The 68,582-nt window shown below is 45.5% G+C and overlaps 1 protein-coding gene across 4 annotated transcripts; it reads left to right on the top strand.

The window, feature by feature from the left end:
- Window positions 1-24,583: 24,583 nt before the first annotated feature.
- SETD5 (SET domain containing 5) lies at window positions 24,584-66,028 on the top strand. 4 transcript variants are annotated; one of them, XM_026052539.1, is made up of 23 exons: window positions 24,584-24,758; window positions 28,560-28,665; window positions 29,358-29,569; window positions 29,726-29,946; window positions 30,351-30,538; window positions 31,659-31,697; window positions 33,859-34,101; window positions 38,961-39,109; window positions 39,437-39,554; window positions 40,006-40,115; window positions 40,398-40,647; window positions 40,827-40,907; window positions 43,349-43,612; window positions 44,505-44,825; window positions 46,269-46,514; window positions 49,953-50,082; window positions 51,992-52,245; window positions 53,510-53,566; window positions 55,026-55,493; window positions 57,035-57,321; window positions 60,010-60,143; window positions 65,127-65,200; window positions 65,378-66,028. In XM_026052539.1, exons 4-23 carry the CDS (start codon window positions 29,892-29,894, stop codon window positions 65,966-65,968), a joined length of 4,059 nt encoding a protein of 1,352 aa, XP_025908324.1. In that variant the 5' UTR covers window positions 24,584-24,758; window positions 28,560-28,665; window positions 29,358-29,569; window positions 29,726-29,891; the 3' UTR covers window positions 65,969-66,028. The 4 variants fall into 4 exon arrangements, with proteins under 4 accessions (XP_025908324.1, XP_025908325.1, XP_025908323.1 ...); XM_026052538.1 differs by having other exon boundaries at window positions 24,632-24,758; window positions 29,888-29,946; window positions 40,401-40,647; XM_026052537.1 differs by having other exon boundaries at window positions 24,632-24,758; window positions 29,888-29,946.
- The last annotated feature ends 2,554 nt before the right edge of the window (window positions 66,029-68,582 follow it).

The following is a 68,582-nucleotide window of genomic DNA, read 5'->3' as shown; positions in this document are numbered from 1 at the left end:
AGCCCGCGCCGTCCTTGGCCGCGCCGCCGCCGGGCCCGGCGCCTCGCGCCGCCGCCGGAGCCTCCGTTCCCCGCGCTTCCCCGGCGCTCCTTTAAAAGGCATCGCTGCCCGCGCGCCTCCCGCCGCCCCAGCGCGGCCTCTGCCTCCCGCCGCTCGGGGCCGGGGGGACTCGTCGGCACCGGGCGCGTTCGGGCCGTGTCCCCCTCCCCCAGCCGCTCCTGCAGCGCGTGCCGCTACCGTGAGGCCCAGCCCGCGAGGAGAGGGAGAAATTCCCACCCCTTCCCTAGCAAGAGGGGATCCCCTTCCCTTGCTCTGTAGCAAATATGGGGATTTCTCCCATTTTTCCCTCTCCCCCTTCCCTTGCGGTTGACCCGGGAAGCCCTGGCGGGGGCCGGCGGGGAGGGCGCAGGCGGTGACAGCAGCTGCTGCCGGCTCCGCAGCTCCCGTTGCCAGGAGAGGAGAGGAGCTGGCGCCGGCTTGGCCGCGCTCTCCAGGGAAGGACGCGGAGCGGCCTCCATTAGCGCCCTGGGAGGAGGCGCCTGGCGCCCGCGCCGCCGCCGCTGGGGCCCTTCCCGCACCTCTGGAGTAGAGGAGGGTACGTTGTGGGGCAGCAGGACAAAAAACGACCCGCTGGGGGTCTTTCCCATTCCTTATCAGCATTACCTGAGAATCTGGGGCTGGAAACCCCAGCTCCTTTATTATTATTATTATTATTTATCTTTTTTAAATTTTATTTTATCTTTCCCCATCTCTGCTGTCTTGGTCTGTGGGAACTAGGCCGGTGAGAATTGATAGGATCTTTCTGTTTCGCTGCAGCCCTGTCTGGTTTGAACTCCAGTCTCCTTTTCCAGGCAGTAACCGAGCCAGATGCTTTCCTTATTGTTTGTATGTCTCCTTCCTCCCCTTCCATCGGCTGGGCCCCTCTCGCCTTATTGACTGGAATTTCTGCTGTGTGCGGTGGGTGTGTGCAGCAGACACCAGCCTGCTAGTGCTGAGGAGGGATTTTCCATTCACAGGCTAGGGAACAGTCAAAATAATGGCCCGGCTCAACTTTGCGACTGGAAACCGAGCGCAGCTAGAGGAATTTTTCCTCTGCTGCTGGGCACGGAGCAAAAAATCTACCCTCTGCTGCTGTTTGCATGCTCGCATGTCAGAAATGTGCAGCAAATGCTGCTCTGCTGCGGAGCACGGAGGTGAAACATCCTGCGAATGGCGCGGAAGGCTCCTCTTTGGGTTGACTCAAGGGCCTAATGAAGGAACAGTTTGCAGGAGGCCATTTTTGACGTGACTATGTATTGTGGAATCTGCCAGCTCCTCTCCACGCTCCGTCTGCTCCAGTGCAGTAGCTTCCTTATTTTTTTTTTTTTTAAGGGAGAATGAGGGCCTTTCTTATCTGCTTAACTAACCGTTTGACACTGTCTGTATGATAGAGTTCTGTGGAATTGGAGCTGTTGGTGTATTCCAGTGCATTTGTTTAAGGAGATTTAGGTAAAAACTGCTGGTTAAGGTATGCAGCATGTAAAAGGAAAATAGTGTAGAAAATAGCTGCCACTTTTGTCAACTGATGTGTAGAAGAGATAACCCCTCTTCCTGCTCCCTGTCGATTCCTGGCCTGGGCTATGAAGCTCAATTACTACTCCCAGGAAGCAAAAATTACAGGATCAGAATAATATGAAAGAGATTAAACTATGCTCTTAAATTCCCTTGGCAGGCGACACTCCTGCTCTAGATGCAAAGCTTGTGTAGTAGCTTGTACGTGAGAAGCTGCAGCGTCCAAATCGTTTCGGGAGGTAGGGTGAGTGAGTGACTTTTAATGCACTGGAAATGCAGCCACCTCTGCAGCAGAACGTGGTATCTGCCGAGGAGCAGGGTGCAACATGACAGCAGCAGAGAGCTATTGGTGAGGGAATAAACCTGGCATCTGCTCTTGGGTAAAACACAGCCAGTGATCTCCCCTGCCCCTTAGTCTTTGTTTACAGGCCTTGTACAGTGTTTACAATATCTCTGTACGTGGTAATGGGGAATGGATTGGGTGCCTCGTGTGCTGCTAAGGAGCTGACGCCGCTTTGACAAGGCCCTGGCTTTTCGTTTTACTGCATAGCCTGAGTGACCTGCGTGTGATATTCCTTGGTGTTAGCTGAGGTTGTAGCCCAAGATGGGGTGGTGAAATCCTGCATACGCTTAATTTCCTTTTTAGAAAGAGTACTCAGCTACAGACCTTATTTTGAGAAGTGATAAGTCAAAGAGAAGAGATGCTCTTGCATGGGATCTCTCACAAAAGTTGGTCCTTTCGTGCTTCTTTTTTGATTGGCGGAGCTGGTTTAAGTTTCCAAACTGTTCTATGAAATAGGAAAGCATTTTTGAGTAAAAAATCTCAGGCGTAAAGTGTAGAAGGGAGGATTAAGCTTGATGTGTAATATCCTGGAAATGTAATTTATATAGTCTGGCTTGCCAGTGCTTTCCCCCATTTTGGACAGAGCGAACTTCTACAAACTTGTTTTGAACAATGTGATGAAATAAAAATATTTCTATCTATTCTGGCAGTAGTAGAGCAAACATAATGAGTGCTCAGAGATTTGAAAATTCAAAAGTCATTGTTTTTGTGGCAGTATTACTGTATTACTGCACATTTGTATTCTTACTCTGGTGCTGCTTGTGTATGTGACCTAGAAACTTTGCCAATGAAATCTTGTGTTATTTTTGGTGTATAAGAAAAGTTGTGACAAGCAAAGGTTTTTTTTTTTTTTTTTATGGAAGGTATAGTAATAGTACTTCAGCTGAAGGTATTAAAATATATGCCTCAAGGTATAATATGTGAGATATAAATTTTAGTTGCGAGTATGAAACTTAAGCTGTTATTTGATTGTAAAGTAAATAACATTGCATTATATTTGTCAATTTAGGTTGTCTTATTGGCTTTTCCAAATAAGGCAGCTACAGTTGTTGTACCTCTCACCAATCTCTAAGTCAGTCTTTGGCCTACATGAAGGAGCCGTGGCAAGAGCTAGTTCATAGTAGAAATCTATGTTAACCTAAATGTTTTGCTTAATTTGCCTGTCAGGGAGAGGCAAAATTGCCCCAGATTGTACTACAGCAGGAGTTCAACATCTTGAAATGATGGGAGCAGAATTTCTCACTTTTTCAGTTTTCTTTTCAATTCCTTACTGAAGTTACTGGGATTTTTTTTTAAATTATGATTTTCATTTAACAGGATTTGCTCTTTTGGTGGCAGGTTTCCAGTGTTTCTGCAGCAAATCATCCAAGCGGCGGCCCCTGTCCCCGCTGAGCAGGGAGAATGTGCAGTTCTCCTGGCCTCCCCGCCGAGCTCGCAAAGGGGTGGGACTTGCTAAGCTGCTGCAGTCGTGGCTAATGCCCACTGAGCAGGCTGAGAAACAGTTCTTCCACTGCTCCTAGTCTAATTTTTTTTCTATAATTAGCAAAGATGCTCTTTGTCTCAGAAGATGAGCGACACGACAAATCAGGAGATTCTTGTTCATCCCTTCCTCCCCCCATCTTTGAGCTAGTTGTGGAGTATTATTTTCCTGTAACAAAAATAGCAGAAGGGGTTTTTCCCTCACTTCAGCTAACTCATGAGTCCAAGCTTGAAAAGCTGCAGCCCAAAAGGAGAGTTTTGTAATGAATAATAGTCTTAAGACTGGTTTTTGTTGCTAGAGACCTCACCGAAGTGTCGCTGTCCCAGTTTAAATTGTGAGCTTGCAACTTTACACATTCAGATCAGATTTAATGATCACAAGCAGTAGAATGCACACAAATTAAATTTTAAATAATAAATACGAGGAAGAGAAGTCTTCATGATTACTTTGTTTCTTTGGTGGGTTGATAGGAGGAAGTAAGTTATTTGAGCAATGTGGGAACCATTCAGAGAAGTGTAGCAGTGGGCTTCAAGGTGGGAAAACTTGGCGATTTGTGAGAGGTTTGAATGACTGGCAGGCTTTTAGTGAGCTTCAGAAATAGTGTCTTTTGTGGTCAGGAATCTAATAGTCTTTTATTCACCAAATGCTAAGACAAGGGCGACTGAATGGGGAGGAAAGTAGAAGAGTGATACTGAGTAAATAGTCAGGAATCTGCCTTTCAGAATAGGGTTTAAGACTGATCCTTTGCTTTGCTAAAGTTTAATGCCTAAAGAGTTGATAACATAGCCATTGTATTCTTCCCTGAGAGTCATGGAAGGCCTAAGTTTAGCATTGGAGGTATCCTATGCAGGCAGGTCTGTGCAGTTTTTAAGGCAGCAAACTTTTTTGCTTATTCAACCAATTCCAAATTAACTTAGGGTTTTTTGTCTTCTTTTTCTTCCCTTACTAGCAGCCTTTTGACAACATGTGAGTTAATTTTAAAAACAATCTTTCAGCCCTGAACTAACTCAAAGTGACTTTAAAGTGGAAAAGTGGCAGTGCTTTTGATGTGTTCTTGTTTAGAATGTGATTAAAATTGCAATCACATTAACACTGGAAAGAAGATATTGCATGTTTCTGGTACTGCTCATGTACTGACTCAGGCTTATTCCTGTTCTTGCAGGGCTCGGCCCCTGATATTGACCTGGGTTTTCTTCTGCAGCTTGTTGATCCTTAAGACAGAACTTTTCAGCTGTTAAGCCGGTGGCGCAGAAAGAGTTTGTGGTTCTCATACTAAGAAGAATCCTCTTGGCTTTGAAGCGAGCCAGTTTGAAATGCAAGTCGTTGATAGGGAATGAGTCTGAGACCACGTCACGAAGCTTCTTAGCAGAACATACCTGATGATGATTCAGTTTAAGTATATGTATATATAAAGTTGAGATGGAGCTTCGAGTTTCAGTTGTCAGGGTCAAATAACGCAGGTTTTGCGCAGACTTTGTATCGTGAAACTAACCGGGCAGTGGCTGTTTTTTGCTTTTACTTGAGGATTATGTTGCGGGAAAATACTCTGCTGAGGAAGACCACTTAAGACCACTTTGTTTGGCCTGGAAGAGAGCTATGGAGGAGGTAGCTGAGAGGAGGATGGACCTGGGAAGACTGAGTCTTCTCATGGCAGCTCCAGCCAGGTAGTGCAGAGGGCAGGAGCAGAGGAGGGTTTCATCCTTGCTGTGCTCCCACACAAGCCGTGACTTCTGGCAAAGCTCTGAGTCACTTGCACCCCATCGGGAGGCCTGTGGGGAAGCTGTTCCCGATTCAGCAGTTCTCAAATGATTTCTACAGGAGAGAGTGGAGAAATGAGGCTTATAGGAAGGAAATAAAGCAAGAAAAAGATTGAGAAAGTTTGTGAAGAGGTTGAGAACTACTGATTTAGGAAGCTAAGTGCCCTGGGGATTCAGCATGAAACACTTAAAATTGCGAGCATGTCTCAACCTGAACTGCAGTAGCAATTTATAAATACTTGGAGTTTGTTTAAATTAATGAAAGAATGTACAAACCTTTTAAATCCATGTGGCCTGTAACTTAAAAACACTAAAACAAATGATTTCCTGCTTATTGGTGGCGTTAGGCTCAGATAATTTATAGTTGTGCTGCAAGAATGCTTTTGGTAATATGGCTGTAGATGAACTTCTGCCACAGCAGCGAGATCTGGAACTTTCCTGTAAGCAAAGGTGAGTTTCTGAAGAAGAGAGAACTGCTGGATCAAGTTGAATAGGCTCTGGTTAACTGGAGAGCAGAACTGATTTCTGAGTCAAGGTTCCTGTTGCAGTTTCATGACTTTCAAGGGTGAAGATGAAGATGGCCTGGAGGCAGCTGTGCAGTGAGGTTCCCTTGGAAGTCAGGCCTTGGGCTTGCTGCAGACCTGCTTTGTTGTGCACTTCTGTGCACCTCGGGGTCGACTTGGGTATGAGAACCCAAGGCTGGAGCGGGCATTTGCGCCGCGCTGTTCTGTGCACAGCTTCGTGGCACATGTCTGCCCCTGCAGTGAACTGCTCGGGAAGGCTCGCCGCCTTGGAACAGGCCGCTTTCATTTTTGGAAGTCGGAATTTTCTGCTGGCTTCTCCCCGAGCCGCGGAGCGCAGCGGCGCTGGGGAGGCTGCGTGGAGGCCGTGCCAGCTGAAGTCAGCTTTAAACTATTGCAGAACTGCACCCTGCGCGCGGGGTTACTCCGGGTGAAGCTGCGTGAGACAGCTGAGCAGATCGCACGGCCCCGCTGCTCCGTGGGGAAGCTCTGCCCCCTTCCTCTCCCACCTGGCAGAGAGTTCCGTCATGTCGGCGCTGGATCCCATTGCTTGGGATCCTTTTCTGATCTGATTTCACTTGTAAACCTAGCAGAAAACTACTTTTTTTTCTTTCTTTTTTTTAGGATTTTTTTGCTAAGATAGTGATTTGAACTGTCTCCTGAAGCTACTTGCCAAGCTTCAATAGCCTTCCCAAAATCCATGGGAGAGAACATGGGTAGAAGCGCAGGGGATGTGATGGGGAATGGAGAGCGGCATCAGAATCGCTGCCGGTTGGTGGCCAGCTCAAGCTGTCCCATATAACTTCACACTCTTCTTCCAAAGGAAAGGGAGCTGCTGTCCTCTGCATGTCCACCCAGGAGCTGCCCTGGCATCTATGCTGCGCTGCACATTTATGCCCTTGGGTGCTGCACATGAAGGGTTTTCTTCAGACAAGTCTGGAGTTCCCTAATTGAAACCGGCTAGTGTGGCCCTTCCCTTGCCAAGTTTTGTTTCTTCACTAAGGTGGTCGGAGCTTTAATGTTGGCCTCTTTTTGTTTTTGTGTGTGTGTGTGTTTGAGCATTGTTATAACTAAATCATGGTGCTTAAATTTGTTTTTAAAATGACACTTTTTTAGTGCATTTTTGCAGTTAGTGTTAGCATTTAGTGATCCACATTTTGGGAAATAAAGCATGTGACTTGCAATTTTCTATTTTTTTTAAGACATGACAATGTTCATCGAAATGTTCATTATCCTTTTTATGTGATAATTGGGAATTGGGGTTCACTCTATGTATGTGAACGTGACTGGAACCTTGCAGAAATTTAAACCAGCCAATGCTGGTTGAGGTGGAAACTCAAAGCCCATTTCTTGAATATGTAAAACTTTGTTCTAGCAGTTTGCCTTTGAAATGGAGCTATTGTCTGCATCCTTCAAATCCTGTTGTTCCATCTGAGGATATGTTCAGGCTTCTAGTTTCTCACGCAGTTAGACCTTTTGCTCTGGTAGAACTCGAGGCGGCGTTTTGGCAATTTCAGTTTGAATAAAGTTATTTAAATGGCAACATGTCATGACATCTCCAAGTGCCTGTTGCTGTGCAAAAAAATCACGTTGGGTGTGAATGCTACCTCTTGTAAGCAAGAAATTTCATCTATTGTGAGGACGATTTTTTATTTCATTTCAAATAAATAAATAAAAAGGAATTTTCTCAAGTAGCCCCCAAAGTTCATGTTGCAGTAAGCGAGCCGTTCTTAGGTGCTTTAGCTGGAGTGGACGAGGGGACGGGTTGCACCCTGAGCAAGTTGGCAGATGATACCAAGCTGGGTGGAGTGGGTGACGCTCTGGAGGGCTGTGCTGCCATCCAGAGGGACCTGGACGGGCTGGAGAGTTGGGCAGAGAGAAACCTTCTGAGGTTCAACAAGGACAAGTGCAGGGTCCTGGACCTGGGGAGGAATAACCCCAGGCATCAGCACAGATTAGAGGTTGACCTGCTGGAAGCAGCCCCATAGAGAGGGACCTGGGAGTCCTGGTTGACACCAAGATAGCCATGAGGCAGAAGTACCCTCGTGGCCAAGAAGGCCAATGGGATCCTGAGTGTGGCAGGAGGACGTTGCCAACAGGGCAGGGAGGGGATTCTGCCCTTCTGCTCAGGTCTAGTGAGGCCAACCCTGGAATACTGGGGGCAGTTCTGGACTCCCCAGGACAAGAGGGATGTGGAGCTTTTAGAGAGAGGCCAGCGGAGGGCAACAAAGATGGTTAAGGGAATGGAGCATCTATCTTATGAGGAAGTACCGAGTGAGCTGGGCCTGTTTAGCCTGAGGAAGAGAAGGCTCAGAGGGGATCTGATCAATATGTATAAGTATCTGAGGAGACAATGTAGGGAGGAAGGGGCCAAGCTCTTCTCGGTGGTGGCCAGTGATAGGACAAGGGGTAATGGGTACAAGTTGAAACCTTGGCAGTTCCATCTGCATGTGAGGAAGGGCTTCTTGACTGTGAGGGTGACAGAGCCCTGGAACGGGCTGCCCAGGGAGGTTGTGGAGTCTCCTTCTCTGGAGACCTTCAAAACCCGCCTGGATGTCACCGTGTGCCCCATGCTCTGGGTGTCCCTGCTGGAGCAGAGGCTTGGACTAGATGATCTCTAGAGGTCCCTTCCAACCTCAACCATTCTGCGATTCTGTGAAGTGGAAGATACTCAGATGCTGACTTCTCCAACCGCTGCTGTCCTTCCCACAGCTGCGGGTGTTGCTGTGGGTTAGTGTTGGGAGAAGTGGTGCCTCTTGATCTTCTGCTTGGCTCCCAAAGTGCTGAGTGCAGCGTGGGTCAGGAAAACATCTTGAGTTGGAACGCAGATATTCTTGCACCTGCCCAGAGAAGTCCCCCATTTGGTGGATTCTCATAAGCCACTGCAAATTTAGAATATCCTTTGTGAAAACTCAATACATGAAAAAATCTGCCACTGGGAAATAATTTTTCTCATACTACCAGGAAATGCAATAGGAATTGCCATGCATACTAATTTTACTGTTTCATGCTCCTGTATTTCTAGTCCTTACGTAAGCTGGTAGAAGTAATAATTTAATGAAGAATAAAGTGCTAACACATTCTGAAAGTGCGAGTATGCACGGGAACATGCTGTCATTAGGCCTTTTTGGATACAGATTAGAACTGTTTGAAACTGCAATCAGCAGAAATTCATTGGAATTGCACACGAAGAAAGGGTATCTTGAATAAGCAGGAAAAGTGGAATGGCTGATCCAGATGTGGATGCAACTGCCCTGATTTTCAAAGACCTGTATAAAGATGCAGCAGGGATCCGCAGGGTAAAATACTTCAGCTGAAAATTCTGGCTTTGCTCTATCGCACACTGGAGATGAAGTGGGGTGATTTAGGAGCAAACTGTTCTTGCGAGCAAAAGTTTCTAGTTGCTGTCACTCCTCTCGTGTCAAAGTTGAAGGTTTTGCCCTCTTTCCAGAGTGATAATAAAGTAGAGTGTTCCCAGGAGAGTTAGTGTTGGGGCAATGTTGTGAAGGAATTCTGGTATTTCACAGTTTTACATGAACACAAAATTGTGAGGGAGGGAATAAATGGCCTTGATAAATATTTGAAAGTGCTGGAAACTTTTTTTTGTAAAATAAAATTACCCAAGTTGCTAAGAAAAAGCTTTTTTACAAGATAGTATGTGGGTTTAAAATGTAAAATATCTGTCTTGAGCTATGGGAATTGCTGTGGAGTTCTGTTAGTACTGAGAAGGTTTTATTTAGATTTTTCTCGATGAAAAGTTGTATTGGCTAAACTGGATAGGTTTTTAAAACCTCTCGAGTTCAGCTGATTATCCCTGCACGCTGGAAGATTGCTGCTCTCCTCTGGGATGCCTCTGTGGGCTTCCAACCTGTTGCAAATGTGAAATTGCCACTGTGAAAGGTGAGGTTGTTACAAGTGTCCTATGAGCTGCATTTGGATTTCTAGTGGCTGCTGTTACATTTATTTATTTTTGTTATTTTTCCCCCAGCCTGAAAGTCCCAGATGTGGTATTTTGAGGGCACTTTGTGCTGTTCTTGTAATGGGTAAATCTATTGATTTAGCTCTAGCTTTCACTTGCATGGCTCAATGCACTATATGGCATCTTAGAAGCATTACTCTGATTTTACTGATAGGAAGATTAAGGCTCAAAAGAAACAATCAACTTGCAAACGGCACCTTATCAATGGTGCAAAGATAAAAGATGGATTTCTCCAGATTTAGTGGTGCAAATAGCCACTTTCAGGCTTGTAGATAGCTCTGACCCATATCAATCCTCACCCTTACCTCCCTTACAGATTTGAATGCCATTAGCCAATGCTGTGTTGCTTCTGCATGTACCTTTAGCTTCACATATAAGCGTAGTTAAATGGTGCCATTGCTGCTGAGAGTTGTTAGGGGGAGACTTCCAGTGAGATGGGGTATTTTCCCTGTTTGTTTGTACTAGCATTGCAATGCTGCAAGATAGTTAAGCTTAATAAGAGTTTTACTGCTAATTTGCAGTCATCAGGGCTGATAACCTATAGGAAGGAGCTTTCAGAGTCTCTTTGACAAACTGCTTGTGGATGCTCAGTGAATGCAAAGTCTAATTGCATTATTCGGGAAGGATGGGTTTTGGTTTTGGCTATTTTACACCTTTATATGTATATGTCTGATTGTTATACAGCCGAGATTTTGATAGTTCTTGACTTTTCCATACTGACAAAATCAAATTAATTTTAAAATGCCCGTTGGATGTGAAATTTCTCCTGGATAGAGAGTGAATATTCTCTGGTTACTATTTTGTTCTAGGGAGAATTCAGAGTCTTTGCTTGTGTTTGAAGGAGAAAGCAGGAATGGTGCGGACTAGCAAGTGCTGGCCCGAAGGGAAGATCCTGTAGTTTTCTTCTAGAACATGATGTTTTGTTACAGCTGAAACCCGTCCTAGCTGTGATGTAGTCATCTGCTGTCCTGCACCCAAGGCATCCAGTCTGAACAGCTGAACCTCTTCCTCCTCGTGGCCCCAATCCAGTGTCCACTGTGCTTACGTGAAGGTGCAACAGGCCACCCATCTTCTTGAGAGCGCATTCATGTTCCTGAAATTTATTCCATCATGTTATTAAGACTCATTTACTCATGCAGTTGGATTTGGGAGGGATTCTGCTCCACAAGCTTCCAGGTTTAAAGAGCTTCCTTGCTGTTGACAGGAAACAGGACATTGAGAACCCCAATCAGGAGTAAGAACCAAGAATGAAGCGTGAGACTGAAGGTTTTGTTCATCTCTGGCAGGGCCACAGGTAGATGCCTAGGGGAGAACAGAAGGCGAGAGGACCCCAGGCTCCTGGTTAACATCAGTAATTTCAGTGCAGCAGTTCATGCTGCTTGTGGAGAAGGATTCTCCACTGCAGATGGAGTTAGAGCTGGAGCTTCACTTGGGTACTTAGCAGCATCCTCCAGAGGCTTCTGAGGAAGCACTGGATAAAGTTTTGGAAAAGTCTTGTACTATTTTCGTTCAAAAACCTATGAAATGTACTCTGGTTATTGTGAAAATGTCATGTCTCGGGTTGCTGCTGCCTTGGGGCCTCTATGCTATGGTGTGTTACATGATTTTACATTTTCCCAACAGAACTGTGGGAAACCCTGTGACAAACATGGCCTAGTTCATTTATAAAGCTGCACTGGTGAAATGACATAAGAAATGACTTAGGTGAGAATTTTGCAGTCTTGTTAGGTAGAAAGTCAGTTCACCTGTAGGTTATTTTGGGCCTTTAAATGCATAGTGATGCAAATACTCTTAGTGGATCTAGAGAAGAAGTGGGCAAAGCTCAGAGCAGTAGATCCAAGCTGGCCCTGCTTTGGGAAAAAGCAGGTTTGAACCAGGTCTCTTCTGACCCGAATTATTCTGTGATTTTTGTAGAAATTGAATGCAATATAGTAGATGTGGGGGCTGTATTTGTTTTCACAGGAGAAGGCAAGGAAGAAGACAAAATCCGCTCTGAATCTAGCAGGAATTGTGCAGGAGAAAATTAATAGTGCAGAACTAAAACGTCTGGGGTTGGAACTTTGAACAGACACACTTGGCTCTAGAGCGGCTTGTGGAAAGGAATCAACTCTCAATTTACAGCCTATCAGTGGATAGCATAAAATATTTGTTAAAGATCTCATCAGACATGAACAGTAGTGAGATGATAAAGTATATTTAGAGAGCTCTGTCTTGCCACATCTCAGTAAAATAGGTGAATTCCTCCCGTTGCAAGCTGGTGCTTTGGTTAGCAAAGCTGGCAGTAGCAGGTGAAACAGTTCTGGAGAGTAGGGGCTTACTGGCTCGTTACAGCCAACTGTCTTTATGAGGTACTTGGCTTGGGATTTTTTTTTAAGAGTTAATGTGATTCCTGGGCACATTTAAGAAAAAGAGATCAAGCAAATTAAGAATTTTATAAAAATTGCAACATTGAGAGTGATACTGGAATTGAATTTTGGTTTCTGTGCTTCAAGAGGAATGCTAGTGTCTTTGGAGAGAATTCAAAGGACAGCTGCAGAAATGATCCAGGGACTGGAAAATAAGCCTTGGGATGGGAGGTTTAAAGGAGCTCAGCTTAGCCTATTGAAAAGTCAATTGCGAGGGGATTGGGCCTTTCTTTAAAAGGACTTGTGAGATTTGCTGACAAAGGCCTAGCAATATCAACTGAAGTTGGACAAATTCAATCTTAAAATAGTTTCCTAGTAATGACGGTAATTAAATGCTGGAATGATTTGCAGGGAAAAAGAAGGAATGAACATTCATCTTAAGTCTTCAAAATAGGCCCAGATTTGCTTTTGGAGAAGATGCATTAATTTTTTTGACAATTATGGTTCTTTCCTTATACTGGAATTTATCAGCCTTTGAACATTTCATACAGTGATCACTTGAAACCTGTTCACATACACGCATTTCCTGCCAAATCCAAGGCCATGAAACAAAGATTAATTGTGAAGAGAACGAGTTAACTTGATGATAGACTCCTGCCTTGCATAAGGCTTACGAGATGCGAAGGGAACTCTGAAATTTAATGCTTTGTGGCTTGCATCTTTGGAACTCGCTTCTGAAGCCGCACAGTGTGGGAGAGATGTGTAAGATACAGTTAAGGCTTTCTGAAAGCCTCTCCAGTGAGGCCCTGATGTAACTATACAGTCACTGTATTCAGATGAGCGCTTCTGGATTCCACTTGCCCACAGCAGGAGTCTGTAAATCTTTTTCGTCCTTTTATTTATTTATTTAAGAAACTGCATTTAAAAAAAATGCACAGTTGCAACGTATTGCAGTTCCTCTGAAAGGCAAAACAAGCACAAACTCTCCGGCTAGGTTTCATTCTTAAGTTAGTGTAGGGAATGAGCAGCCTCTCTAGTTAACTAAGCTTCATCTGAAAGCTTTCTCATGTCTGAAACCACATTAAATAGTTGGGAAAAGCAGGGTTCATAGAATTATAGAATGCTTAAGGTTGGAAGGTTCTCCTGGCACTTTTGCAGCTGTTAATTGTGCCATTCAAATGGCAGCACTGCAAGGACTCTGCTCCTCCCTTGCTTTGTAAATTCATCTGTGAGATGGAGTGACTCAGGTCAGTAATTGCCTCACATGATGCTCGTATTGTCTAGTTTTGCGTGTCCGTGGCACCCCTCCCTTGGCAGCTGTTGGGTTCCTGCGTTTTGGGGGTTACATGTGTTGGGGTGCAGGTGCGGGGAGCTCCAAAACGGCCTTGCAGCAGCGCTCGGAGGCCGCGGCTCATGCAGCGCCTGCAGGCTCAGCGTGCGCGCGGGTCCCTGCGCCCAGGGCACCTCGCGGGGCTGTGTCACCTCCTGCGGCGAGGCCACCTTCCTGGCCACCCTCCTGCTCCTGCAAGGAGGCACTCGGCATTGGCACCTCGGCAGTGAGGAAGCCGAGAGCAGGAAATGCTTCTGTGCCCTGGGAAAGACAAGGGCGGGTTTTGCACCTTGACCCTATTGATTTCTCACCTCAATTGAGCTGTTTCTTAAGTGGGAAAGAGGTTGTTTAGCAGCTACAAGCTTCCTTAAGGCCGGCGTCTTAGCAGACCTCAGAAATGCATGGGACGCTGCACAGTGTGACGCAGAGGCCTCCAGCTCCACCATCTAATGCCACCTCTGCCACTTACTGCGTCCCCTCAGCCTCATCCATGTTAAAGCTGCTCTCGGAAAATCTACACGCAGCAGAGGCTGTAAAGGATTAGCAGTAAAGCCCCCTTGCTGATCTTCCCTCTCCCTTGGGGTATCTGTGTCATTGTGCCCCTTTCCCCATCAAGGACCTGAGGGAGATGGTGACTTGTGTTCCCTCAGGTAGAGAAGGGCTCTCTGTTTCCTTAGTGTTTCCTTCAGCATTAGCCATTAAATTTCAGACTAAGATCACTATTGATGTTTCAGAAGCATTTTTTTTCAGTGTTGCTTTAATGTGAGCTCTGTAACTAGCACCCTTAACCAGCCCTTTGGATTCTGTACTCCTGAGTTAACCACTTGCATGTAGCTAAGGTGGTCGAGTAGCTTTCCTTGCTTAGATAAAAGCTCCCTTCCAGGATAGAAATTCTGCTTTATCTGCATGTAAGGAGGAATAAATTTTTTCCAAGTTTCTTCTGTTTATGCTTGCTGATTGCAGCTTTATGACTGCTGATATTGGTCATCTGCATTTGCTTTGAAAATACGTTGAACTTGGTTATCTGCTTTTCATCTTATTGATAAAAGTGGGCGAATGAAGAAAGCGAACGTGGTTTGTAGCACTGTCTGCCACATATATGTGGCTTTGAGAACAAGTTTTTGACTGTTTTGCCACAATTTTGTCAGTTTTTGATTGCTTGCATCACAAGAAATCACTCGTATTCCTTCAAGCCTATTTGTCGAGTACGTTGCTGATCAATGACTTATTCTGTGACTGCTGTGATATTGCTGATGCAACTGGGCGAACCTGCGCTGTGCCTGTCAGAGTAAGGGCACGTCCTGCTCCTGGGTGGCTGACACCTGCATTTCAGGATCAGGGCCAACCTACAAATACATGAGATACAAGTCAGCCAAGAACTGGAATGAACACACAAAAAAATCCCATGAGCAGAATGATCACTAGCAAGTGGCTAGAAGAACCCTCAGCGTTGGAGGTGAAGAAGAAACTGGGCCTTCGCAGCACAGCAATGACTCTGCGCTCTAATACCCTTTTGTGCTATGGAAAGTTGATCTGCAGGACAAGGGAAGTTTCCTAGGATCCCAGATGCATCGCCCGTGACCTGAGTATCCCGCAGAGCTCCCAGGAGCTGGGAAAGAGCAAGAATCTGGTTTTTCCCACTGAGGTGGTACTGAAAGAGGGCTGTGTTAGGGCAGTGTTGCAGTCTGAGCTTTAAGGCCCGTCAGAGTGCTGGGAGATTTCAGAAATCTTTCCTGAGCTCCTTATTAACCATGTAAAATTCACTGGATTTTAATGCTTCTCAGTGATTACATAGCTTAGCTAGTAAATGGATTTGAATGCCTCATTCCATGTACAGTGCAGCTTGCAGATGTACATATATATATTAAATACATGTATTTTAGGCTGCGTTTCCCACTGAAGTGTGTAACATCGCTGTTTGTTCGGAGGCAGCGCGAGAGCGTTAGGCAAGCCTCAGGTCGGGGTGAACCTTCTTGCAGTGCGGGGCAGGGTGCGTTTGCAAGAGCTGCAGTGCAGGGGCAGCGGCGCGGAGCTCCCGCTCGCCACCCGGGGAGCGCAGCCTGGCGCTGCCAGCGCCCTCGGGGCCGGGGCCATAATCGTGCCCGGTGCTGGGTTGCTGTGGTCGCCCGTGCCGGCATCCGGCCCATTTTCCTGGCTCCCGCGCGCGCCGCCCAGAGCTGCCCGGCGTGTTTGGGGAGCCCGGGCCTGCGCCGGCAGGCAGCGCTTGCAGCAAGAGGCGGCGCCGGCAGCGCTCAGCCTTTGTGCAGGAGCTCGGTCGCTCCCCTGGCGCTGCTCTCCAGCAGATCGCAGCGCGAGCGGCGGCTTTGCAGGGTCTGCTGCCTCTTTCTTGCTGCCACGGGGTCCCTGTTTCTTCCTCCTTGTGGGAGGCAACAGTGTGAAATGGAGAATTCCCGAAATGCAGGGGGAAGGGAGGGAGGGAGGCCGGGGGGCCTCGCTGTGTTTGGATTGGCCTGGGAGTGTTTGGATCCAAGATCCTTGGCCGCGTTGCCATCTGCGGAGCCGGTGAATAGTTTTCTCTGGCTCAGCCCCTGTTCCTTCGTGTTGCATCATCTCTGGGAGAAAGGCCAGGCCCGGAGCCCTCGTACAAAGGCTTTCTGAAGCCTCATGAAGCTTGTTCTGTGTGCGACGCATCTCCCTCCTTCCTGTCCTCCTAGCCCCAGGATTCCTGAGGCCGCCGCGCTCCCAGAGCCCCTCAGTAAATGGGCGCTTTATCTCGGCAGCTTCCTGTACACCTGGCTGATGCAACGTCTGCCTTTGAAATCCCTGCTGGAATCTCCTCTGGAGCCGTTTTGTTTGCCCTCTCGGGGAGGGGCCAGGCAGGCAACCTTCATCACTTGGCGCCCTTAAATAGATGTATAAAAGATGGCCAGCCAGACCCGCCGAGTATTTAGCGGGATTACCGAGAAATCTTTTCCAATTTGGGGACGGGAGGCTGCAATCCACTCCTGGCAACTCGTTTGCGGGTAGCCTTGGGCTGGTCGCAGCTTCTGGGTGCCGCTCAGTGCCAGTAAATTCTGCTGATTCTAGTTCTATATTCAGCGACTTCCCGTGACTCCGTGGACTGTTTGGATTCTCATGGGAACTGTAATTCTCTCGGTTTGGCTGGGATCCTAGTTAGTGCCCTTTCTTGCACTGTTTCCCTCTGACCTTGCATGGGGTATAGGGTTTTCTCTGAAATCCCTTCAAAACACAACTCCAGATTTTAAAGGTTTGTGTGTGTGTGGTGGAGGGGTTGTCTGACAGCCGCCTTAATTTGAGCTCGCCCGCTCAGGAAAGTTTTAACAGTTACGCTGAAAATGCCCTTCCTGTGAGTGCTGCTGTATTCACAGGCAACCAAATCCAGAACAAAGAGAACCACTGCCCTGCTAGAATTAAGCTAGTGTATTTGCATTGATTTCATTGATTTTGTATCTTCTTATAACCATAGCTTTTTGCTGGGGTAGGCAGTCCGCTTAAATGTGTGACCTCTGTAAATGTGGGACTCTGGACAGTGTGTGGCCCACTTGGCAGTGGAACTTTCCCCTGTTGCCGTCCCTGGTTGTTTGCTCTGCCCCGTTGCAAAAACTGGTTGTTCCCGCTAGCAGAGGGTCTGAAAAGAGTTGTGTATTTTACCTGCTGCTCCTTGTCCTCGACTGCAGCGATGAGACATGGTGACATTTCCTTCCTGCCAGCTGTTAGGGCAAAGGGATGCGGGGCCAGCTGGGGCACTCGCATCCTCAGCTGCCCCAGCTGGTTTTGCTGGAGGTTTCGTGTCGAGCCCTTAATCTAAATTTTCTGGAACTCAGACGTTTGCCTGTTCTCCCTCACAATCCCAGGCACGCTGATCAGGAGCACATGTGGTGCAGAATATCTTTTCCCTCCTACTGTCCCAAATCAAATATTTGCAGAAGTGAAAGAGCAGATTGCTTTTTCTTCCCCCTCTTTTCCTTTCCGTTTACTGTGGTAATTTTTTGTACAATCATTTCTTGGCTTTCAGATGTGTGATTGTCATTTTTGTCGTGTATCATTGTAGATCTTGCAGGAAAGTCTAGAAACCAGTATTAGCAAAAATAAAAGTATTTCCTGGGGCCACCCATATTTCATTTTGAAAATAACCTTTTAAAACTTCAGTGCTTAGAGAATCTATCACCTTTTCCAATGACCTGTTATGCTGTGAGATACAGGGAATTAAGTACACACTGGTTTTGGTATAGAGGTGGGCCAAGAATTATCTTCCTCTGCCTCTTTATTTTATGAGATGGTTTGAATTTCTCTACTGCTGTCATTATTTATTAAGGATGGTTTGATGACCAACAATGACAAGGTGTTAGCATGCTGTGTAGGTGGCTATACTTTCAACAAACATTTTGCATGTTTGTGAAGTTTGCTTTAGGAGTTTCTCTTTTTATGGCCCTCTACTCTCCAATAGCCTTAGGTGGACTTTGATGCAGACTTCGCCATTGCCATGAGCCTTCTACATTTTGAGGTTGTTCTTCCCTTAAAACATCTTGATTGCTGGCTGCTCTCTTGAGTGAGTTGTGTGCTGGGCTGCACAAGGGGGTCTGCTGGTCAGGAATGGGGTTCTCTTGTCTGCCTGTCACCTCAGCCTGTTCACCCACCTCGGGATGGTTTGCTCACCACGGAGCCTGCTCCACTGTCATTAGCTTCCTCGTTCTCGTTTGGTACTCGTTCACTCAGGGAATTTACCCTCGTGTCCTTGACTCTTCACTCAGTTTTGAATCACTATGAGCTGAGCTCCCGAGTACAGTTTTGTAATGTAAAATAAAAGTTCTGAGAAAACTCAGGTGAACCCTAATAGGACTTTCCATCTCCTGAGGATACTGGACTGTAAAGACTGGTCGACTTGTGCTCTGAATTGTATTTCTGGAAGCTCAGGCTTATCTACCCTTTCTTTATATGCCATTGCATTTAGTTTTTCCTTCTGTTTCTTACCAAATACCTGAAATCCTTAATAATCCTCAAAGAAAAGCACATTCTGGTCCTTCTCCCAAACAAAAAGGTTTTACTTCTTGACTGCTGAAGCAGCAGCAAAGTTGTGAGGTTCCTGCTGCTTTCCTTAGTAAAATTCCCAGTGCTTGGCCAGTTGCTCATCATACCTGCTGATGCATTTCCTCATTTTTTTGGCTTGATGGTTTAGTTTAAGTAACACTAATGATTCCATTAAAACGATGGAAACCAGTGGTCGGAATGATTTAAAATCGGCTTACAGTATCTTAAATGTTGTTTATGTAGATTTAAAGTGTTTTTATTGTACAGTTATGTACTAAATATTATCTAAGTTGTTTTAATCTACCTGTACCTCGTTTTCAAACTTGGCTTACGTAGCCTTAACTATTTTATCACACTGACTTTATCCAACTGTGCGTATTTGTAGCCACCCATTGAGGGTAGTTCCAGTGATTCCATGAAATACTTGGAGGATAACTGGAATCATTAATTTGCTCTCACATCTTATAGGGAACTGCATTCCTGATACGTGTAGGTCCTTGCATATCACTAGCTGTTATAAATCCCTGTGTCCTGACAGCAGCGTCTCACCTTCTTCTGGATCAAGAGCTTGTACGGCACAGTGAGCAGGATCAGCAAGTGATTTGTGCTAAAATTGACCATATTGGCCAAGTCAACCTTTACTTATCAGTTCTCAGGCTTGGCTCGCTCTTATTTGACTACAGAGAAGCTTATGAGACACCTGAAAATAGTTTGGGAGGGATAAGAAGATGGTTTATGGTCTTGCTGACTTGTTGCGTCTTGACAAACTTAATTTTTAAATGATACCCTTGTTCTAAAAACTGGATGCTGCTTTATCATGGGTCTCCAGATATCAGAAAACAAGATAAACACTCAACAAAATGTATATATGTAAGCATTTCTTTTTGCATACGGTTACTTGTTTTTACAGGAGGAGGGAGTCCTAACGAACCCTTAAGATATCGGGTGAATTTTTAACCATTGCAGAATGCCATTGCACTCTGCCCATAAGTCGATTAGCATGGTGTGCATTAGCTATGTTAATTAGCTAATGTTGCCTATTATGTTGATCCTTTCTCCTGTAAACTAGGAGTTTTCCTGCACCCCTGTGAGATGGATGCATTTGTACATTGTCAGTGATTGACAATAGATAGAAATGATTTCGTGATAGAAATGATAATAGTATATACACTCATGTAAAGACTTTATTTTTCAAAATTGACAGTTATTCTTACAACTTAGTGAATCCAGCTTGTTTTTTTTTTTTAGCAAAGCTAGGCATTTACATTGGTAGATAGAGACAGTCTAAATACCTTCAGGAATCTATACATTTTAGAACAAGTTGGAGCCTTGTGAGTTAGGGATTTGTTGGTTCTGCGTATGCCTCTGTCTCAATGTCTTCATGGAACAGTGTGCCTGAAATTCTGGGAATTTACGGTGTGTTAGAGCTGATTGTTTTAAACTTCCAAAAATCCTTCACCTGATGCCATTTGCTCTAAATATTCTTACTCTCCTGTGAGCATCTGCACTCTGCATGAGATCTACAGGTGTACTAGAAAGAACAGGCAGTGCTTACTCCTTGGGATGGACTGCACTTTATATTTGTGTAATGCTGGCTGACATGATGTTTGAGAGGCAAAGTGTTTGTTTTTGGTATGAGAACTGAAGGTTGCAGGTTGCATATCCTGTAGATCTGCCCTGTTTAGAGCTTTCCAGGGGAAAAACACTAATGAATTGGATGAGGAAGCCTGCTGCAATTTTTCTGTTGCTCCACGTGCAAAGGGATTTGCTACTAATGCATGTGACAGCCTAAGTAAGAACCAGTCAAAATTTGCTGGCTCTGCCCCAGGCAAGGTTGACGGAGAGGATATCAACTCCGGCTTGGTGGCAGAGCTGCAATTTCCAATTTGCCACCAGGCCTGGCCCATGACAGCGCAAGCTGTGGGAGGGGAACGTGCTTTGAATTTCCCTTCTCTGGCAGCGGCTTGGGAGTTGAAAGATGTGTAGTTCGTGGAGCTATATATGGATCTTGTACTATATGTGACTCATAGGCTTGTTGCCAAGCCTGCAGAAGAAGATGGCAGTTACTGTTTAGACACTAGGAATCGCGGGTTGTCACAAGTCTTGAGTCCGTTTTGAGCCTGCTTTTGGGACCTGGGCTGTGGGTAAGGAGCTTTCAAAGGTTGTAAAGCAAGTGCTGGTTTGCCCTTTGCAAGCTGCATATAGGAGGTACGTGAGAAATAGTCCCCTCTCTGCGAGCAGAGGGTTTCCCCAGCCTTGTCCTGGTGGACACATTGAGCTTTTATATCATCAGAAGAGTGTTTTTCTAGGTTTGCCTCAATGTGTTATGTGCAGCTACTATTCCACCATCCACCATCAGCTCCAGTAATGAAGGAGATATCAAATGCATGGTACTTGAGTCTGCATCTATGGAGACCTTAAAATCCTCAGCTGAGCAAAGAAACAGGTCAATCTCTGTTCATCTACTTACCCTTCAGGTTGTGACCATGGAGCAGTACAAGGGGAGTGTTACTTCCCGCAAGAAGCTATAACATCACCTGACCATTTACCAAATGGTTTTGTAATCCATCCAGGCATCTGAAACTAGACAGCGATTGCAGTCTGTGCCTAGGATCTTTTTTGTCAGGTGGTGAGTTTTCCACAATTCTCGGATATTGTGTAGAGCTGGTCAAGAGCTGTTGGGGACCGCAGGTGAGGCCACAGGTGCTTATAACATAGGAAGGGAGGACTTCATCACCTACTGCTCTTCTTGAAACAGCTCTGGCAAGTTGTTTTATTCACTTGCCTGAGCGTCCCTCTTAACATGGATATTTAACAAACAAAATAGTAAAGTAAGCTTCCATCAGTAAGCTTGTATGCTGGTTTTATTCGTAATGTGGAAGGGAATTGAGGGAATACTACTAGTGTTGCATCTTAAGCACAGTTTTGAACATTAAGTTTGCTGTTATAGCATCCATTACCTAAACTTCGCATGGCCAGTTGAGATTTCTTAGTCTTTCTAGTTGACATGGGATTGTAGTCTGACGTAGGTAACGTTTAAAGATATGTATTCAGTTAAGACCACCATTTATAATGTTGGCTTCAAGGTGAGTCTTTTAGTTTTTGTGCTGAACTGAGTGAGAATCAAAGAATTAAAGTGATGGTAGTTGTGCAAGTGGTTGTTCATTTGAGCCGTTATGATGCCGTTGGGGGAAGGCTGGGTGTCTTTGTGCTGCTATGACTGACTTAGGAGACAGGAGTGCTGACATCAAGCAGGTGGAAAATATATACATTTTTAATACTGTATTTTCAATGGCAATAAAGTATTAGTTACATTTCAGGTCATGTAACTTCCTGTTCCATTTGATTTATAGAAAAAATGTAGCATGAGGAAGATAGGTTTGTATTACATTTTTGAATGCTAGGAAAACTTCTTTCAGTGGCTCTAATGCTGTTTTGTTTTGTTTTCTTTCTTTCCTTCCTTCCTCCTGCATGGCAGTATATTTTGGGAGAAGGAAGGAAGGAGTTTAAGGATTGGAGGGACACAGTTTTTAGCATCGTTCCTCTTGATATTTTCAATCCAATAAGAAATCTACTTTTGACCTGTACATAAAGTCAAATCAGCCAGTTCAGTGAGGGAATATTTTGATCTCGCCCGGGTATTTTCTGGGCATGCAAACGTTTTGGGTGTTTGTAGAGAAAGTTGTCTGAAGATCGCACTTGAATTAGCCCGAAGATGATGTAGCCTTGGATGGCACTTGTGAGATTTGTCACAGCAATTTATCATGAGCGTTACCTTGTCAGAGTTGAAAGTACAAATCAAGCAGCAGCAGCAAAGGTCAGAATTGGAGCGCCGGTGATGATTGAGCAAGTACTTCTGGGTCAACATAAAAGCGACTGAGCTAGCACGCCCCTTGTCTAACCTTTTGTAGTTCATGTTTCTTCAGCGTTCAGTTTTCCAGAAGTGAGACTGCACCAAAATGGGCTAATGTTTGTATTGTCTTGATGGAAAGTGGGTTTTTTTGTTGTTGGTTTTTTTTTCCTCATGAAAAATGGTTCTGAATTTGTCACTGCTATCCCAAGACTGACAAGAATATTCCTGTGAATATTAAATCCAGAAGCCACCCTGGAATTTTCAATTCTCCCATATCCCAGAGAGGCAGAAGATTGGAGTTTGTCCTGGTTGAGTCTCTGGTTGCTGGTCGGGGAGAGGGAAGAGATCAACGGGAAAAAAAAAAAAAACTCAGGGAAGAATTAAAAAGATAATTAAAAGGAGGGAAAAAGAAATCTGTGGATGATGCATATTTTCTTTTCTTGGTTTACACACATGCTTTTCAAGAGATCAGGGAAGGGCTCTCTGTAATGCCCCTGAGTGCTGCCTGCCTTTGCTGGGTGGGAGTCTCTGCTTAAGCTAACGCTCTTATCTAGCACTGAGGCTTAATCCAGCTGGAGCATCTTCCCTGTGAGGGATTGAAAAACACCGAGCGTTGAAGGGAGGGATCTTATTTGCTGCTCTGTCGCTGGGGTTAAGCCAAGTTCGCTGGTGAACTCTGTACCTTCCTTTCTGCTCGAATAAAAGCAGTATGCTTTATTTAGCTCCCTTTATACATAGATTCGCAGAAAGCATGTATCTGTAACAAGCACAGGAAAGGGTAAACAGGACATTGCTTGAAGTTGCTTTTCTTCAGAAAACTGCTCTGAAATGTCTCTGTTCTGCTGGGTTTGTGGAGTTGCTTGTGAGCCAGGTCTCTCTCCCCACCTTCCCAGCAAGACCATTGCTTTGAGACCGAATAGGGAATTGCTGCAGATGACTTGGAAATATTTACACAATGCTTCTGTGATCCTCAGTGTGCCTGTGATACATTAACAGAAAGATTTCTCTAAAGGAAAATATTTCCGTGTGATAAGGGAGGCCTGCCTTCTGGGACGGAAGGGAAATGGAGTAGTGCCTAGGGAATTTCAGCCTTGTGACTCCTCTCTGCTCCTGCACCCGCCCTTGCAAGTAAATCTCCTTGGATTTTTTATTTCCTTCTTATTTTGTATTAAGCAATCAGTGGACTATCATGTCCAAAGTAAGTTCCCGATGAGAAATTCCCAGGCCACAGCCGAGTTTGGCTCGTGGCCATCTCTAGCCCCGGAGTATTTGCTGGCTGCCTGGCAAAATCCTTGGGATGCCGGGGAGCATGTGACGGCGGGTTGTACCCGAGGGGCTGTGCTCCACAGGCCTCGCAGGACCGCCCTGCCCGCGGCCCGGGAAGGCTGCAGAAAGTCGCTCAAGGCTGCTGGGGTTTCAGTTAAGGTTTAACTTGCAGGGAACATGGGTGGTAGCGACGGCCTGTCTCCTAAATCATTGCCGTTTTGCCCAGTTTCAGAGCTCTGCTTGCTTCACTAGTGCTGTAAAGCGCGGCACTTCTCTATACTGTGGGAATGGGTTTCAGGCTCGTGGAAATCACAGCTCCAGGATTTGCCTCTCCCGGGGTTATTTATGTAACGAGGCCCGTGGGCGCTGCTCCGTATGCCTCCGTATCCAGCCCTGGGAGCCCGCGTCCCTCGGCGCTCCCCCGGCCGCCTTGGCCAGAGGCGGCGGGCGGCAGGAAAGGTGGAGCCTCCTCGGCGCGGGTATTCCTGGCGGCCCGGCCTGCGCCCCGTCATGCCGCCGTGAGTGACTCAGGGCCGTCTGCCCGCGCGCCAGGCCAATGGCGCCGCTCCGCGCGGCCGCCTATGGGCGCGCGCCCAGACGCCTGACGTGGCCCTGCCGCGGGGAGGGCTCCGGCGGGATTTCGGAAAAGTCGGGGCCCTCCGCGTCAGGGCCGGCCCCAGCCCTCCGGGCAGGCTTTGCGCTTCCCCCTTGGTGCCGGGTCTCGCGGAGCGAGGCACCGTGGGCAGCCGCGCCCTTCCCACTCCTCGTCCTCCCCAGAGGATGCGGCTGCTGCTCACGCTGGGAGCAGTTAGGAAGCGCTGGTGAAGGGCTGGGGCGGCGGGTGACAAGTGTCATGCCTGGGCCAAAGGAGCCGGGACGTTGCCTGTGTGGCAGCCGAGTTTGGCTGGGGGAGGAATGTCCTGATGGGCTTCATGGCCGTGGCGCCCTCCATGGCAGACCCGCACTGCAAGGAGCTGCCATCTCCCTCCTTCCTCCTCCCCAGAGAGGAACATGAAGTAAAAACGGTGCGGCATGGCACTGCCTGGAGATCTGTTTCTGTTCATCTTCTGCTTGACGCCGCCTTCGGGGTGTACCGAGGAGGCCTGGTGCTCTTACAAAGATGCAATGCTTTGTTTCTCCCCCGGTAGGTTTCCCCATGTCCGTGACGTGTTGGCCGAGGCTCTGCGGCTCCTCTCCGCCCTCGGAGCGGCCAGTCGCTGCCCTCTGGACTCCGTGATCCCCGACGGGCGTCATGAGCATTGCAATCCCTCTGGGAGTCACCACACCAGATACGTCCTACTCCGACATGGCTGCAGGATCGGAGTGAGTGCTGCCCCGAGGAGGAGGAGGAGGTGGGGAGGGTGTCCGAGTGCGGCTGCAGGGTCGGGGCACGCGCTTGTCCGCTCGGCAGAAAGGGTGCACTGGCCCGCGGGCTGTGCGGGATGGGTGCAGAGACCGGCGCTGAATGCCCAATAAATGCAGTGTGACGGAGATTGGTAAGTTGGAGACAGGAGACAGGCAAAAGGGGAATTCCAGAAATGTGAACGCTTAGCTCTGATTTATAGGAGCTAGACTAATCTGTCTGCATTGAGTGCAGACAGTTGTGCTTTTTCTGGACCCATGTTTGAAGCTGGCTAGAGACAAGGCAGCTCCTTTTCCAAAACACTTCTATGCAGGATCAGTGTGCTGAGCCTCACGTGCAGCAGCGCTTAGCTCAAACTCGGTGTCACGATTATCTGACTTCTGCACCAACCTGGAGCTTGGCTGCAGACGTATGTCAGCCTCTGCCCATATAGAGACCTTTACGTATGGTGCTCCTGCCCCTTGAGCAGGTTCCAAGAAGGGTGCCTTGCATGGTCCTTCAGGGTCCTTGTCATGGGCGCCCCTTGTACACGATTGTCACCACAGTGCTGAACCTTGCTGGGGGGGACCTTTACCATTTCTTTTTAAGAGACCTTATTAGGAGTCAGGTAATGTTTCAAATCCCAAAAATGTTACGTTGTCATCTTTAAACCCTTGTAAAATGGTGTCAGCCCAGGAGTGTGTTTTTGTTGGAGGCAAGGGCTGAAGTGATTTCTTTGTGCTTCTGCCTCCTGCTTTCCTGCATCCGTCTTTGAAGTATGGACTGCACCGTGTTTTTTAAAAAGCATGCTTGGGGAGGAGGGTTTCCCATATGAAAAATTTTAAGGTACCTCCTGTGCAACTCCCTGCATATTAGTTTGTTCAGCATAGGAGAAGGAACGCTAGTTTTGAGCCTGTAAGAGCAGTGGACTAGGGTGTGAATCGTTGCTTTTCCCTTTCATCTTGCCCTGATTCTACACAGTCGGACTCTCTGCAAGGCTTCCTAATGCTTCTTTCTGCTTGTCTTCCCATTGACCCCGTTCTAGGCATCCTTTTCCCTTTGTGGAGCTTCATTCTATCCTACAGTCTGTTATTTTTTGTGTGTCATTTTTGAGAGGAGTCAGTCCAATAAATCACTGCTGATCAGTGACTTATCTGGTCGTTTACTTTTCAAGGTTTAACATTCAATATTTCTTCTCATCATACTTAACCACCCCAGCACTCTAAAACTCCTGCAAGTTGAGTCTTTAAGCTGCTTCTGTCAGGAAAAAAGAGTGTTAAAAGGTTGTTTATGTTCAATGTGCTTTGCCTTCAGAGTTGAGCATGAGAGAGAGGAGACAGATGTATCTACACATATCAGTTGTTACATTTAAATATCAAAAAGACTGTCTATAAACCTTCCGAAAAGCTGTCTTTCTCCCTGGTTTTAAGAAATGCATCCTTTTTAAGACATATATAGGCCTAACTCAAGGCTAGGCTGGAGTACTTTCTAAAATGGCTTTTTGAGGATTTCTGAATTGGCCTATCTGTCCATTTTCTAAAAATTTGGAAAGCCAGGACTTTATTCCCTGGCTTTCCAGTGTTGCATTGTTGCTTCACTGCTGGACTATCCTTCATGAGTGTGTTCAAAGTTAAACCGTTCTCCACTTGTCCCCTGAAATCCTGCAAGTCTGATGCATGGTCTGGTATCCAAGTTCCTTGGCTGTCATAAGGCATTGATTTCAAAGAGGTTTATCAGTAAGGCAGTGGAAAGGTAAATGGGAAGCTAACTTGGCCTCTCTTTAGGCTGAGCTTTAACATCCTCCCTTGCATGCTGATGCATAGAGGAGCTGAAAAATGCTAGATGTGTTTTATGGTCTCTAAGGGTGCTCTGGAAGCTGCAGAATACCTTTGCCATGTTAACCCGACTCTGCACATTGGAAGATACTGAAGTTCTTTGCAGGCTTGCAGTCTTTTCTGTGCTGGTGAGGAAACATGGGCCCCCAGCGTTGTTGCCCCTGGACACTGTTGCACCAACAGTCTTGAAGTTTTATTGTTGGTACTTACAGCAACATTACTATTAGTCTGGCTCTACTGTTGTTAGGAACATGAGGTGACCTGGGCAGAGGAGAGACATGCAGCTTAGGCCATCTGGGCTCTTCCTTCTAACGTTGCTTCTGAAAATAAGATGAAACTGGGATGGATTTAACTCTGTACCAATCTAGAAATCCTGAAGGACTGTTGTGAAGATCTGGCAAGACTGGATTATGTGGCAAGCTCCATGCAATATCTTTGTTAAGAAATGCATCTTCTGGGAGGGATCGCCACCTGTATCTTCTTCTCTCAACAATGTACTTGACTTTCATTGAAAAGCAGCTGGATTTATGATGCCATCCGCCTAAATTCTGAGCTTTGGATGTGGGATTTCAGTAGATTAAAGACCTGCTGGTTTCTACAGTTCTTTATGGCATACATTCTTGGCCTTTCATGACCAAAGGGCAGATCCACCTTACCTCAAAGTAAGTCAGAGCCTTGGAAAGTTAGTGTGCTATAATAGGTCAGGTTCAGTGGCAGGGTGGGGCAAACTTCAGTGCAGCAGAGATTTCAAGAGCTGAAGAGGAAGTCCAAAGGGCGCAGAGGTTACTTTTCTTGGGTGGTGCCCAAACGCTACCCCACACATGACGGCTGGACATTAGTGCTCTGGAGCTCTGCTCTGTCACACCGGCAATGTAGGACCCCCCCCAAGAGTCCTGCAAGATCTCATCAGAGAAGCAGAAGGCCAAGGTAAAGTTCTCCATTCCTATGTTTTTCCTTCTTGTTCAGCTCCATGCTATAATTCTGATGAAGACTTCAGGTGTAGGACTTCGCTCCGTAATGCTCCCATGTTCTGATCTGGGCCCTACATCTGTATACGTAGAGGTTAGCTGACTTCCAGCTGCCTTAATAGAGCAGCTCTTAATAGAGCGTGTTTTTCTGCTACTGTTTTATCCGTAGCCTCACTACCATTCCCTGCACCGAATTGCAGCTGTCCCGTCTCTGAGTAGGGTTTCTGCAGACTTCTTATTATAGATATACCTTTCATTTTGGGCTGGTTTTATCCACCACCGTGTGGTGGAAGAGTGCATCGTACCTCATCGGCAACAAATCTAGTTGGTGCCTCGCACACTAGGTTGCCTGTAGAGATCCCAGAGCAAACCTGAGTTGTCTCTGGTCGCTACGTCCACGTCATGAGTTTCATTTGCTCTTTGTAACAGGAGTCTCCAATTCCTGTTCGTTGTTGTCAGCACAGCTGCAGGCTTTATCACAGGACGTTGGTCTTGGCTAACAATTAGCATCTGAGAGGGAGGGAAACAGGCACAGATGCAGGAAAGCTGCTTAGCTGCTTTCTGAAAAGAGCTGTTGTGGAAGTAACATGGCAGTAGGCTCAAGATTCTGTGCAGTAGGCTCAAGATTAAGCTGGCTGAATTCAGATGTGAATGCTAAATTATACTCAACTTCCTCATGAAGTTGAAACTGGGTTTGTTTCTCAGTTCTTACTCTTTTCTAACGTCTCAGATTGAGACCCAGTTGAATGCAAGAGCAGTTATCCAGGGTGGCCCTTCCTCAGTTGCTTGCCCACTGTTGAAAGCAGATTCATTCTGTCTGTCCAACTTCTGCACATATGACCCTGGTGAAGAGCGTAACACACTTTGATTTCATGAAGTTTGTTCATTTTGAGCTTGTATGTCGAATAGGAAGGAGCAGTGAAACATTGGCAATGGAAGATGATATATTGATGGGTTTTACTTCTGGCCCTTTCTGCAGCCCAGAGTCTGTGGAAGCTAGTCCAGCTGTCAGTGAGAAGAATGTGTACTCCAGCCACGGCTATGGGGCCACCCAGAAACACAGCTATCGCGGGCTGCCTTACGCAGTGAGTACTCTCTCTGCAGTGAATCAGCTCTTTATTGTTTGCTCTGCTCGTTTCCTTGTGCCATAGTTCCTTCCTCATTACACCTTAGGAGTTTTTATTGGCTTGCTTATTAGGGAATACATGTGGTTGAGTTGTGCCATACATGTTGTATCTTGTGTGTTTATTATTTGTGACCCCTTGTGTGCTCTATAGCAAGCTTTATCAGTGTTCTAGGGGATAGATTTTAACTGAATGAAGTACATGAATGAGGAATGAATATGTAACATTTTTCCTGATGGTATTTTTATGCCCCCGCTTGATTTATTGTGCACTGTTTATCCTAGTTTCAGCTGCATGGATTTTTCATTATTGGTAACTTTTAACTATGAGAAATGAGGGGAAAGTCAGGGAGAGTCAGAGCATGGTTTGAAACTATGGGATGGATGGCAGATCATCTGAGATGATTGGCATTTTAACAGTCAACGTTGACATTAGTCCAGTTGCTTTCCTAGGTTTTTCGATTTAATTCACTGATGCAGAGGAAAACCATCTACATGTCTCAGACTTGCTTTACCTTTGTGGTAGATTCAGGGATTCAGAGTATTGTTTAACAGTGGTTGCTTAATAATAACGTGGGAACTGTGGATTTGGGACTTCTGTTTCTAGGAATCTTATCTCCATGTTAAAAGTAGTACTGCAAATACTCATTTCAGGATCATAATTATGGAGCCCCTCCTCCTCCAACACCGCCTGCCTCTCCTCCTGTCCAGACCATTATACCTCGTGCAGAACTGAATGGCCTGCACTCACCCGATGAGGAGAACTCCGGGGACAGCGAGAGCTCCTCAGAAGGAGAATCAATTCCCACTTGGTGCCACTGCAGTGTCTCCCAAGATGGTTTCCTCCTCAAGTGTGAAAAGTGCAGGTCAGTTTTGGTGCAGTGCAGATCCAGACTGCCCCTTGTGTTGACTTCTGATGCAGAACTGTCACATTTGGGCTGTGGGATGGACTTCCTTTTGCTAACTGGAGCATTCTTTCCAGTGCTTTACCTAGTATTGACCCTCCTCCTTTGCGTTGTCAGCCTGACAAGTGTTGGTGGCACCAGGAGTGGAGATGAGGATGTTAAATCGATGTTCTTATCATCCTGGGCCCCACTGAGGGCACGCATCTTGTGACATCCTGTTGAATTTCAAGTGACTTTACTCCTACAAACCAGCTTCAATTGTGCATTCTCGTTTGGCAGAGGAATGAGCAGGGGGAAGGTGATCAGACTCCGCCGCCGGAAGCAGGACAACGTGTCAGGTGAGCCTGAAGTTGTAATTCTGCCAATGGTGATTGTCTTTTTGTAAGGCCTTGCTGTCTTTTGGCTGCTCTGATCATCCTGTCGTGATCGGTGCTCTCTAATGCTCTTTTCCTCTCAACCACTGGGATTTTCACTCTTCCTTCCCCCTCACCCCAATCATCTCTGAGAGAGAGCAGATTACCCTGTGAACAAAAAAGTGAAATATGTATCAGTGGCATTCAGTGAGAAACCAGAAATTTAGGAGACCAGGTCCCACTTCGGGAGGGAAACCCGAGGTAATGTGATTTTCTCAGGGAAGAGCTATGCAGAGCCATCAAGTCATCTTGATGAAAATGGACACAGGAGCGAGCAAGTCTCTGTGGGATAGAGAATGAAGTTGCTAATGAAACACTCCTCTCTGCAGGTGGGGACAGCAGTGCCACTGAGAGCTGGGATGAAGAACTTTCTCCCTCTACGGTGCTGTACACAGCCACGCAGCACACCCCTACAAGCATCACTCTGACTGTCAACCGTGTCCGCAGAAGCAAACCTAAGAAGAGGAAGAGAAGTACAGAAAAAACGCGCACTGCTCCAAAGGCCAAGAAAATCAAGGTATGTGAAATGAGGTGAGGTCGCCACAGTTCTGCTCAGAGGGTATATAGAGTACTGAGAATGGGGTTGCCCCAGAGGCCATTTTTGGTAATAGGCAAGAAGGCTTTGTCCTTCCAGGAACTGCTTTGTCTGAGGCCGCAATGTGACACTTCATTTTTGTGAACTGTTAGAGCTTATGGCTGTTAATTTACAAATACCTCTCTGGTACTCCACATTTAGTTTTTTCAGTGCTGTTCATTTATGCTTAAGGACTTTGACTCTCACTTATTTTTTCCCTTCTGCTGCATTAGGATATGGGGGAAATAGCTCTTGGCATCTGCCTGATTATGGCAAAGGAAAATCTTTGTAAAGAATGAAATATGAATGGAACAGGGCAGTTCTTAGTGGATTAAATGAAGGGTCTGGCAGCAGTGTTTCTTAGTGCTGTTATTCAATGAAGGAGCTTGTAGCTGTATGGAGAATTATACAGGTAGTGATGAACATCTGAGGATGAATTTACTATCTGATTGTAAGGGCTTGAGGACTGGAATGATTTTGGATTGCTTGTGGAGGAATGCAGTTTGGAACAGCTGGTTCTTTTCTATCACCTGCTAGCTTTACTGTGATTTTTCCTGAGGTTAAGCTTCCCTTGAAGTTCTTCCGGTAGGCACATGGATTTGTGTTGATTAAATAAAAGATTGGGGGCAGGAACTGTGTGGGTTCTTCAGTGTGTGTTGGGTTTTTGGTTCTTGGGTTGTGTGGTGTGTGGTTTCTTTTTTCTTTTTTTCTTTCTATGAACCAACTCTGCTCAGTTCTGGGCATTTCTTTTATCAAAGTGGGGTTAGTCGTATGAGTTTTGATGTTGATCTTGAGATTTTATAAAAAGCATGGCTTTCTCAAGCAGGCTTTCACAATTCAGAAATCCTGCCTGTCAAACTCTTGCAGCTTCCACTGCATCTGCATTGTGGAGCCTTCTTGTTCAAGTCTTTTGGTTCTCACTCAGGTCTCCCTATTTTTTTGCCATCTGTTGTTAAGAGTTAATCTGTTGGGGTAAGATCCAGTGGGGCTCTTAATTCTGAGTAAAGGTTATATAACACTTTCTTTTTTTTTCTCCTCTCTCTCCTGCATATTCTGGGGACAGGCCTTTCGAGAGGGCTCACGAAAGTCTCTGAGGATGAAGGTGAGTGTAACTGAAAAACCTCTGTGTTGTGTGGTGTGTTTTTGTTTTATATTCTGTAGGTTTTTTTTTCCTCTCTTGGCTTGGTGGGGAATCTCTAATTGTGGTACCTGCCTTAGAATAATCCCAGGCTTTACCATGTACCATTATTCAGAAGGATATCACAGGAATTGCCTCCTGAACCCTGCTTTAGCTTTGCATAGCTCATCAGTTTTGCAAGGCAGAGATCTTTGCATAGCTCATCAGTTTTGCAAGGCAGAGATCATCCCTGTTTCAAAAGATGAGACTGATTCTTGGTAGCTGGGAGTGGGGTATTTGGTCTGAGAATGCACAACTGTGCACAACTGGTTTTGATTGCTCTCTTATGGGGTCAGTTATTTGCATCAAAAATATGTAGAGCTTGGACATCTAAGCACAAATTCATTGCTGGAGTCCCCAACATTGCCTTGTCCCTCTCCACATTCTCTTACGAGGGGTGAGTTAAAGGATGTATTTATTTCTGACCTTTTACAGTATTGGTAGGTGTGGCTGCCAGAAAGACTGGTGCTTAATTTTAAGCTTAATTTTAAGCCTCCTCAAAAAGAGGGGCTAAATTTTGGAGCTAAATGTGTCCTAGAAACAAAAAACTTTCCTTAAAATTCAGACTATTCCATCTGGCCTCAGGATTGTAGCTCACTGGTTGCTAGCAGGTGGTTTGGTGGAAATGGGACATTCTGTGGTGTGTCTGTGTGCTCTTACCTCCATAGGAACTAAATGCTTTGAGAGGGTAAAGATACCTGAGAACTCCTATGCTTCTAATATATGTGATGAAAATGATTGTTCCTCAATTGTTGTTGTTGTCACTAACATGTACATGACACACATTTTTGTCTGTTGTGGAACCTGTGAAGTGTTGACCTCTGGAATAGCTTGTGTTAAATTTCTTGAATTACTTATCAAGTTATCAATGCTGCTTAAAATTATTTTTAACTGCTTTTTTCCTTTTTTATGAAATGTTTGTCAGATTGTCAGATTTTTACTCTCTCTTCTTTACACTGCTTAGGACTTTCAATTTTAACCTGCTCAATATTATCCTATGCTTGTGTCTTGTTCTGGCTGTGTTTTTTCATCTGCCCATTCTGTTTCCATGTACAACTGATATGCATTTGCCCAGAATTTTGTCAGGATCCGAGCTCCCGTATGTGTTTGAGTGTTAATCATACACAGAAGCAGTAGTCCAGTTAAAGATAAATGTAGTGAGTAAGTGCATGCGATAAGTGGTAGAGAGAGAAGACAAGACAGCAGTGTTGTGACTGTCCCATTCTGTACTCGATGGTGGGCACAGCTGCAATATTCAAACCAAAGAAAGATGCTTTATCGTGTGTTTAAAAAGTCTTTTTTTGTTTTCCTTCCGCCTCTCTTTATTCTTTTGTAGACAGTTAACTCTGCATTTTTATCAGCCATGTTCTTGTGCTTATTGTTAATATTTTCCTTTGATATCCTTGTTGAGTAGAAGGGAAATAAGAAGATGGTGAGGAATAGCAGATGGGGAAAAAATAGTAGTTAAGGGATGTAAGGAGAGGGCAACAATCAATCTTTAAAGACTGGGGAAGAAATTGCATCTTGGTTCCGCTTGTTTCTGTGCCTCCATCTGGGTATCTCTATGTAGGACAGTTCAGAGAGTTGTCTCCTGCTTTCATCTGTTATCTATTGTGACCCTAAATTGGGCAGTCTTTCTGTTCCCTTGTGTATTTTGGGAGAAGTCTCTGCCAAGATTCAGATACAATCTGGGTAGCACTTTGCTGGACATGAGTCTGCATTGTTGGACAAGTCTGCATGAGGTTTACTTGCCTTTTTGTGTTGTTCTCCTTAGTTTTTTTCAATCTGCTTAATCATGCTTCTAAAGAGATTTAAAAATAAGAACTTGTAATTTTCCTGTATTCAGCAGTGCCAAGCCCTAACTTGCAAGAGGTTTTCATCCTGCTCAGAGTTCTCCATAAGTATGATTACCACCCTTGTGCAATATTATAGAGAATGGAGGTTCTGAAAGTGGTGCCCTTGTAACTAATGCTTTCTTAGATTGCAAGAGAGAAGCATTTTCTCGAGCAGGTTCACACATTCAGAATGGTGTGGATAGATTTTCCCTGTTATGTGCCCTCCGTTCACCATTTGCTATTTGGTGCAGAATTCCCCTTCCGAAGCACACGCCTTGGATGAAAACACAGCTGAAGGGTGGGAGAATCGAATACGACTCTGGACAGATCAGTATGAAGAAGCCTTCACTAACCAGTACAGTGCTGATGTGCAGAACCTCTTGGAACGTCATCTGAACTCTAATAAAGAATACGTGGGCAAAACTGCTATGCTAGACACAATCAACAAGACAGAGCTGGCCTGCAATAATACTGTTATTGGGTCCCAGATGCAGGTAAGAACCTATATGACAGAAATTTGTCAAGTCCTCTGGCTCCTAGGCATAAGGTTTCGGTGAGCAAAAAGACTGTAGCTGGTCATGGTATCATTTCAAGTTCCAGAGACTGGTGAGGTTAGGTCTGATATGAGAAGAAAAGTAGAGGTACCAGTGCCATATGGTAAGGTTGCCTATATGTGTGCATTCAAAGAGAACTTGCACTCAGCCATATCAGTGTTGCTAAGCTGGGAGTGTTTTGAGTCTTTGTACTTTTCTGTGATACAATTCACAGGTATTTTACCATATATGCTTGTTTACTTATTTTTTATTTTACCATATGCCTTGGGGTAGAACCAGATCTATCACTTGCTGGAAATTGGAAATTTTCTACTGATTTTTTTTCCTCTTCTCTTTCTAGCTAATGTTGTATGCAAAGCTATTTTAAAGAAACCTTTTGACTTATTCCAGAGTTTTGCATGACTAAGTGGACTGGCAGTTTTCAACTATTCTAGGATGACAGTTGATTTTTATGGGAACTGTCTCAGTTCTTTCTCTTCTGAGATGTTCAGTGATTGGTATTTTGCCAGCTCTATGCTGGGCATGTAGACTAGGACAAGCTGGAAGAGAATATGTTTGTAGGGTGTTGTCAGTGGCCTCCCCTATTCTTCTCAGTTGATGTTTCATGTTCATGCCTTATTGAATAGAGAGCAACGTTCCCATTTATTTCAGCCTAGGCTTTTGGGGTTATTCCTTGAATGGAGATTAGTGAAACTGCCAAATGATGGACTCCAAAACATGCATGACACCTCTTTTGTAGAAAGGGAAGAGAGTCAGGAATGTAAATATGAGGTGAATGTTGGTGCTTGAGTCGTTCCTGTTTGTGTGAGTTGACTTGCTGCTGTCTGAAGGTCATGTGCTGCTGTCTGAAGGTCATGTGCTCCCTCTCGCTTTGTCTCTTGTGGACACAAAGCCCCAGGCAGAGCCCAGAGCCGGTCAGGGAGAATGCGGAAAGGGGACTTCAGATCCACTTCTCTTCCTCCATTCCCTCTGTTTATGGAATAAATCTTTGTTTATATCTGCCTTTAACACTTCTAGAGATCAAGTTTTACATGTTTTTTTGTGGCCTTCTGAGATAGGACAATCATGGGAAAACATGGGAGGGAGAAATTTTCTACCTCTCTGAAGATTTTCTGTTTTTTCCAAATCTAGATTGGAAACCTTCTATATCTTTAACGTGAGTTTTGGTACAAGCCCTGAAATAAATAAAAATCATGCTGTTTCCTTTCCTTGCCCTCACAGAGAAGAGCAGATCCTTATAGAAGACACTATACGTGAGATATCTATCATTTCCTGCATTGAGCAAATGTAATAGAGGCTTGGTGGCCTTGCAGAACCTCTTGGATATTGAGGAAATATCAGGTGGCTGCCACTTGTCAGCCCTTACGTCCTTGTTTTCTCTGCTCAGCAGATTGCCGTAGAGTTGAGAGGAGGATAGCCCGCAGAGATGTGGAATGACCTGCAGAGAGTATGTGGTTTTTCATCCTATGCTTTATAGTTTTCTTCCTTCTCTTACGTAAAGTGAGGAGGTTTTCCACTTGGCACCGGTCACCATTTGACTAGGTGTCATTACTGAGCCTGCAAGTGCTTTTTCTGGATGGTAAGAAACTGGTTGCTCTAAACCAGAGAAAAGTTGTTTTTGAAGAGTAGTGGTGTCAACGTAGAGATGGCCGCCACGCGTAGGGGATGGGTAACAGGGCTGCCCTGTTTGGCTGTGGAACCTCTGCAGGGGAGGAGAAAGGAATAAAAATAAAATGTTGGCTATGCCCTGCGTATTTTCACAACTGATTCAGCTTGGGCAGGCAGTGATGCAAGTACAGTCCCTGTATTCCTAAGGAGCAGGGAGGGACTCTTCCGCAAAACCATGGGAAGGGGAATGGTGGGTTTATGAAGCTTCATACAGGATATGGGATTCTCGTCACTGGAATGTTTGCATAAACCAATTCTCAACTGTCCTGATGGTACAAGGGGAGATTTGTGAAAACCTGAAGTTCTTTAATGCCATCAATAAAATCGGCTTAGTTCCGGCTCCCAGAGAAGCTTGGCCAACGCGAAGCCATGAAGTATTTTTCTGCCTGTTGTTACCAAACCAAATGCAGGGTCAGTAGCTGCCCTCTGTTGCCTCTGGTAATTGCTGACTTGAGCTCAACCCCCTGACTGACTTCACATTCTGAAGTGGAAAGCAAAAGTGCTTTTACAAAATAAAGCCAGTGAGTATTATGCAGGTATTGCTGTGCAAAAATATCAGAACAGCTTTGATGACGAGTCAGCAATCCCTAGTCCAGGATGTGAATAAAATCATTTGTTCATTTTGCACATGAAAGCAAGGCAGCTAATCCTCTTCATATTTCTAAACTCAGAGAACTAAAAACAAGCTGAGCCAGGATCTTATCAGAAATGCTATCAGATCATTCCTGTTCTACCAACCTCAGATAACTGTGAAGTTTTACAAATGCAGAGATTCCTTTATGGGCTTTCTTCACCTTCCACCCCCCCCCACCTTACCTCACTTGTGTTTCCAAAGTTGCTCTCTAGAGTTAGAGGAAAACTTAGAATAAACAGGGGAGGTGGAAGTCATTTCCCTTAGGTGGCTTGTCTGATTAGACCTCTGTTCATGGAGCTGGAGACATACAGTTTCTTGAGAATGATCACAAACACTGACATATAATAAAAGGTTAGTCCTCAACTAAAAGTGAGAATGAACCCTGTCAGATGTGCTCTGGAAGCTACCAAGGAAATAGGGCATGGTGGCAGAATAGTTTAGATTGGAAGGAACTGCTAGAGGTCATCTGGTCCAATCCCCTTTGCTTAGTTTAGATAAGGAACTGATGATAACAGGAAAGAAAAAAAAAAAAAAAAAAAAGATAGTGTAGAAACAAATAAAGTGCTCCTATAGAAATTAGGATAAGATTTCTGATTTCTCACACCTGTGCCACAGTTCTAATTTATGTTGTAACTTCAGCTGTTCCTTCTTATCTCTTCCTGTCAAACACGACATGCTAACAAATCTAGTTCAACCTGTTTATCCCCCGCTACTACAATTGGCTAATGTTTAATAATTTTAATATAATTTGGCCCGAGAAAACTGCTTCAGTCCTAGGCAATGTAAACTCATCCTAGAGATCACTCACGATAGGGTTAATGATCAGAAATCAGGGTTAGCGGTGTGGCTTCGTAGCCCAGAAATAATGTAGTTGTTTCGTGCCAGTTCGTTGGGCTTCTGTGGGCTTGGGCACAGCTCTGTGAGCTCCTGAGGTAGGAGATGAACGACTTTTGCAAGGCTGTTCAGTCTCTAATATGTACATTCCTGTTTTTTCCAATTGTCTGAAGACAACGCGGTATGAAAATGGTTGCTGCAAGTGTACCCTGTAGGCATGATGTAGCGTTGGATGCGTCTCCGAGAGGAGGTCTGGAATAGCACGACTATTACTCACGTCTGCATGGATTTCAAATGAATATTTTGATAAAGCTATTTTTAGCCTGGACCTGAGAGAGAAAAGTCAACAAATAGGTCTTACTTTACTGGCTGATCTAAGAACTGCAGTATGTCATTTTAAAACAATGAAAGTACTCCTCCTGCAGAAGAGGTTTGTGCAGAGCACACAAATAAATATTACAAAAGAGAGAAGTAAAGTCTGCAGTTCAAAACTTAGAACAGCCAGTATGGAGGCTTTCACTTGGCTTCCAGGATGGAGTGCTGCCCTAGGGCATTAGCTTTATTTTCAGGAGGGAGGTTAGAAAATCATTGTACTGTTGTCCAGACTGAGCCCCTCCTTAAGATATTTTTTATCTATCTGAGCAGACTGTGCAGTAGCTGTTTCTAAGCAGAGAAGAGTTCTATCAAGAAAAGGTGGATGCTTTCTCTTAACAAACCCTCGTATTTTCCTTCTAAGGTAGATAGGTGATTGTCGTTATTATTGAAGTAAAAATGCTTTGTCTAATTTCACTCTGGAAAAATATCAGAATCTGCCCCATAAGAATAACATGCTTAGGAGAGAATGGGCACCACTTTTATGGTAAGACAGTCAGCCATCATTATGTAATTTTGCAAATTTCCCTAGTTTTCACTTGCAGAGACATTCAATCTGTTAAAAACAAAGTACTTTTCCTACTTACGGGAAAAGTGTTTTCTCTACCTTTGTACCTCTAACCTTCCCTGCATTATTCTGTAAAGCATTTCTTCCTCGGATATCTGTCCTTAAAAATATGCTGAGGTTTCGTACTGTGAAGGCATGTTGATATGAAAATCCCTTGTGTTGGGTCTGTGAATTCGAACATGGCAAAGATTAAGCAAATTGTCAATAGTTACCTGAAAAAAAGGTATTTCTTCATGTTTATTTAAAAGAAAGGGAAATCCATGGCATTAGTTGAACAGGAAGACAGAAGATTGTGGATGGCATTAGATAGCCACGGCTGAAGTCTTTCATGTGTTGGGCAGAATTTTCCATCCTCTGTAGAAGGAGAAGCTTGTGTTTTTGCTCTGCATGCATGACAGTGAACGATTTAGAGGGAGCACTTCCTTGCTAGCAGCAACTGACAGGTCTGGTTATGCCTGCAAGCTGCAAGACTAAAATTCTTGGTCTGTTAGATTTGTGAGACTTACTGTTAAAGGAAGGGAATGCATATTACTTTGTTTTCTATAAATTTTATCAAGACAATTGCTGAAATGTTATAGAATAAGCAGTATATTCACCTGACCAGAATTTCCAGATGCTGTTACTAGATGAATTTTTATTCTTACATAGGAAAATGCTCTTCACAAAATAATGGCCTAGGCCTTTGGTCTAAGTTCTCATATTGTGCTCTGTTTTCTGTTACAGCTGCAGCTGGGAAGGGTGACTCGGGTTCAGAAGCACCGGAAGATCCTGAGGGCAGCAAGAGACTTGGCACTAGATACCCTTATAATTGAGTATCGAGGGAAGGTTATGTTACGACAGCAATTCGAGGTCAATGGGCATTTCTTCAAAAAGTAAGAGTACTATGAAGTGACTAGTATGAGAGCATCATGGCACAGAGAGGCTAGTGTCTCTGTAGAATAAAGCACACTGACAGGGCTGTTGTTGGCTGTGCCATCCGTAGAAATGTGAAATCCAATACACAACATCAGCTTGATGCTCTGTTTATGGACCGAAACCTTCTTAAATAGATATGTTGAACTATGATCATGGAAGTGCATAAGCCTTTGAACTGGTAATACTGATGGAAGCATTGTTTCCAGTAAAAGGAGGGGTTATAAAAGTTATAAATGCCATGAAGATGGGTATTTGGGGATTGAGATGTTTTGTTACTTCTCCAGGCCATACCCATTTGTGCTGTTCTACTCCAAGTTCAACGGCGTTGAAATGTGTGTTGATGCCCGCACCTTTGGTAACGATGCCAGGTTCATCAGGCGTTCCTGCACTCCAAATGCAGAGGTAAATTCCCACTTTATTGTCATCGTAATTATGGATAGATGTTTTACGTATGCTTAGTGTCTCACCTTTTCGTAAATATTAAACTTCAAATGCTGCAGATGAGGTATTCTCTGCATCTCTTACTCATTTAGTGGTTTATACTTGGAAAATGAGTTCAGAACAAGTTAGGAAATAGTATTTTTTTCTTGAGAAAGGAGACTTTAATTGCTTTCCTCTGGCTGCAGAATGGTAGCAGTTAGGATAAGCATGTGGTATAGGATAGAAGTAGAAAAGCATAGGATGAAAGAGACTGATGAGAGACCAGTGAAGCAGGCTTTTCTCTATGGACAATTTGATAGTTATTCATGTAGTAGATGAGAGCTATTTTGCAGAAGGATGCTCCCCCCTCACCTTGCAAATGAGAAGTGCAACCTGTGGAGATGTTAGTTTCTCTCTGCTTTTGTTTAACAAGGTTCGCCATGTGATTGCTGATGGGATGATCCACCTGTGCATCTATGCTGTTGCCACCATTGCCAAGGACACAGAGGTTACCATCGCCTTTGACTATGAGTACAACATCTGGTGAGTCCTTCACCTCGCCCAGGAGCTCTCCACTGCCCTCCTGGACTGGACATCTTCCTCCAGCCCTTTCCTCGCATTCTACATTTTGCTCCGTTTTCTACTGAATTGCATTTTCCGGCTATTCTGTCCAGTTCTGCTGGCATATTCTACAATAGAGGCCATAAGGTAGCCTGCTGTCCTTGCTTTGGCACGTGGTGAGATGTTTAGTAGGAGATGCATTGAATGTCTCTGTATAAGGGTTGAGAAATGAAGAGTGACACGAATTATGTTTGTGTTTTGGAGCAGCAACTATAAAGTGGACTGTGCGTGTCACAAGGGGAACCGGAATTGCCCTGTGCAGAAACGTAGCCCAAATGCTGCGGAACACCTACCTCCACCTGTTTTAGGCACGCTGCTTGGGGCAGAAACGCGGCGTCGAAAAGCCCGTCGAAAGGAGCTGGAAATGGAACAGCAGGGCATGGCACTGGAGGAGAACGGCAGTCAGCAAACAGAGGAGGTTCCAGAGGGGCCTGCAGCAGTCAGCGACAGTGAGGTAACGTCCTTGACACTTTGTCAAGTGGCTTTGTCATTCAGTGGTGTGGAAGCTGATTTATACGGCAGGGGTTTCTCCAGGGGAAAAAACTGCACGTGGGCCTTCCTAAAACTTTGGCATGGAGATTGATGTAAAAGCAGCTTCAGATTTTGTTTACTAAGTCTGGGCTTCTCTTTCAGGTGGCAGATAAGGAGGAGAAGCAAGAAGGGGAGAAAGAGGAGTCTGTAGATGAACAGGGAGCATTGGTCCACAACCGACGGGCAAGTACCTCTCTCAGTCTGGGTATCATCTCCCTTAGGATTTGCTTGATGTCATGACCCGCAGGTCCAGCTGGTTATTGCAGTTGTTCCAGCACAGGTTTCAATTCTTAATGGTCTCTTTTAAATTGTTAAAAGCAGGCAGTTCCCTTATCACAGGGCATTTGGTAGGGTACTGCAAATTAAAAGATCCAGGACACATCTGTGGCCTCGCTGAAAGGATTAACTCTTACTTTCAGGGCTATTCAGCAACCTTAAATATTCTGTTAACGAGATGTATAGGACTGGATTTGGAGAAAAGTACCTCTTTTCTGCTTCTGTGATGCCTTTCTTTTTTGCCAGCTCAGGGATTTATGGAGCCATAAGACGAATCAAAACTTGAAATAGATCCTGGTAAAAAATGACCTGTTTTGCTGGATGGGTTAGTTTTTGTTAACCTTTCTCTGTTCCCTATGTGGGTTCACTAAATGATTGTGCAAACATGTTGGCATGAAGGTGGCAAAAGTTGATTAGATGGGTGGCGAAAGTTGATTAGATGGGTGGACCACCAACAGCAAGGTACAAGTCTGTTGAAAGCATCCATGGAGCTATATTGTTTGTTAGGAAATCCCTTTGTGCTCCCAAACCATTGTCATTTTAAGCAATATTCTGGATAAAAATATTTCCAAGAGTATCCAAGTGCTCTTGGATCCTTGCTCGCACAATCCTTTCTCTGTCATCTTCTGTACTGGGTAGAATTAGATGGGTTTTTATTCCTCCAGTATTTTAGATGTTCTTTAAAATGCGATTAAATAATTCTTCTCTGTGTTTAACAAGAGGAGCTATAATCTCTTGTGCCTCCTGCAGCATCCAGGATTGCTCACTGGATTAGGATATTTTATGCATGTGAATGCAGGTGTTCTGAGCTCTGCTTAATGCGGAGAAGTTTCAAAGAGGGAAGAGGGGAGGGAGAAAGGGGGCAATGAATAAAAAGTGCTGCTTTTCTCTACCAGGCAGCTAATGTATCAGAGCTCAGAATCCCTGTCGTCTTCGTTCACCAAATACCTTAACCACCCATCTTCCTCTGATCAAAGACACTGGTCTTGCATGTGCAAGTTTTCTGAGTCAGGCTTCCAATAATGTGCAGTGTAGCAAGCTGCAAAGTTGAGGACCATCCATAGAGAACGTACAGTGGCCCTTTTATAATCTCAGCAGAAATATCCTTGGAGTATCACATGGATTATTTTTAGAAGGGGCAAGATGAAACAGTGGGTTTCTGGTGGAATTTCAGTAAAAGCAGTCCATCAGACAGGTCTTAAGAATGGAGGGAAGATTTCATTTTTAATGCAGGAAAGCTGTTCTCTTGCTGAGACAGTGTAATTCAAGAAATCTTTTCTCACAATAAGGTGTTAGGTTTCCTTGAACCCGTAAGCCCTGTTCCTGTACATGTTTCCCCAGTTAATCTCCTTTAATGAGATTGTTTTCTATACTTAGCACCACATAAATAGCTGTATTTATAGTTTTCCTCTTGTCTCAAAAAATTCTTTTTGGGTGTATTGAATATCTTTTGACTAGAAAATCGTAAAAGTCAGGCTGCTGTGATTGAATGCTGCTCTATGATTCGAGATACTTTCTCCTCTATGGCATTTCTCAGCATGCAGTTGCTTCTACCTTTTGAAATTCATTTGATTCAGCCTGTTTGTCAGTCACTGCTACATTGTTGTACAGGACCTTTTATATGCATAATGACCAATTATCTTGATACTAGCAGGTGATAAGATTTCCTGTCCTTTTTGTTTGCATAATAAATACCTTCTTTTTGCCTCCGTACTCTCTCATGTTGTTCTGTTTTTCTTATCCACTATGTAAGCTGCTTGGACAAGAGCTTTTATTTTTGGGCTGTGTGATCTCCTGACATCAGGAAAGGAATGAATCTGGATCATTTTAGTCAGTTTGCGTGGTGTGTTATACTTAATGCAAATTACTGATTCACTTAATTCTGTTGCCTTTGGCTTATGTTTACCTCTGATGCTTGGTCATTAGTGAATGGCTCCATTCGTTTCCAGATTGTCTCTTCACTCTATTCTTTGTCTTGTGTTTTAAGTCTTCAAAAATACGCATTTCCTTATGGCTGTTTTATGAATATAACTCAGTAGTATCTAAATACTCTTAAATAAGAACAAAGTCTAGTTCTTCTAGTTATTCTGTGAACGTGTAATTATGTTATTGCCATTCTGGGAAATTTGCCATCTTGAAAAATGCAAATATTGGGGTGGGGGGAGAGGGAAACCCTGCTTCTCTCTGTCCCATTTCTGGCTCTTGTGTCATTGCTATTTGGAAGTTTTGTCCAAACTGTGGTGTCAGATTTTCTCCCTCCTGTGTTGTGTCCTGTATCTGTCCTTGTATCCTCCTCTTTATTTGTATAATTTGCAGTACTGACTTAAATCTACTCTTATGTTTTCTAGTCCCGAGAAGATAGGAAGGTGGAAGCCATCATGCACATGTTTGAGAACTTGGAAAAGAGGAAGAGGAGACGAGAGCAGCCATCAGAGCGGAACAGCACTGATGCTGAACCCACCGTCACTGCTGAGGCTCCTGAGCTGGAGGAAGTAAAAACAGAGACTCCTGAAACTGAAGATGGAAGTTCAACGCCTAGTGTTGCTGCTCCAAATGTTTCTAACAGTAATACCAGTACTGGAGTAAACACACGACGGTCTTCACAAGTGGCGGTAAGATGAAGAAGGGACTGTACTACTGTAGTTTGCATCAAGCACATGTGCAGCTTATCCCATCATGGGATCATGCAGGTTGGGAAGGACCTCATGAGGTCTCTAGTCTGCCCTGCTGCAGGCAGGGTCAGCTCTAAGGTGAGACCTGACCAGCCAGGGCTTTGTCTATTGCTGTCCAAAGTATTTCCGAGAATGGAGACTGTACAGTCTCTCTGGGGAACCTTTTCCAATGCAGGACTGTCATCTTGATGAAAAAGTTTTCCCTTATCCAGTCTGAATGTCTTGTTGCAGTTTGTCATTGACTCTCGTCCTTCCGCCATGGACCTCTGTGAAGAGCTGGGCTGCATCTCCTCCAGCTCATCTTTTGGATACTGGAAGGACAGCTCATGCCCAGCTCCTTCAGCTAGCGAGACCCCTGTAGTCACCTGAGAGACTGGATCATCTCTTGTATACTATGATGGCTGCATGTGTAGAGTGATTGTGGAAATTTTGCTCCCATCCCTTTTTTTGTTTTTACTTTTTTCCTTTGCCAACAGGTATCTGAGCCCTACCATATACAGGGAACACATGCATCCAGAGTAGATTTTGCAGTGATGCCTGTCAGCTAAGATCAGGAGTGGGAGCAGTTACCTGCAGACAAGTGGCAAGTTTCATACTGCTGCTTTTTTAAGACCAAGGTTGTTCTGAATGTTCTGGGTGTCCATTTAACGTCGTAGCAGACTGGAGAAAATGTACCAGTCCTTTAGAAGGGTCCCAAACCCATTACAAATAAGGTCCAACCAGCTTATGAGGGACAGATAATGTCAGTAAATAAATCTCAGTCCTTGTTCTTGTACATAGAGGAAACGAAGACTCTTAGAGCTGCTTGGACTAATGACAGTTTATGTTGTAGGATGCTGTCCCAGAAAAAACAGTTACTAAGCCTGCTCCAGCAAAACCCTCCAGGCCCCGACCGAAAAGTCGCTTCTCTCGCTATCGGACCAGTTCAGCACAAAGACTGCGAAGGCAGAAACAAGCCAGTTCCCAGCAAGCTGAACTCGCCCAGGCCGTCCCAGAGGAAGGAAGCACTGCCACCTCGGTGACTGCAGCAGACGTCAGCAACGCAGAAGGTCCAGGAGAAGGCAAACAGTTGACTGGGTCTGACCCGACTGTTATCCTGGCTGCAGGATCTCAATCTAATCGGGCCACAGTAAAGTACCCCAAAACTAAAAAGGTAACTTTAACTAAAAAGGTAATCAAATGCTTAAGCTGGGGAGGAGAAAAGAGCTTTGATGTGACCTTCAGGGAAAAATCATCATTACACTTGCAGTGATGGGACTTTGCATTTATTGTATTGGCTTCTTCCTTGTGACTGAGACTTCTTCACCACAGAACTACATAGGACCAAGCTGTTCAGTACAGTACAAAGAGCAAAAAAAAATAGGCTAATCTGTACTACAAGTCTGCATAAGGCTTAATGATAGATCCAACGTGATGCTAAAGGTGCAGAAAGCAGGGTCTTGCTTTTTGGCCCTGCAGAGGTGGCCTAGGAAGTCGTAAATGATGCATCTTTGTCTTTTGGGGAGAAAATTGCTTCCGGTGTGAGGAGCCCTGCAAGAAAAGGGCTGGAGAGACTTGTGAATATAAGGAATTAGATGTTGGAAGTTGGACCGTGTGTGAGGCAGGAGCAACATTCTCAGATATTCATCAGATCATTCTCAGATGTTGAGGGCAGTGGGAGGCTTGGGAGATGGGCAGGAATGTTGGTGAGGAGAACAAGTGTTTCTTGTGTTTGTATGGGAGAGCAAGGCACATGTTAGGAGAGCAGATGTTCCTGTACACACTGAGCTAGGAAAAGCTCTTGATAGTAATGTGTAAGTGGTTGTTACAGCTTACTTGCACTTGAGGTAGCAGCCATTTAAATACTGGATGCTGCTGATCTGGGTAGGAGCATTAGCTTTGGAGTCTGAAAGAAAATCTGTGTTTTAGAACAGACTGGAAGCCTTGGAGGTCTGAAGGGAAGTAACTTTCAGATTACTGACTTGAATAACAGTGTGAAGATTTCTGGTGATGTTGGCAGTAAGGAAGAAGGCCAGGCACAGCTGAAGAAAAGATTAGCCAGGTTCTTGCGGACACCCTGAGCTTGAGATAGTACCCACTCATCTGTGAGGTGCTGAACAGTTTTTAGGAGGAATAAACAGGAAAAGACTCTATACAAGAGGATCAAATACATTTCTACTTCCAGTATCTTAAGAGCAAGGAGAAAAAGACTGTTAACTGCAGTGTAGAAACTAGGAGTAACTTGTAAGGGACAGGAGAAAACCAGCAGATGGTAGTGGATGCTTGGCCCATCCTGGGCGTAAATAAACTGGCCATTAATACCTTAGGCTTACGATTAGAAACTGGTTTAGAACAAGGCAATCAAGTTCAGGAAGAGCCTTCTAATAAGATTAATGGAAGCATAAAACAGAGTTGTATAACCTAGATACTATGCGTGCAAATGGTTGAGATTTGGGATTGATGCAGTAAGTTGTAACTGCATTTCTTCTTATTGAGGAGCAGAGAGCTCTTAGCCTGCAGCCTGACCTGAGTGTTGTTTCACCGTCAGCATTTGCACTCTATTGCCTTTCTTCCTTACAGGTGCTTGTTACATTGATGTTTTTGTTCTCTTCTTCAGTATCTTGTTACTGAATGGCTGAATGACAAGGCAGAAAAGCAGCAGGAGTGTCCCATTGAATGCCCTCTGCGCATTACTACAGACCCGACAGTGTTGGCAACAACTTTAAATATGTTGCCAGGTCTCATCCACTCCCCGCTAATTTGTACCACACCTAAACACTACATTCGTTTTGGTTCACCATTCAACCCTGAGAGACGTCGAAGGCCCTTTCTGTTGGATGGAATTTACAGCTCCTGTAAAAAGGTAGGTTTGTTCATGCTCACCTTCAGGGGCTTTGAATGTATGCTGTTGCTGACATCCTTATAAAGCTTCTGTATCATATTTTAAGCCTATTTCTGTATATTCCTACCAAGATGATGCTGTCTGATACATTGATGCAGTCAGTGTGGTGTGTTTTCAACTTTCTACTTTCACAATCAGAGGATGGTGGTAGGGCTGTGTTGCAAAACATCTCAAGAATACAGTGCCTCGATCATGGTCTTTGGAGAACATTTATTTTTTAGCAAAACTCTGGAGTTTGCCTGTTCACAAGAGCAAGCACAGAGCTCTGTGTTGGACTGCAGTATCCATGACAGCTATTGGGCTCTGCAGCAAGCCTGAACTGAGAGCCTAGCTGAGCATTTATTCCTCCGGAGATGATGTGTGGCCAGTAAATTTTAGCATTTACTTATCAACAGGGGAACAGCAGCTTAGTTTGATAAACCGAATTTTTTAGAATCCATCTTGCCTATCACCTGTCCGCTTTGCTCCAAGGTGCTTCCTGATTGCTGTATAATTACTTCAGAGCAATCTTAAGGAAATCTTTTCTGATGTCCTAGCGCCCCGTAAAGTCAGGTACCCCATCCTGGATTCTTTCCTTTCCTTCGAGGAGACTTTTTTCAGAGAGAAGTGAGAGCCCTTTCAGTTCTTATCTTCATCCAGCTTAGTGCCATGCAGTGACATGTGCCTGTGCAAAGGAGCGAAGGTCCCTGGAGTCTTTCCTTTATAGGTGCAGCTTTTGCTGGTTCATTTGTACTCATGAGACCAAAATCTTGTCTGTTTCCATGAGCATGGGCAATCTCTCCCACACATACACAAGCTGAGAATTGCAAGTCTCATAGCTCTTCTGAGTACTTGAGTGTCCTCAAACCTCAGGAAAGAGAGAAGCGTTCAGATCAGAACTGGCAGACTTCGTCAGCATTCCCTATTTGCTGCATGGCTATCCAAGAAGCTCCTAATTTGTTGAGAAGTGTTACCATGGACCAGTGACAAGGACTGCATGGGGACCAAGTCTCAAGCAATCACAGAAAAAGTCTTGAGATACCTAATCTGTTTCTGATTCATGTGTTTCCTGTAGTTGTTCAGCCCCTTGTTTAAGCTCTCTCTACATGTGGAGTTTATAACAATCTTAATCTGATTTGAGAAAGATTAAGTCTATTGTTATTATCCTTTATGCTATCGAATACAGCAATTATTCCTTTTCTTTTAGCAGTCTTTTTCTTTTTAAACAGTCTTTTACTTGAAAACTGTGTTCCCCGTCACCAACAACTTCCAACCCTTTTGTAGCTTTGCATATTTTTCTAATCCTGTGATGGTTTTCGTTGCAGCTTCTGTGGGTGACTTCCACCTGGTCCTCACTGAATTGAAGTTCAGTGTCCAAAACTGGCTATTATGTTGTGACTGGAGCACTTTGCTGAATAAAGCAGGAGGTTGCTGTGTTTCATAGCTTGTACCATTTTTTTTGTAAATGAGACTGTTTTGGTTTTTTTTTTCCAGTGAGTTGATCTAGATTAATGTTCTTACAAACATTGTACGTCATGAACCAAACATATAATTAGTTTTGGAACTTAGGCATGCCGCCTGTTGTATCATCTGAATAATAAAGTATTGAAAGATTCTGTGCTCAGAACACAAAAGTCGTTTAGTTTTATCCCTGCTTTCTGAAAGTAAATCAGTGACTGTTGTAATAAGGGGCTTCATCTGTTTTGCGGGGGTTGCCCAGCTTTCTCATGAAAATGAGTGCTTGCCAGCCTTCAGTGTTCTTATCACTGCTTCAGGGAGCCTGGATGGACTGGAGATGTCCTGCAGGAAAAGCAAGACTTTCATGTGTTTAGGGTGTTCTAGAAAATTGTCACAAGGAAGACTTTTTTTTTTTTCCCCATTAGCTGAAATCTAGAAATATTGCAGAGCTAGAGCTTGAGAGCTCTACTCTTTCAAGCTGTGATCTTTTCTCTCTTGTTTGCTTCTGACTACTGAGTCACAAAAGTTTGAGTTGTAAAGGCTGTTGTAATACATCACATTTCATATTTTCTTGGATTGCCAGCATGCTTCTTGTTAAAGGGCTCCGGCTGTGCCAAAAACCAACTCTGCTGATGTTCTCAGCTTGTATCCAAAGCATGCCAGTATATGAAACTTTGCAAGGAAAATGAACCGTGTAGCCTGTTCTTGTTAACCGTGCATTGTTCAGTGCCTTGGCTGAGGTATTTGAGGTGGCAGAGCTTCAGACTGGTTAATGCTCCTTGTTCTTTATCTGCTGGCAGCAGTGAAATGCAACTGAGACCTATTTGAACAGAGAAAAGGAGTCAGTGGCAGCTCTATAAGTAGTGAAGCGAAGCAGAACTCTGACTTGCCCTTCCTCCCCATGCTAAAGTTTTCAGCTGTAACAGTTTTATTATGAGGATTGTGGGCACTGAGCTTCTGATGTGCTTTCAGGTTAGTTTTGAGGAATTTTAAGATATATATATGTATCTCTAATAGGGTATATGTTGATGGTATGTAGAAGAACTATGACTTATTGAAAAGCGAAGTAATGGTTTTAAGCCTCTCCAGGAGGATAAAAGGCTGGCAAAGTAAGTCCCTCGGGTAAACTACTTGAATGCAAATTACTGTATTTATTATTCTTGCAGTTTTACTGTTGTTTTACTGAATGACCTGCATGCTTTTCATTAGATTACTTTTTTTTATATACATGTGTATATGTTATATATATATAAAAAGAAGCAAAGATTTCCTGCCTGCCTTCAAGGGTCAATTTATATCAAGATATAGGGCTTCTGCGCCCATTTTAGCCCCTGGTTTGCTGAGATTTTGATTCTTGATTAGTTGAATGAGGCACGAAACGTTCTTCTTGGTCCCTGTTCTCTGCAGCTGTGATTTTCATTGTAGCTGAAGAAATGGTTTCCCCATATTTTTCTGCTCTTGCTTAGCCCCTCAAAATTTGCTGTTCATGTTCTATCAGATTTCTTTTACCCTTTTTCTCAGTCTGGCAGAAAAGATGGTGTTAGAAGTACTGTGCTGTGGCTGAATTCACCTGTTGGGGCTGTTAGAGCAGAATCTACGTGTGACTAATGTGCTGAGGCAGGGAAACAGTGTTTTCATGGTGTTATGAGCAAGAAACAGGGCTTTCTGGAAAAAAAAACAGTTTTTTAAGACTGTTAATCACTTTCCTCCCTCACCCCTGTGAAACTTGCTGTGAACAGTTCTCAGCTGCCAGATGTCTCAACTTTATCTGTTAAGAATAAATATATTGGTCTTTATCCTTATGCTCTTGGTGAAGATTTACAATCCCTAGAATGCATCTCATCAAGAATGCACATCCAGACTCACTGCCGTGCAAAAGTGCAGGAGTAGGAGTACATCCTGCACAGTTACATGTGAAGTACTGGAGGGGTTGCACGTTTATGTAGTCTCCTTCTGTTTCAGCGCTGGATCAAACAAGCCCTGGAAGAGGGGATGACTCAGACCTCACCAGCTCCGCAAGAGAACAGAACCCAGTGTCTATACCAAAGTAACGAGAACAGCAGCTCTTCTAGCATCTGCAAGGATGACACAGGTAAGCAACAACAACTTAAAAAAATGATCGCTTTTTATAAAGTCAAACATTTAAAATATTTTTAAAAGGCATTTAAAATGCATCTGGAAAGCCATGAACACTACCCTATGCACTTAGCAAAGTCTTTAGACCAAAACTGAATAGCACCAATTTTCTGAGATTTGCTTAATACTGATGACAGACTAACTCTTAAAGACATCCTGGCACCTGAAGCCTGCATTGATTGGCAGCTTTGCGAAGACGAAGTTGGCAGAAGAAAGCTTTGTTCCATTTATGGAGCTGTTGGAGTTCTGGGAGAACTTTGCTGCTGAAAACATGGGGGAGTTTGAGGACTGCAACAGATTTGGTTGGAACAGGATTTGGCATCACAGGCAAATGGCTTTTGACCGAGCCCTGAAATGGGAAAGGAGAAGAGAGAGTTGGTAGCAGCTGGCTTGGAACAAGGAGGCAAACAGCTGGAGGCTTTCCAGGGTGAGAGTGTTCAGGGAAAGAGTAGCAGGGAGCAAAGGGCTCTTGCATCTCCTGCTCTACTTGCACTGAAAATTAATTTTGTTAGGCTTTCAGTGTGACCCTTTTTTCTGAGTAAGTGAAGAGAACACAGGACGAGGAAGTCTTCTAAAAGACAGCAGATAGACTTTGGAAGAGTGGAGGTTGGTGTGAGATCAGGAACAAGAAAATAACCACAGAGGATGAACCGATGAAGGGAGCAAGTGACCCACAACAAAGGTCCCGAGATAAATGAAGCAGCGTTAAACTGAGCTCTGTCAGACCATATGTAATGCAAATAACAGACAAGCTAGAAATTGAGCACTGGCATGGGCTGTGTTTGTCCCATTAGACCAATTTGCCATCAGCGATGCCCAGTAAGGACATCCTAGTTATTAAAGGAGAAGAGGCTCAGGATTTGTCTCTTTGGAGCAGGGACATTTCATGGTTGCTGCGTAAGGGATCTGCTGGAGCTGCAAGCCATCCAAAGCCAATATGGGGAGAAATACCCACTATATCAAAGAGTACCAGAATCAGCAATTCGGCAGCTGTAGTGAGAGGAGTGAGGATTAAACAGATCACCAAAGGAAGGCTGTCAAAAAAAAGATGAGTAGGCACATCCTGGAGTTTGAGTGCTTCAGATGGTAGTAGGAGAGAAGATAGCGAGGAGACATCCTGGTCAGGGCACAATGAGGGGGACAATGTGCAGGTTGGAGTGATGTTAAAATGAGTAGACTCTGCTTCTGCACAACATCTGCGGACATCGTATACTAATTATCTGGAAGATTTTTTGTGGCTTTTAGTCTGCTGTGAGTTTAAGTCAGCAAACTTGCTATATCTCAAAATACATGCTGGATGTTTTTCAGAAAAAAAAGGTCACCAGAAGCTTTGAATCACAAATAATTCACAATTACAGAGCAAGTTCAGGTACTACATGTACTATGAGTAGGCTTGAGAGAAAGGAGTTAATCCTTTGTGGGAATGAACATGTTTGGGCTGAATTGATATAGATTATAGAAAGCTACTGAATATAGTTAATGGAAACTGAGCTATCTGTGGTTCATTCGTGGTAGCAGTGGAGTGACATTTTCTCCTGACCCCTTGTCTCTAGTTTTATCCCATTCTGGCTCCCTTTCCCTAGCTTCCCCTGTTCTGTCCCATGCTTATTTTCTGCCAGTTGGAAATTTGCTCTTCCTTGTGTCACAGTGTTACTGATTATAACTGGTTTTATTTTTAATATCTAGATCTGTCTCAAGACTGATATAGAAGTACTAGAAAGAAACTAGTACTGTTTCTTTCCCAGGAGTCTGTCATAATCACCTTGGAGATTTGTGGGCTCCGTTTGGGAGCAGTGGAAGGAGATTGCCTCTGATTTGCAGTTAATAATGGTGCAACCTTATCCTCAGCGCAGTTTGTTTTTCAGACTTGCTGAGTCCCCTGAAGAAGTGGAAATCTCGCTACTTGATGGAGCAGAACGTGAAGAAGCTGCTGAGGCCTCTGTCTCCCGTCACCCCTCCGCCTCCCATCCCTTCGGTCCCCGACTCGGCGAGCCCGCAGCTGGCCACGCCGTGCTCGTCGCTGCCGGGCGAGGAGGAGAGTCGCAATGGCTACGGCATCATGTTCTCACCCATTCCTTCTCTGGCTGCTAGTCGCTGCAATACTCCACTACAGTTTGAGGTAAGTCCAGCAGGAGGCTGGGAGTGCCAGAAGGGAAAGACTGCTCCTCTTTCCTTAAAGAGCCTTCAGTAGCCCCAAGTATCTTAAAAGTCTTAGATCAGCTTCCAGTGCAGGCTTTTGCTTTCCTTTCTCTTGACAGTATATCAGGAAAATACCTTGTGCCCTTTGTTTCAGGATAGCTTCCTTTAGCAAAATCTGCAGAAGTGCTGAGCAGACTGTTGCAGGTGATTTCCCTTGCTCTAAACTCTATGGGAGGATTATCAGTATCCGTACAGCTGAGAGCTTCCACTTCCACTTTGTGTTGCTGCCCTGTTTGTGAACAGTGACCATGCCATTTGCAATTTAAATTTATTTTCTGATTCTGAACTTTTCATTTAAAAAAAAATAGAACTCTTCAGGCCAGCTGCTGCCAGACTGTGACATTTAAAGCAATTAAAAATCGTTTTGTGCAGTGACTGACTGCCCACATATTGGAGGCTGTTCTCCAGCAATCCCTCATCTGGTCTGCAGCAGTGCACACAGCTCTTTAAGCTTAAAAAAAAAAAAAAAAAACCACAAAGTGCTTTTGATTATTTCTGTGAGAACCCATTGCTGAAAGCTGTCTGAGAGAGAGATCTGTGGAGGTTAGTGAAGAAGATTGTGGAGCACAGAGGAGAAATGAAAAACTCATTCTGGCATGGAATTTGCTATAAAAATGATTCCTACCTGTTCTTCAGTAGAGGTGGCAGGTCAGGACAGTGTTGCAGTTGACCTCCACAGTTTAGTCATTGTATTTTGATGGAATGATGTGCTCTGGTAGATTGAGGGAGCCATTAGTTTGTTTGTTTGTTTTCTATGAGAGTAGTATCTATGAAAGTTCATTGAACTTAATTTAGGGATCTTAGATATCTTTGGGGCAAAACTAGGCTTTTCCATATCCTTTGACTAAATGCCATGCATTGATTTCTATATATTTTATGGTGCAAGCTCTATAATCTGATTATCTGGTGGCATCAGAAATATGAAGACAAAGATACCTCTTTTTTATCTCTGTGTGCCGTAGTTTAGATACCAAGTTATAGCATGAACACGGTAGCCTGGTCCTTTCCTTATGCTTCTGGGAAGCTCTAGAAGCCACTTAATGATAGAGCTGCCATCTAAACTGGGTCAAATTCCTGGGACAGTCTTTGCTTAGAATAAGTGTGGCTAACCTCTATGCTTGTTTTTTATTGTGCTTTTTGACTGTTTAAGTAGATGAATAGCAACATGTTTTCCTTTCCTCTAGAACGTGTCCTCCCCTGAGAGTTCCCCTGCGCATCGGCCTGAGTCCATGTCACCCGAGGTAGTTATCACCCCAGCTCCCTTGTGTTTGTGGCACGCGTGCGCGTGGGTCTGAGACGGTGGTGGGACAGGGGGGATGAGAGCGTGGAGGATCATGAAAAGTGGGGGGCTGCACAAGTTGCAATAAAATGAGGGGAACTTGCAGGGTTATCACAAGAGAGCAAAGAAGTCACAGTGACATTAACTGAAGGCTGGATTTATTGCTTATGAACCCCACTGGGAAACAAGCCACAGGAAGACCTAATATGTCTGGGCTACAGAGGTGAAAGCAAGAGGTCTGGGAAACCTGGAAACACCAGGATCAAGGTTGGCCCTAGCCTAGCAGATAAGCAGTGTGTGGTTATTTACTCTGTGGCAGCAAAACAGAAACTGGTGAAGAAAGAGGGAAAGTCTTCGCTGATAACTGGCTGGAAGCAGATACCTGACCTACTCTCTTTAGTATTTATTACCTGTTCACTTGCAGTCTTAACCCGTTGAGGAGATGCAAGAAAAGTACTTTTAGTTGCCAGATTATTTTAAAAATGAAGTACTACAGCCAGAGACTGTTTCACTGTGGAAAACAGTCACTCATCTCTGTTGCAGGAGGTTGCTCAGAGCTGTGTATCGGCCGAGGAAATGCACTCAGTAGCATCAGGGCAGATGTGGTGCCTGGTGCGGCTGTGCTTTTTCCCTGAGCATGGTTGTGCTGCAGAGAGGATGAAACCAAGTCGGCTCTGCTTATTGCCCAAGATCCTGGGTTATTACTGGGGTGAAGGAGACGATTATGCCTTTGTCCTGGAGGATCCTTGGCACCCAGAGCAGAGAAGTGTATATACCATTGTGTCAGTGCAAAGTGCAAACTGACAGAGCAAAGATGCTGCCGCTATGGTTTTGTTAGAGAATGTGAAATGTAGCAATGTAGTGTGAATTAAATGAATGTACCATTGTTAGAGATAGCTGAAGTTGACAATAAGTGAAAATAAATGGCTTTAAAGCCCTGGGCACTGTATTGTAGTTTGTAGTGGTTTTAGTAGGTTTTGGGGACAGTTGAGAACTTGGCTAATGAAACAACAATTGGATTGCAAATCTTGTCTGTTCTGTCCTCATAGTGAACCTCACTAGCACTAGGTGTTAACATTAACTTGGGGGTATATGGGGGCAGTTGAAGATGCCAGCTATTCTTCATTGACTGCCTGGGGATAGTGCTGAGTCTTGTCCTCCTCCTGCAGTAAGACTTCCAGAGGGGAAAGGGCATCTCATAGTGAAATGTTAAACTGGATTACTGCTTAGTCCTCAAACAGTCCCCTCTAGAAAGAATAAAACAGTGTAGGAAAGGGCCCAAGGGGTGATAAGAATGGAACTGGAGAGCTCTAAGTTAGCATTGTGTGAAGTGCTTTCTGACCAAAGGTTTTTTTCCCTACCCTTGCCTAACCCTTTGCCTAACTTCTCACCCTTTCCTATATCCTTGTTTCATTTTCTAGCTGTGCCTCCGAACAGACCTGGATTTGAAGGGTGGGTACCTGGATTCCAGTACAAGCACCTGCCCGGAACGGCCGTCACTGCTCAGCTTTGGATCTTCTGATCTGGCTCCACAACCCTCCATGAACTCTGCTTCAGAGATGAACTTGCCAGGGAAAAGTGGGGAAGCCCAGCTGCTGCTACGAAGCTCTGATCAGGCTTTTCGGACAGAGTTTAATTTAATGTATGCCTTCTCCCCCTTGAACGCTATGCCCCGGGTAGATGGGTTGTTGCGAGGGTCTGCTCCCTTGGGAGACAGGAAGCCAATGAATTCAGAAGCAGGAGGCTGCAGCTCTCCTGCCGAAGGATATTTCAGCAGGCACGAGTCAGGACTGCTTAAAGACTCGGCGCATGGATCCATGTCTCCCTGTGGCGAGAGGGCTTGCGAAGGAGTCCGATCTGCTCCCCAGAACCCACCACAAAGGAAGAAGGCAAGTATCCCTGCACAAGAACCTGAGTGAAACAGTCAATATCAGGAGGTAATGGGGAGAATGAAGAAAATCAGTGTACAGAATACCACCAAAATGTAATCTGGACAGGTAATCCCGGCATCTAGTATTCAGTTGGAGTGAAAGTAGCCCAAAACTGTTAAAAGGAGCATTTTTTAAGTGGTATTTTGATGTGAAAGGTGTCAGTCAGTGACTGCAATGAAGATACTAGTAGAGAAAGGAGAACATGTTGCAAACAACCTCCAGTAAGTAATTGCTAGCTGAGCTGAGACCCTCAGCAGTAATGAAGTATAATTTTTCTAATTGGTAGAAGGGTTATTTACCAGGAAGAAAAGGGTCCTTACTAGAAATTGGTGTTTCAAAAGAAAATGCAAGCTGTTCATTAGAAAAAGCTCATTAACAGGGAAATGCTGTAACACTGCAAGAAAAGCAGATGGACTTCTCTTACTTAAAATTTAGCTCTTTGAAACAAGAAACATTAAAATATTGTTTCATAGGAAACAAATATGTATTAGTTTCTCATAACAAGCCGGTGACCCTCCAGATATTAAAATGAAGTCAAAATGGCAAATCAGGAGTTGCTGTGTTTAGAACAGGGCACTGAAAGGACAAATAAGCATATGCTTGCAGAGATGTGTAGCAGTGCCTTTAGTGCTTTTTTTTTATTTATTCTTTCTTTTATCTTTTCTTTTTTTGTTTCTTTTCCCCCATGATCACTTCTATAAAGGTCCAGCTAGACAGGACATCTTCATCTTGTTCATTTCACTTCCATTTCTGCATGTTTTGGCCATTTTTTTGCGTGTGTTTTGGTTTGTGTTTTGTTTACCTTTTAACAATTATCTCAAAACTTTTATGTGTTGATGTGTGTGGAAATACTCTGTTCACTATTCTAGCTTTATAAAACTTGTTGAAACCTAGTGATAAATTCATCAGCAGAGCTGCCTTCCGTTGGCCTTTCAGTGCATTGAAACAGCACTAAGGGAAGGCTGAAATAGTAAGTGCTGTTTTACCAGGGCTTTGGTACTAGCCTGGCTGTGTCAGTACGGGGAAATACAGCTCTCTGAAGGGAGCAGTTTTGTAAAGAAGATTCTCTTTCTCCATTTTTGAGATAGACTGATACTGATTCTGTGATTGTGTAAAATCTAGCAAGGCGCGGAGAGAATGAGTGGTGAGGATATAGAGACTTGATGCTTAGGTCACACTCACTGAGAATTTTGATAATGAAGTAATGGGAAATTTTAGGATGATGGAGAAGGCAATTAATTGGGTATTTGTGCTGAAATATTGGTCATAGTGAGTAAAATGTGGGAAGCAGTTCCATTGATGAGTGGTCCAAGCTTGCACCGTTTAGTTGTCTTTCTACAGAGCCTGCAGATTCGGGAAGATACTGATCTCCATGTGCTTAGTTTTCTCTGCAAGCACAGAGAAATAGACTTCAAAAACAATGTCGGGGGGCAGTTTACTCTTACTTCCCAGGTCCTTCCCCACGCTTTCCATGACTTAGGGCTGTGTTTTTCTCCCAGGTCTCTCTGCTAGAATATCGCAAGCGGAAACAAGAAGCCAAGGAAGGAGGCGATTCGGTGCGCTGTGCAGGGACTCCTACCCGACAGGGCAGCAGCAGTTCTGTGACCGACGCAGATGGCAACAGCCTGTCGGGCTCCACAGGACGAGCCCCGTCCTCCCCACAAAGTGGCTTCTCCCCTTCTCATTCGTCCCTGCCTCACGTCGAGGAGATCAGCCCACCAGACTCGAGGGGGGCTAGTTCCTCAACATCGCTCTGCAAAGCCCAGGAGAACATCAGCAGTAGGTGGTGAGTGTTATCCCTCCGAGCAAGCCTGAGATGTCTCCACAGAGACAGACAAACTCCCGAGGGGCTGTTTCCCTAACAATGTGTGCAGTTGGATGGATTGCGTTGGGTCTCTGCAGTGTTCTGCTTGGTAATTGCTTAAGCAACCACAAAGGATAGCAGCAGCAGCCCTTTCAGCCTGCCCTTTAGTTTTTAGCTAAGATGCAGGGAAATCTGTCTTGAAAAATCAAGTTTGAAAAGAAAAAGAAAAATTAGGAAAAAAACGAAAAATTTAGGAAAAATTAACTCTTGAAAAGTTAAGCAGTTGTGTCTGTCTTTGTTCAGTTTCTTTTCAAGCACACAGATTTGGTGATCTTGTTTTAACCTTTAAAACCTGTTTAACCTGGTTCTCTTTAAATTTAATCTTGATCTTTTTGCTGCCAAACTGACTGTTTGGGTGTGTGTGGTACTAAGCCTGGCTTCTGTTCAGAAAGAAAGCCAGCAAAGCCCTCTGTAACTTTGCATGCAAGAATGAGGGCCAGTGTCAGAAACAACTCTGGCTTCCCTGGTGTCCTACACAGGTAGCTCTGAGGAGCAGTTAGAGAGCAGTCAGTGGTTTGATAAACAGAGGAATCGTGTTTATTGTGGTGCTGTGAGGAGCTTGGTGAGGGTAAATGCTTGTCTTGAAAAACTTTAAAATTCTTAATTTTGTGTCCAAAAAACTAAGAACGTCAGCAGTGAAGTAAGATATATCATGTTGTCTGTAGGCAGCGACAGTTACGACAGTTACTGATGCAGTCAGCTGATAATTAGTGATTTATTTTATACAAGTGTGATATCTCCTTCCCTTCTCCTGTGCCGCTTCCTTTTGCCTGCAAGTGGAAGAATGAAAAATGTAGTTGAATGAAGAAGTGCATTGAGATGAGGGGTCAGTAAGGTAACCTTCCTCCACTATGATCATTTCTTTACTCTAAGCTTTATCTGCTGCTCCGTGGCAGAGGATGTGGCTCCAATTTCACAGACAATTTCAAGAATAAGTATTACTGTGTGCGACTAAAGACCCTGTTGTCACGGGACACTGAATATAAAAGATGAAATCATAACGATCCATGTTGAAATGGGATCATTTTACTGCCATTTTAATTCCTGTTCTGTGTTTTAATAGGTGAGGCTAGCAAATATAAATTCCCCTTCCACTTTTAAAAATATTTTAGAAAGTGCATATTAGTGAGGTAAAACTGTAAGCCAGTTTCATCTTTAACTCTGAGTGCTTTTGTTTCTGATAAATTTCCATTCACTGTAGCATAATACTAGGGAGAGAAGAAAACAGTGCGAAGTAAAATTACATGCCTTAATTTTTACAGTTCCCGGATTTTTGCTGATTTCTACAATATCTCCCAATAGCTTTCATTTAAAAAAAGTAAGTTTCTGTGTCTCTTTCAGTTGCCAAGATACAGCCATCACAATGTAGCCAGATGTGCTGCTGCCCAGTAAACCCAGCCTTGCAGAAAACTGTCTCCAGCAAAACAATAGCAGCAACGAAGGTGTGAATTCACCCCCTCACCCTCTTCACCTCGATGAGGTGGCAACTCTGGCCCTTCTCCCTTCTGCAGCAGAGAAGGGTGAACTTCAATGTCTGGGCTGTAAGACAAAACAAAAAGCAAGCAGAATTCTAATGTAAAGAAGAGTTTTTCAAATATATTTTTAAAAAGAAAAATGGAATGTGTAAAGTTTCAAGGCACACAAACACCTTTTATACCCATATAGTATGCGGTGCATTTAACACTGCAATATTTAAATTACCAACGTTCTAGGGCATGGATTTATTGGTGTCTAGGATAAGACTTTGGGGACCTCAGTTCATGGTGCTGCTGCTTTACAGATTAAAACACATACTTAGAGACTCAGGTAGTCCAGTGAATGGTAAGTTGAATATTGGTGGAAGGGTCTGAGGGTTGTTTGTGGCTCTGGTTTTCTCCTGCAGATTGGCTTTAGGAAAGCCACTTGCTCTCTGCTTTTTTACCCTCAGATCAGGCACTTTTGATATATATTTGAACAGCATCTAGCACCAGACTTGAGTGGAGACTTTCTCAAAATGTGGAGGGTAAAGTAGCATTAATAGGCAAAATGGCCAAAATACCCCTGTGCTAGGAATCTTGCCCTATCTAGCTGTTCTGTCTTGACCCTGTGTTATCACAGGGTACAATTTTGCTGTTTTTTAGTTCAAACAAAAGGCATCTGTGCAAAATAACTGCATCTGATTTTAAAACACCACGAGGGTTTTCAAAATGCTGTTGAAGCTTGAAACAATTTTCTGGGAGAAAGTGTCCTGTAATCAGGCAGTCTGCTGAGCTGGATGTTTATAAAGGGTTTCTGATGAGAGGAAAAAAAGGTTATTTTTTTGAGGGCAGTACCCTCATGGTAGCCAGTGACTAACAGTCTAAAATCCCCCAAGAGGATATCTACACTGCAAAAGTAGTTGTAAAATTGGATTCCTTATCTGTGGAGAGAGCTTATCTGATCCCTCCCTCCTCTGGCAGGGGTTTGCATTTACCTTCCTCCCAGCGTTTTCAAGGAGAAACCTTTGGGATTTTAAAGACAAGCCTGCCGTGTGATTGTACAATCACACAGTCCCCTTGTGCGTTGGTCACCTTGCTCCCGGCTGCACGACAACAGTCCTCAGCTGTTCCTGTCTGGTTGCTGTTGCTGCAGGATGGTCCCGACGTCGGTGGAGAGGCTCCGGGAGAGCCGAGGAATGCTGGAGAAGGTGCTGCGAAGCGGCGCAAAGGTGGCGCAGAGACGGGAAGCCTCCCCGACAGCCGACAGTGCTGCTGAGAGAGATGCAGGTAAGAACACGAGCCTTTGAGCACCCATTTCACGGGAAATCACTGCCTCTGGTAGTTCTCTCTGTAAGCTTGTCTGTGAAGCTGGTTGTTAGTTCAACCTTAAAGCCATCTGTGCTTTATAAAAGCCTTCTGCAAACCACACTTTGTCTGGATTCAAATATACTTCCTGAGCCCATTTCCCTCTGCTCTTAAACCTAGAAAGCCTCTGAGTTTCAGTGTCACCTGCATCTTGACTCTGCGGGTAACAGGTTTTTTGACCTTGGAAAATTGTGTTCACTATCACTGCCTCAGTTGCCCCTATGTATTAGAGATGAAGATGTTACCATTTAATAACTATGAAGTTATCAGAATATGTGGACATACTACCCCAAAATGCAGGTGCAGGTTTTAGACAGTGGAAGGAACTATTTTAAATTCCTAAGACTTTTTCCGAGTCTTTCTTCACCTCTATATTTGAAGTTTCCTGGTTCCTTGAGATATATGCCAGTTACATAAAATCCATCTTTTTTTTTTTTTTTTTGAGGTGAATTCAGTTCTGCTTAGATATTTCTTTCTTCCCCCTCTGAGCTAAGGGGTATCATTACTGAATATCGTGCAGGATCAGTGAGTGTTTGTGCCTTGAGCAGAAATGATTTTCCCCTCTATCAACTCAGTCAGACTTTTCCCCCAGTTCAAGGAAGGTGCATCTAGAACATTTCCTGCAAAGTGGCCTCTACTGCAGGGTTTTGCTATTTTTGTACACTGAGGAGTATCTTTGTTAATGTCCTCTGTATTTTTGAGGGGGAGGATCCTCTGTTTTATCAGAAATGTCACTGGGAGCCTTTGGAAATAAGCCCGTGGGAGCCAGTCAAAATAACTTTCTTGGTGGCTGTTGACTAGAAGGGCAGACACATTCAGATTATTGCAACAGGTCTTTTGCATTCCATATGCCTTATGGATCTGGCTTTTCAGCCTCACCTGAGACCTGGAGTGGAGTTAGGCTGCACCTAAGTCAATTCATTCTTCTTTATTACATAAACCTCTCTTCTTCTCCAGGTAGTGAAAACTTAATGCTCTGCATGATAGGTTTTTTTTTCCATCTCTTTTGTTTGAGACATTTTGACTCCCCCAAGCAGCCTGACAAGTATCAGGGAGATAAAGAAGAGGTTGAATCCCTGCCATTCTTGGTGTCACATGCAGCAGCTGGGACTATACATGCATGTACTTGCTGCCCTAGTAGAAGATAATATAAAGGAAGAAAACCTGTGTAGGTTGTTTATGGGGCATGTATGGATAATGTGAAGCTTGTGTGCAGGTCACACTTCTGGGAAATGCAGTTGCTGTAAGTTACAGTTGTCACTTAATACATACTTTAGTTGGACACAGGCCTGTGCCAAGAAAAGCAGCAGGTCCTGCTCCCTCCTTGTGGCCTGTCTTGTGCAGATATTAGGAAATGGGGGAGGGAAGATGTGTCTGTCTCATGATCGTGAAGGTTAGAATGTGTTCACCTTTTGGAACGCAGGGTTTTTAGCTAGTCTTCATCTTGTCGATAATTTTTCTTTGAGCACAAACTGCCAGTAGTGTGTACATTGATGTGCCTGACATTTTAAGAAACAAAAAATGGCAATAGGGAGATCCTAGAAATCTCATCTTGCTGTATTATTTATGATCATCTTCTGCACTGACATTATTGAAGTGCAGTCCCTGATGATGAAAATCTTTGTGTGGTTTGGTCTCTTTGGACTCACTGTGGAATGCATATAAAGGTGGGGCTGTCGGAGCAGAGTGGCTTTGGTAGGAAGTGACAGATCACACAAATTTGCAGAAGGCTGAGTGAAGCCGGGGCAGGAAAACCTCTGCAGTGCACTGTTAGGCAAGTCACCCGCAGCAAACAGCTACCCGATGCATGCGGTGTCATTTCAGGGGCACAGGGAACCTGCCAGGTGCTTTGTACTCTGGTCTCCGAAGGTCTTGTGTCCTGAGGAAGAAGCTTGCTGACTCTCAACAGCAGACAGGCCAACTTTCCAAATTTCCAATTGGCCAGGCCAGCATCCATGATACGGCATAGAGAGAACAACTACTGCAAAGCCGTGGGTGCTGCGGGCATCGCTCGTGCCAGTGCCTCTGCTGCAGAGCCCGAGAGGGGAAGGGGGCCCGTCCGGCTGAAATACAGGGCAGCTGGAGCCAGCACGTTCTGTTTCATGGTTTTAAGACATCTGCCTCAGTTTGATGCTAGCACCAACACTGTTTCACCCAGGTGCTCCAAAAGCTGCTGCTGAGAATCCCTGGGATGTCACAGCTCTGCCGTGTCAGGCTGCAGCGCTGTAGTCCTGATGTGAAGTTTAGTCATTGCTTAAGCCCTGTGATTGCAATAGCAACAACTGAAAACACGCTGGGGCAAAGTGACTTTGTTCCTTACAGTGAGTGTTTCTTGCCTACCCCTAACTCCAAGTTCTTTAATTTGTTGGTACAAAAAGATCATCTGCCCTCTGAGATCTGGTCTTGGGCTGCTTCACTCGACAGGACACACTCAGGTACTTGTGAGAAAGGACATGCTGAATTAACTTCTTTTTGAGCCCCCAGCGCTGCTTTGCACTCCATGGACGTGTAAGTCAGGCTGTCTAGGATCAGAGTTAAGCAGCCACCATCCTATCCCTGCACACTTCCTTGTGGGAGACCACTGGAATGTGTGTCACTAGTTGGCTGTGCAGGGAAATAGCTGACCCAGGGCGGCCGTAGCCAGTTTGCTGCAACTGCCAGGTGCTCCAGTGTATCGTATCTAGAGAACCTGCTGTGGATACCACTTTCCTGCTTTAGCAAAAGTAATCTGTCCAAAGACCCAAGAGATGAGTAGAGGAAATCACCACCCTGTGCAGTCTCCTGCTCCCCAGCTCTTCCAGCTTCCAGCCCCTCCTGTCCTTTTCCATAGCCTTTCTGATGGGAGCTTGCTGTGGGAGCAGGAGGGGTTTCACTGCCTCCTCTGGAAGCTCTGCAGATACCCCTGGCAGGCAGAGGAACGTCCTGCACGGCAGGGCCCTGTCTGGTCTGCTGGCAGCTCCTGCCACTGCCCTTGGCACCAGCCTCGCTAGACAAGTCTGGAACTTCTATCAGACAGAGAAGGCGGCCCAGAGCCATCCAGTCTCCGCCACCGAGTTAGGCTGTGATGCTACCTGCCCGTTTGTGTCTACCTACGAGGTACCAGCAGTGACCCTGCATATGTTTCCTGTGAAAACATATGGTGGGCAGTCATGTTTAGTCATTGCTTATTTCCTCGTAGATCCCCAAGGAAGAGGAGCTGGCTGAGAACAGAAAGCTTAGAAGGCAGCGTTGGGTTGTTGCTTTTGCAAAGGCAAAGAAGGAGGCTAACCAAGTAGAGATCGTGGAATTTAAGAAGGCAGATTATTAAAATCTTGAACTGGTAGGTAGAATTCCATGTGGGGTGCAAAAAAAAAGCTAAGGAAAACAAATGTTCAGGAGAACTAATAGCTCCACATGGAAATTATGTTAAGAACATGTACATTGAGACTGACTGGGTAGAGGGAAATCTCCATTGCTAGAGGCTATTAAACAAAATTGCAGAGTTTTCGTGTATGTTTTAGGTATAAACATTCTCCCTTCTTGTACTCTATTCTGTTTTATCCTTTTCTGTGAACTTAATCTTTCTTCTCAAAAGATTATTTCCATAAAGATTAAATTAACACCAATCTCCAGATTTTTTTTTCAGGGAATGTAAGCCTAAACTGAGGTTGCGATTGGGAGACTGTAATGCATCTTTTAAAGGACTTCTTCAGTTGTGGACAGATATTCAACATCAAGGGCCAATACTGTGCTAATTCTTATAATTTCCTATTGCTTGAGGAATTTGACTGGTAGGCTCCTTGTATGGGCCTGTTTGTAGCCCTGATAGTTCTAAGCTGTCTAGATGGCCCGTGCCAACCAGTGATGGTTCCACAGAAGAACCTGGATGTCAGCAGGTGCCTGAGCATCACTGATCTCCTCTTAATGAGCTCAGGGGTTGCGCACACAGGCAGAGGGCTGGTTGAGAGACAGACTGCTGTTCCACATGGGAAATGGTTCTGCCTTGGTCAAGACCTTGTTGCCAGAACACACTGATGCATTTAGATCAGTCAGAGTCTGCCATTGGCCTGTAGCACTCAGGAACTTTGCCTTTGCTTTGTGTCAGTGGCATTAAGACTGTACAGCCTGTCTGTCAAACCAACCTGCTGTTCATGAGACCTCCAATTTACTCCTTGGAGACCACTGGCAGCCTTAGCCTTTCTCTTTCCCATTGGAAGGTCTTGCCATGCGCATAATCTCAGGTTGCAGATGAACTGGTCTGGAGTTTTCTGCAAAGACATGTTCTTAATGAGACTGTGAGGCTGGGCTCAAAAGTTTCGGCTGAGTTTAGTTGACTGACCTATCCCGACTTCTTCCCAAGCCTTCCTGGATTCAGAGAGGAAAGCTTCTTTCCTTGCTTTGTTTCAAAGTGTTATTTTGTTGCCTGATCAACTTATATTTGCAGTTGAATCCAAGTCATCCAGAAGGAACCCCTGCATCAAAGAAAGGCCAGCTTTGCTTTCCTCAGCCATAACTGCAGCCATTGAGTATTCCCATGACCGAGAATCACAGAGTCCTTAGGAATTGCCTTGTGCCTTGGAGAGCCAAGGGGGCAAAAGGCAGGTGTGGTGGCCCCGTGCAGAGCCATTAGGCCCCGTGCAGAGCCATTAGGACAGGCTGATGTTGTTGCAGGGAGCTTTGCACTGAGCCTGAGTGGAGATGGAGCAAGGCAAGTAGCTGAGCCTCACTCGTACCACTGGTTTCTGCACACTGAGGTTTTCCAGCTGCCTTCATAGGGTTCTTGGCCCTCCAAAAGGGCAGCGATGGGGGAAGCAGCTCTTGCCTGCACTGTGTGCACAACAAGACAACTGCAGAGTGCGCAGGTGTCACCTGTGACCTCAGTCCAGGAGGTGAACTTTAACATCTTCACTGTGCTGTGCGTTGCAGACACAGCAGAAGGAGACACTCCAGACGCCCTCAGAGGACCAGCAGTCTACAGTCCTTCTAGATACAGCTACCAGGTATTTTTTTCCTTGCACATTCTGAAATAAAACTTTAAACAACTTTAGGGGGAAATGGGGTTTGTTGGAGTTCTCTCTGGTCTTGCTACACTAAGTAACTGCGTGGTGAGGAGGTGGACAATGAGGAAGCTGGTCTGGGCTTAACGTGCCTTTTCTTTTTCCTACTGATTTGTGCAGCTCTTGCAGTCTGACAGTCCCCAGGCAGAATCACAGACCCTTCTCCAGCAAAGCTCTTCCCCCTACAGAGGACACCTCACCCCGTCTCCTGGGTACAGCTATCGAGCACAGAGGACAGGACACAGCCTCTCTCACGGCTCCTCAGAAACATCCCTCTCCTCCACGTCCTACTCCAGCCCTGCCCACTCGCTCTCCACAGACTCTGCCCTCTTTGCAGGGAGCCTGGGCTACTACAGCAGCCAGCAGCACTCGGGCAGTGCCAGCAGCAGCCTCCTCAAGAAGAGCTGCCCGGCCGCTGCCAGCCCAGCCCAGCAAACGCCTGCGGACTCCGTCTCCTCCGAGGCTGCTTCCCAGCCCTGCACGGGAGCCTCGGGCTCCGCCGCTGCTCCCCAGGGCGCTCGGGCGCTGCAGTCAGACTTGCGGACGATGGCTCTGCCGAGCTCGGGGCAGGCTGCTCCCTACCAGGGCTCGCGGGGGGCCGTCATCTCCAGTGCACAACACTACCAGCACCGCGGCGCGAGCGGCGTCCACCAGTACAGGCTCCAGCAGCTTCAAGGCTCGGGCGTAAAGACTCAGACAGGACTTTCCTAGGGCTGCCTGGGCTCGCGGAGGACAAAACTGCCCGTAGCTCCTTCTAGTGACCCCTGGAAGCGGCTCCCGGGCCGGCGCTGGGAGCCCGCGCCCGACGCCGCCCGCGGTGCCGGGGCTGAGGCCTGAGGCGCGCGGTGGGGTTTGTGAGCAGCGTTGGCCTCTGGCCTCGCAGGAGAAAGCAGATTTCTCCGAGGCAGAGACTGTAGCAAAGCTGTTCCCTGGCGCGTGGGTACATTGCAAAAAAAAGCAAGTGGTTCAAGTGCAATGACTGTGGTGCAGCCTCTGTCTCTGGTCCGTGCCCACGGCCATAGTCACTCATGCAGTACGGACATCTTTTTAATATGAAAGCAGTTTAAAGAAAACATTGGGGAAGTTTTAACTCCAATCCCAAAGCTCTCTTTGTAGGTCAGGTTCTCGGTGCGTTCTGGGGAGGGCTTTAATCCGTTACGATCATTCCAGTCCCAAGCAGACGAGCGCGCGCGGCCGCCGCAACCGCCGTGCTCGGGGCCGTGCCCGGGACACCGGAGCCTCCGCACACGGGAAGGGGCCCGGGGAGCCGGAGCGGGCGGCCGGAGCGCCGGGATGGGGCCGGCCGGGCGCCGCGGAGGGACGCGGGAGCAGCGGGGCACGGGCTGCGGTGCCGCGGCGGGGAGCCCTTCCCGCCCGCGGGGCGCGCGCTGCTCAATTCCATACGATTGCCAGCTTCTTTCTCACTTGTTTACTGTAATATCGGGCGTGTTTTTATTTATCTAATTTTATATTCAGTTATAACCATAGTAGGTTAGCTAATATACGACAGGTGTCATCCCTGGTGCTGCAGTGGAACTTCTCCTTTCTCTTGGATAACATAATGCTGTGAGTCTGTCTCCCCTGTCTTTCAGATGCACAGTCTTCTTCCTTTTTTTTTAGGACTGTTACAGGTTTCTCTAATTCACAATTGAAATCAGGTGTTTGTTCAACCTGGGGGAGACTTTTAAAATATTGAAACAAAGAGTAACTTCCTCACCCTGTCTGGCTGTGAGCGTGTTGGGACGGGACTTGTCACCCGCAGCCGGGTGTCTGTATACTGTATAAAAGAGGTGTAAACTCCGCTCCGCTGCGCCCCGGCCGCGCGGCCTCCCCAGCCCGCCCCGAGCAGCGCGGGGCAGGCGGGCGCTGCCCCCGGGGGGCTCCGGGGGGCTCCGGGCTGCCGGGGGGCCCCGCAAAGCTCTTGGAAAGGGGGGGGCCGCAGCTTCTTACTCTAGTGGAGTTTTTACACCGTGCTGTAACATTTGAACTTTCACAAGAGATGTAATAATTTTGATAATAAAAATACTTAACTTGAAAACCAGAATTTGGGAAAGTCTCTGTTTTCTTACTGCTTCCAATGCCGTGGCTGGGGCAGGTGCCGCAGTTTCCCCCGTTTCCAGGCTGTTTCCTGGATGTGGGGGCAGCGCTTTTGACCGGCCCACGTGTGGTTTTCCGGGCGCTCGTGCTGCTGCTTGTGGCTTCAGTGCTGCCTGGTTTCCCTCGGAGGGCCCTGCTGGACCCAGACCTAGAGCCCGGGAGCGCCCGTGGCGCCGGGGCCGGCGGCCCATGGGTGCTGCTGCCATCTGGGCGCTGCAGCCCACACTGAGGCAGCGCCCTGCAAGGAGCCCTGCTCCCAGCGCTGCAGCCTCGTCCCCCGTGGGCCAGGGTTCCCCTGCAATCCCAAGGGAGTCCCCGGGCACGTCTGGATCCGCGGTCCCAGCCGGGTGGTGCCGCCGCAGCCGTGGGCTTCCCGGAATGGCCTGTCCTGGGCAGAGCTGCTGTCTCCCCGAGGAAGCCGCCAGGGCCGCCGCACAGCCCAGCTGCACCGCGTGCCTGTCCCAGCGGGGAGAGCAGCCCGTCCCTGGGGCGGCGGCGGACACGGGGCTGCTGCTCCAGCGGGACACAGGGCTCCTTCCCCAGGGTTTTACCCAGCCTGAGGTGAGAGTTTTCCCCGTTCCCTATGGGGCATTTCCCCTGTGCCAGCCTGGCTGTTCCTCTTGTCCCATCCCGTTGTTGGCCAGAAGAGGCCGGCTCCATCCCTGCCCCATCCCAGCGCCGGCCTCAGCCGCCCCTCCCGGCTCGCGGTCCGCCTGTTTGCGGCCAGCCCCCACACCCCGCGCGGCCGCCCCGAGTCGCAGCCACAGCCCCGGCTCCGAGCTCATCTGGTTCGAATTATATTTTTCAATAAGGTTTTGTGAAACACTGTATCAAACTTTGTACTAAAATACAGATATATTACAGCTACTGTATTCCTTTCTCCACTGATTTTGTTCCGGTGCGGTTTGTTTTCCAATGGGATCGGTAACGGCGGCGGGGCCAGGCCCGCGGGGCCGCTCCGGGCGCAGCGGGGCCGGGATAATGGGCGCCAGCCCCATGGCAGGTGTGTGGGAGCCCCCGGAGCCGGGCGGTCCCGGGCCGCCTTTGGGGCCGGCTCCGTCTCCCCGCGCCGTCCCGCCGGGCGCAGCGGCTGCGCGGGCTGGGTCACGGCTCCTGCGTAGCCCTTCATCGCCTTTCCCAGCGGCGGCTCCTCGTCCCACTCGGCTCCGTGGGCCTTATTGCAGCGCCCGGTGCGGCCGGCAGAGCCGCGGCCCCGCGCGCTGGAGGC

Source organism: Nothoprocta perdicaria, unplaced genomic scaffold (genome assembly GCF_003342845.1).
Source record: "Nothoprocta perdicaria isolate Ctin4 unplaced genomic scaffold, notPer1 scaffold_9, whole genome shotgun sequence".
In the NCBI taxonomy this organism is placed as follows: Eukaryota; Metazoa; Chordata; class Aves; order Tinamiformes; family Tinamidae; genus Nothoprocta; species Nothoprocta perdicaria.
The sequence above is the reverse complement of the archived record's forward strand: the minus strand, read 5'-3'. Positions and strand labels throughout refer to the sequence as shown.

Bases quoted from the DNA above. Each gene is read 5' to 3' on its own strand.
- SETD5 (XM_026052537.1), top strand. From the start codon at position 24,688: ATGAGCATTGCAATCCCTCTGGGAGTCACCACACCAGATACGTCCTAC. The intron at 43,613-44,504 runs GTAAGATGAAGA...TTTATGTTGTAG, and splicing joins GACGGTCTTCACAAGTGGCG to GATGCTGTCCCAGAAAAAAC. The intron at 57,322-60,009 runs GTGAGTGTTATC...CTGTTGCTGCAG, and splicing joins GAGAACATCAGCAGTAGGTG to GATGGTCCCGACGTCGGTGG.